Source organism: Jaculus jaculus, chromosome 5, assembly GCF_020740685.1.
Source record: "Jaculus jaculus isolate mJacJac1 chromosome 5, mJacJac1.mat.Y.cur, whole genome shotgun sequence".
NCBI lineage: Eukaryota > Metazoa > Chordata > Mammalia > Rodentia > Dipodidae > Jaculus > Jaculus jaculus.
Window position 1 is genome coordinate 152,447,851 of NC_059106.1, and position 72,089 is coordinate 152,519,939.

Genomic DNA, 72,089 nt, shown 5'->3' on the forward strand with positions numbered 1-72,089 from the left:
AGCAAATCTCACTTTTTGATACCACTTTACTGTTGCAGTCAGGTTTGTATTTCTGGTAGAAATCACCCAACCAAGAGCAGCTTGTGGGAAAAATATTTGTTTTGGCTTATAGGCTTGAGGAAGCTCCACAATGGCAGGGGAAAATGATGGCATGAGCAGAGGGTGGACATCACCTCCTGACCCATATGAGGAGGGCAAAAGAATACCTGAATTGTATGGGGGATACCTGAATCAAACTAAAACACATGGGAAAATGTTAAACGGAATATAAGGAAGTCAATAAAATTTATATTATAAGTAAAAGAATGTGTGTGTGTGTGTGTGTGTGTGTGTGTGTATACACATATATGTATATACAAGTATAAACATACAAAAGAAGGCGCTAGAAGGGCATCAGGATCAAAATACATTTATATGGATATATAAGCATGTCCAATAAATAAAAATACAAGTGCAAAATGACAGTGGATTTTGTGTTGTAGAATTAAAGTTCTTGTATATGTGTGTTTTATGTTTGTGTGTGTGCAACTTATGATGTATTGAAAATATCCTATCCTGAGATTTATTAATTTTGTCATCAGAAATAAACTATTTTCTTGTAGGAGAAGTCTGATCTACGCTTTCCAGCATTTCCTCAGCCTAAATGAAAAATGTTCAGTATGCTTGCATTGGCTAATTGTCATCTGAATTGTACTTACAAAGGTAGGAAAAGGTGGAAATAATGTTGGTACAAATGCCTTTGTGGGAAAGTGATACCTTGTGGCATGAGATAATTGAGTAATTATTAGCCTCAAAAAGCAAAAGGTCAAAATTGCAAAGTTTGAGAGATAAAGCTTAAAAGAATTATTAAAAGGAAATGAGCACAGGAAGTTCCAGAGTTAAACCATGGGTCCTTCGTTCTTTTCACCAGAAAGGTCATTTTCTGGTCATGTTAAATCATGTTTATTCAAAATGGTAAGGATAAAGAGTCTTACTATCTCCAATAGATAGCTAACAAAGGTTTTGTAAAGGCATTTACAACTAACTAATATCCCTGTTTCCTTTAAAGAAAGATTAGTTTTCAAAATAAATTCATAAGTGGAATACATAGGAATCTGAAACTGATTAGAAAATGATAGTGTTGTCAAAGCCAAACTAAGACATTTTGTTGGTAAGGTATGGTAGAGCAAATAAGAAAAATTAATGATAATATTTTTAAAATGAGATAAAGAATGAGCTAGGGGCCATTTCAAGTAAACAATATATTTGGTTGGATTTATAATGAATAAGAATATCTTTAGGGCTGGAAAGATGGATTAGCAGTTAAGATCCATGCCTGTGAAGCCTAAGGACCCAGGTTCAGTTCTCCAGATCCCACATAATCCAGATGTACATGGTAGTTCATGCATCTGGAGTTCGTATGCAGTGGCAAGAGGCCCTGGTGTGCCCATTCTCACTCTCTCTTTCTCTCTCTCTCCCTCTGTTTGTCTCTTATAAATAAATAAATAATTTTTAAAAAAAAGAGAGTGTCTCTAGGCAAGAGAGAAAGAGGGAGAGAGAGAGAGAGAGTGAGAGAGAGAGAGAAAATGGGTGCACCAGGGCTTCGAGCCACCGCAAATGAACTCCAGATGCATGCACCACCTTGTGCATCTGGCTTAAGTGAGTCCTAGGGAATTGAACCAAAGTCTTTTGGCTTTTCAGACAAGCACCTTAACTGCCAAGCTATCTCTCCAGCCCAAATAGGATTTTTTTTTAATTTTTTTTTTCGTTTATTTTATTTTGAGAGCAACAGAGAGAGAAAGAGGCAGATAGAGAGAGAGAGAGAATGGGTGCGCCAGGGCCTCCAGCCACTGCAAACGAACTCCAGACGCGTGCGCCCCCTTGTGCATCTGGCTAACGTGGGACCTGGAGAATCGAGCCTTGAACCGGGGTCCTTAGGCTTCATAGGCAAGTGCTTAACCACCAAGCCATCTCTCCAGCCCCCAAATAGGATTTTTAAAGAATGGTCATTTAGCACTACTTTGTGGGAGTGAAGAGAATGACTTTATATTATCTCAAAGTGCATACAAGCAGCCCTTCTTCATACCAGTGGACTCTACATGTGTGGATTCCACCAAATGTGGACCCAAAAATATTAAAATGTATACCTGAACCATGATGTATATGCTTTTTCTTGTCTTTGGTCCCTGAAAGATATAGCACATCTATAGTACAACACAGTATAGCTATAGTATAACAGTTATTTGCCATTTACATTGTGAAAGCATTAAAAGTGATTGTGTGAGGGTTAAAGTATGTGGGAGGGTTACAGAGGTCATATGTAAATTCCATGCTGTTTTCTGAAAGGAATTCTGCATACTCAGATTTGGTCTTATGGAGGTTCTGGACCAATCTTCTGTGGATACTGAGGAGTGGTGGTGCCTCTTCATTTATGTAGCAAGTAAAGTATTTTTTTTAAAGATTTATTTATTTATTTATTTGAGAGTGACAGAGAGAGAAAGAGGCAGATAGAGAGAGAGAGAGAATGGGCGCGCCAGGGCTTCCAGCCACTGCAAACGAACTCCAGATGCGTGCACCCCCTTGTGCATCTGGCTAATGTGGGACCTGGGGAACCGAGCCTCAAACCGGGGTTCTTAGACTTCACAGGCAAGCGCCTAACCACTAAGCCATCTCTCCAGCCTAAATAAAGTATTTTTAAAAAGTAAAAAAAAAAAAGTGTCTCTAGAGAAATAAGAAGCTGGAAACATAGATGAGCAATAGAGTACTTGTCAGGAATGCAAGAGGCTCTGGGTGTTAAAAGTCATCCACACTAAACTGATTACTGGAGGAATTTGAGTTGACAGGAAAGTATAGAAAACAAAAGAAGAACAGATTGACCTGTACTTCTGCAAACTCTTACATCAAAGACTAGAAAAATAACATCAGAATTTGTAAAACTTGTTGAGATACAAGTAAGGAGAAAGACCTTTAGGGAATAATGAAAACTGGAAGAAAAAGCCACAAAGGAACAAAAGTCTGCATAAAATAATAAAAAATATATATATAATTTGGAAAAGCAAAGAGGACCCTTTTATGAAAGATAGCTAACTTTGTAGAAGATCCAATCAAGACAGTTTTATGATATTCCCTGGAAAACATCTGAAACCCACAAAAAAAAAAGGAAAAAGGAATTTTTTTTTTTTTTTAAGTTGGGGCATTTTGAAGATTGAATGAGGATCAGTAAAATATCAAAGAGGTTGCTTGATGATCTAAAATGTCTGAATTTGGAGGGCAAATGTAGCTGTGTTTAACCTGGATGACCTTCAGTTACTTACTCACTGAGCTTCATAGTTTCCCTATGGGCAGTTAACCTAACTCTAAACAACTCACTCATTTATTTTGAAATGTTACTTAACATAAGTGTAAAAATGGAATACATTTTCTATAACATGTAGAACATCATGCAGAACATGCAACTTCCTTTCAAGGACATGGGTCATGTACTAATAACACATTATAGGAAAGGAAGTTCCTTTGTATGTGTTTGCACATATGTGTGTATATTTGCCTGTGTTTGGATGCAAGCATGCCACAACACACAAATGGGGATCAGAACAGTACCCCTGAGGTGTCTGTGCTCTTCTTCCACATTCTTTGACACAGGATCTCTTACAGCATCTAGCATGTGAGTATAGGATGTTTTCCTGTCTCCACACCCCATTGTTGCAGGGGCTCTGGGATCACAGAAGCATGTGCCATCCTATTTCTCCAATCACAAGACAGGAAGTGTTTAATAGACAATGCTTTATTGTGCATCCAACCAACAGGTAATTTACTTAAAATCTACTGTGTGGCCAGGTATGATCTGTTAGCAACGTGGGTGGTCCTCTATAGACCTCTGACCTGAAAAGAGATTAGTTAAAAAAAATAAGATTGGAGCTGGAACCATGGCTTAAGGGTTAAGGTGTTTGCCTGCAAAACCAAAGGATTGCCATTCAATTTTTCAGGACCCATGAAAGCCAGATGCTCAAAGGGCACACCTGTTTGGAGTTCATTTGCAGTGGCTAGAGGCCCTGGCACACCCAATCTCTCCCTCTATCTCTCTACCTCTTTCTCTCTATCAAATAAATGAATAAAATAAAATAAAAAGTATAAAAAGGAAGACCATACACCATATAGAGGAGACAAATGTAAATGAGGTGTAAAAAAAAATTCAGATGTTTATATAAGAGGTGTCTAAATTCAGATTTTCAGGAAGCTTGTCTCCAAAGAGAGAGGTAGAAGGAATTAGTGATTGGTGTGAAGATCAAGAAGAAATTTAATTCTGGAAAGACCATCAATGAGATTAAGAATACTAGAATTGCTATGTGTCAGGCATATTCAATGGGACCAGGGACATTCAGTCCAGTTAAGCATTATGAGTGGATGAGAGCATGAAGGTGTACAAAGCCTGATTACAGAGCTTGGTAAGCCTGGCAAGACTTTAGGTAGCATGAATGGGTCAGCATTAGAGTGCTTTAAGCAAGCCAGTGGAATCATTTGATTTACCGGTTTTAAAGACAACTTTTGGTCACTGGGTGATATTTGACTTTTAGGAAGTAAAAGCAAAAGCAGGAGGAAAATTAGCAAGTAATCATAGCCATGTCTAGAAGAGAAACAAGAATTACTTGAACAAAAGATGTCAGAAGTGAGGATGTGGACAAGATGGACATACATATATTGGGGTTGTATTTCACAAAATCTGCTACTAAGTTAGGGGTCAATAGAAATATCAAGCATAAAACTTGTATTATGCCTGGTAACCAAGTATGTAGATGTCAATTAACAGCAAGAGAAAGTTGAGAGTTGAGGAGTGGAAAGGAGAAGATGGACTGGTGGAGAGAAGATGTTAAATGTATAATTGGATGAATGTGCTCTGCAAAATTGGGAGATTCGGAAATAGTAATTTGGATGGAATTTCAAGCCATAGGATGGGACAAAATCATCAAGAAAGTATATAAAGAAAATAGAGAAGTTATTCCAGTGTTCCCGCAAGACTTGTTAACTTCTTGAGATCATATCCTCCATCCCCACAGACATAGGAGCAATCAGTAAAGAGAAGATAAAAAGACTAGGGAATTGTAATGACATTCAAGAATATATAGATCCAGGCAAAGTCAATGGAAGAATATGTTTCAAGAAAGAGAAATGGTCACCTTTCTTAAGTAATTTAATTGTGAGCCCATTGAATTTAAAAGCATAAAACTTTAAGCGACTTTCAAAAGAGTAGCCACTGTAAAGAGATGTGAACTTCAGGCCAAACAAGATGGTGTCTCCTGTTTACACTTTAACAAAGTTTGTGTTCTCCATGGCATTACATGCCACCAAGAGGACCACTTAACTACTATGCTTATTTTCCTTACACAATTATATAAACATTGAGGCTTTGTGGCTAAAGGCTTACAAAACCTGCCAGTGCAGGTTCAATGTGCCAGGCACCCACATAAAACAAAAACTAGATAGGCATGCAGCTGGAGCAACAAGAGAGCCTGTCATGCACACATGCACACACACACACACACACACACACACACACATGCACACTCAATAAATAAAATTAAGCAAAAATTTTGAAATTGCCAAAACGCACATAAACTTCCTTAAAATGTGATTATGTCCATGTTTCATTTTATATATTTCTTTCTTTTCTTTTTTTTTCTTACCTGTTATGCACTGCCAGATTTTCTGTCAAAAGGAATCCAAATTGCAACCTAGCAATCTCGTTCAATATCTTTTTTTGTGTCTACAAAAAGGTGATTTGTGCACATAGGTACATACATTTAAACAAAAATATAATGTGTTTATATTTTACCTTTGTACTATTATGCTACCTAGATGGAATCTTATCAAAAATATTTTCTGAATCTTGATTTCTATCCACATAAACCTAACAAAAAGCAAAAGTGAATGCTGCACTTCAAAGCCATTCTTTTCAAATGGTTGCATAATACCCTAACTGTGAGAGATGATAGTCACTTTATCCATTCTCCTAATGTCAGCATTCACTTTACTTCTGAATTCACTGCTGATTAATATTAAGCCATACCTAGTAGTTATCATTCTTTTGTGCTAATTGCTTAAGTATTTCCCTTTTTCATTTTTGAAAAACTAATCTTAAAATTATTTACATGTAAATCTTTATTTTACTTGTCTACAATTTTTTTCACAGGATGAGTTCTTAGATATACACTTACACCTAATCTTTAAAAACAAAAATCTTGGGCTGGAGAGATTGCTTAGTGGTTAAGGCACTTAGCAGCAAAGCCAAAGGACCCAGATTTGATTCCCCAGTACCCACATAAAGCCAGATGCACAGGGTGGCACAGGCATCTGGAGTTCATTTGCAGTGGTAGAGGCCCAAGTATGCCTATTCTCTCTCTTTCCCTCTCTCTCAAATAAAGAAATAAAATATTTTTAAAACTTATTTAAAAACTTTTATGATGTCTTTATAAATATTATGAAAAATTATTTCTAACAAAAGATAAATCTGTGTTCCTGAAAAGAAGATAAGACTGCCAAGGTCACTACCCCATGACATTAGAACTCATAAGATACTGCCTGGAGTAGTTATGTAGCCACGTAGGGAATGGGCTTTGTACCCTTACACTAAGACCCTTATTATCTTCATTTACAATCACACACATGATTCACGATAGTGAAATACCACTGTGATTATAACTCCCTCTGTTTAAATGTTTACATCTTTAGCGATGTCTAGCTCTGATTTGAAAAAAAGAAAAGCAAAAAAAAAAAAAAGAAAAGAAAAGAGAAAACTGATTGGGATAATACCAACTAGCTGGAACAAACTAACTAGAATTCTTAGGACTTCTTTTTGTAGCTGTTGTCATGGTTACCTTTAATCAATAAAGGCTCAGAAAAGTAAACAAGGAGCTTGTGTCATCCAGTCCATTGGACATCAACAAATCCTTATGGAATAAAGTAGCCTTCCAATGCAAAATCTTTTCCATGTTACAACATCGTTCACATCCATAGGAGGCATTTCATTCCATTACACAGATAGAGTAAAATATTGTATGTAAACTTGGGTAAGTATTGAAAATGGCCAGATGTCATTTAAAAATCTCTGGCATCCAGGAGAAAAACAACTATGGTTTCTACTGATCATTATCCCAGGGCTTGCTTAAACAGCATCTGTTTTATTTCCCAGCCTGTACTTGTATCCAGACTAAAATACAACTTTCAACATTCTATGAAGTCTATGATGGAAGCACAGTGCATGCCTTCCCGGATCTGGGGCATCAGAAGTGAATGTTCAGTTGTTAAATTTCCTTTGGGACAGCCCGCTCAATGAACTCTGCAGGAGAGTTTATGTTTCAAAGTGTTTTGAGTGGAGTTAACTGGCAGTCATTCAGAACACAAGATAAACTCTGTTAAGCAAGGCACTTTTGCTTTTCTGATCATTTTTCAGTCTGTTCTTTCAAAATGAGGGGATCTGGAAGCTCCTTTCCTGAGGCAAATATCATCATACCTAAGGAAACAGAGAACACATTTGCATATGTAACCTAATTCCTCAGTTAAATCAGTTATTTAATCATCACAATCTGGTTCTAGAAGTTTTCTGTACTTTAGAAAATGCAATTTAATGTTCATTAGACCAATTCTCTCAAGGATAAGCCTTAGCATATCACATTTGGCTGGACTGGTTATAAAATCATTAAGGAATAGGCATGGTCCAAACAAGTCCACTATTCAAACATGAGATTATATTTAGGTCTATAGATGACATAATGATAGGCCTCATTGAAAAAGAGTAATGACTTAGTGAAAACCACGTGGATGCCTGCTCTGTTATTTGCATTGTACTAATTTAATCTCAGCCATTAATTGATGGTGCTGACATTTTAGCCAGTCTGAACACAAGAAGCAAGTGATGCATGCATGACCTAAATGTACCACATTGTGATCATGACTTGGGTATATTCAGAAAGGCTGAAATAATTTAATATCATTCATTGCATCTGAGTCATAGGAAAACAGATCATATAGTAGATACCTGAAATACATTTTGCATAAGTAAGAAAAATATTAATTCTTTACAGTATATACAATCACGTCCATTTCCCTTTTTGAGCATTTATTTTTGCCATACCAGTCATTTGTTTTTAAGTTGCCAAGATACAGTACTTCTCATCTAGAAGCCAGCTTAATTCTAAGTCTTGTGGTTCAAGAATATTGAACATTATCAGATTCTTTTCATAAGGACCTAAGAGAAATTTGACCAAAAAAATTTCCAAGTCTCAGAAAACTAAGGGAAAGGATATCTTAGGATCAATATCTAGACATTCAAACTAAATCCAACATGTCTTGTATTGTGTTTTGTTTTTTAAGTCTCCCGAATTACTATCTCTTTTCATAAGGCTAAGTCTACCTGATTTAACCACAACCTTTCTAATCCACTTCCTCAAGCCATCTTCCTTTACACAGTGATATGTCCATACATCCACTCTCGTGTGTGTGTGTGTGCGCACGTGCACACACACATTGAGTATAGATATAAGGCTATGGTTCTTAACCTAATGCCTTAGAATGCTCAGCCATCTTACTACCTTACTCAAACCTATGAATGAAATTTCACATGAAAGTAATTCAATTGTTTCATGAATAAAAAATTCTTCTGGCACTTATTTGATATATTTGAAGACAAATAATCAGACTGACTATATATTCAGTACATGTTAAAGTTCTACAGACCAGCCATAGTGCATAAAAACAAGATTACATTTTTAAACAAAGGTAACTATATCCAAATCCTAGTTCCTTCAAAGAAGTTGCTACCAAAGACCATATTATGATTTTCTAATAATCATATCATGGTTCAAAGTATTGTCAATAAGTGCTTTATTTCCAAATTTCTTTATGTTATATTTACATATTAACATTCTTGATGTCTATAAAGTCATTATAAAATAATTATCATTTCATTCTCATTGTAAGTACTTTTTCTGGTTTTAAAAACTACAAAATTAAGTATTGGAGGATTGAAATTATCTGCCCAGGTTCAAAATATCATTAATAAAAAACCTAACTTTTCTTTAACTTTTTGTAAGTGTAATTTGGAGGCAAAATAGCAGATAAAACATTAAAAATAGGAAAGACAAGGTTGAATCGCACTTATCCCTACAAATAGCTACTTCTCTTTCAGCTTCATTTTAAGTATGTTAAATGGAAACAGTGAGAATCCCTCAGTTTGTTATGAGATATAGATGGCCTACCAAACAGAGGCTGATGTCTCAGAACTCAGTAAAGCATAGACCTCAGTCAGGTGTCTCATTAATCAAACAAGCCAACTGTCAGTCTCAATGCTTCATGGGAAACTACAGCTACACTCCTGTACTCTCCGATTCACCACTCAAGGGGAAAATGCCTTTTGGCTATTTGAGAAACTAAAACACACTGCCAAACTATAAAAAATACTCCTACTGATGATATTAGAAAAGACACTTAAAATTTTAAAAGCATTTGATGTGTTATTTACTTTGTGTTATACTAAGAACATATGATGGCTGATTTGGAAACCTAATACTGTGATGTTTCATTTTTCTTTTATATTCTCCATGATCTGAACCATGAGTTGCTTAATAACCATGAGGCAAACAAGATTATATCAAATGGTTAATTTTTAAGTCTATTGTAAACATGCCAGATAGCATATGAATATAGGATTCTTGTCATCCAATTAGCACATCATGAGGAGTGACTTTTACCATAAAATGCAAAATATTAATGCACATTTGAATCTTTGTAACTCAGAGTAGCATTCAAAATAGAGGAAGTTTGTCAGCATATCCAAAATACATATAAAATAGCTTTACACTGGCTGAGAAATTAGATCATTTGAGGAAAATATCACTGGTTTTTCAAATATACAGCCCAAGACAAACACAACATTAACAAAAGAAAATGAGATGTGAAGAAATAGACATTGATCCATAGCACATGTTAATAACCTAGGTCAGAGGTACAGGCAAGGCCTCCAAAGATCTTCTGATTATTTGAGACAGAATCTCCTATATCTACATATCCAACACCCTAATTTGGTAGATAAGACATAATATTTTAAAGACCCCTTTCATGGTCCTTATAAAGTATTTTTATATTTTACATATTTTTTTAATTTTTTTTTATTTTTTAATTTTTATTAACATTTTCCATGATTATAAAAAATATCCCATAGTAATTCCCTCCCTCCCCCCCACACCTTTCCCTTTGAAATTCCATTCTATTTTACATATTTTTAAATTCTATAAATTTCAGATGTTTTATTCTTTAGATGAAACTGAAGCACAGAGTAAATTATTTAGAATCACACAAAATCCACTCCGCATGATTCAAAACAAATTTTAAAATAAAGAATTAAACTCACATATATATCCCACACAAGCACCTATTTATTTCTTTTGACAGCATGAGTTTTGTGTTTTATTTCTCTTGAATTGAGAAGCCTGCTTTATGGCTTTTTTCATAGTATAACTCTGAAAGAAAGTTTGACTCATATCACTTGTCTGATTAATAATTGTTGAACACTCATGGTCATATATGATGTCTGGAATTCCTTCTGAACCAAACTCTCTTCTTAACTGTTTGTGTCCCATCTTATTCACACATTTGAAGCTGCCCCTTCTAGATCCTATGCCTTAAATATATGCTAAATAAGACTGTACATACCTTTAAAAGCACAATATCAAAGTCCATGTCTACAAAGTTAGAAACAGGATGTTTTCTTCATTTATCTATTGTACCAACTATCTGATTTAATCATCTCTTGAACTGCAGTTAATATATGCTTTTTCATGTTCTTTGAATTTCTGGTAGCAAGTGGGTGGTAAGATAGATAAAGACCTTACTTCTACTAGAACTTAAGGAAATAAATTGAATATTGGAAAGGTGGTTAAAAAAATGTTACCTACTTCACACAAGATTTTGCACAGCTGCATATATACAATTAGGGAAATACATATTTTCTACCAACTGAAAACAAAATTAAAAAAAAAATACTGTTTCCCAAGCTTTGTTGTTTGGAAGTAAGCAATTAAGTAAAAGTAAAACAGATAGTATTTATTAGGTATCCTTTATTACAATCTCTTTAAACCAGGCTCAAAGAGAGGTCTACAAAGACAAAACCAATCGTCGAAAGTAAGTAGTTATAATCAAAATGGAAACTAAAAGCCTCACAAATTAGTTTTGCAGAAATGTTCAAGTTTTCCTGTTTCCTTGGCAACCACGGAAGGTTATGATGTGAAGTGCTTAAAAATCTGCATTCTTATAACAATCTCCTGTAGAAACTTGGATAAACTCTGAAGTACTACAATGGGTCAGAATACAGTCTTCCTCAACAAATTCAAGTGAACATAATGGAGTAAAGTTTTAGATATCTGATGCTAGTGTTTAATATGTGATCTTAGTTCTAATGCACCACAGAGATTATTTTTGTTTTCCTTTTTATTCTTTACATAAAAATGGAAGTCCATGTTAAAGGCAAGAATTTCCTGAGGTTGCTACGTTGTGGGTGCTTTTGGCACCCAAGCTAACCATTATAAGCTATTCCTATGCTACTGTAAGATCTTTACTGCTATTACTTGTAAGTTGAACTTGGCACTTAATTAAGAGCACATTTTACTCATAGCCTTGAGGACATTGGCGTGAATACAAAAAAAGGAGCCAAAGGCAATCCAAAGTTTAAATGACCAAATGCTATTATTTCCCACACTAGAATTATTTTAAACTGTCAAAGGTCAGAAGTCTACTTTGTGAAGTCAAAATTAAAAATCTCTGTGTTGTGATATAACTTCTGGGTACCCCAATCCCTTTTTTTCTCTGATTCTTCAGAGACTTCATAGTCATAGTATTCAGTAATCAATCTTGGCCATATACACCATCTGGACATAAAAGTTTAGGATTGTTTTTCTAAAAATATTAAGCTTTACTATAATATGGTCAGAATTATCATACATTGATAAGCATACAAAGACAGAAAGCCACACCAAGAATTTTCAGCTGGGGGTGGTGCCTGTTGTCTCAGCAAATCATAGGCAAAGACCATAGGATCATAAATCCAAGGTTATCCTAGATTACTACAGAGGTTTGAATGTATAATGTTGCTCCATGGGCTCACGTGTTTGAGCACTTAACCCCAGCTCGTGGTGCTCTTCAGGAAGGTTGTGTAACTTTTAAGAGATGGAGCCTAACTGAAGAAATGTGTCACTGGGGGCAAACCCTGTGGGGTTGTAGAGTCTGTGTCTACTTTCTATTGATTTGTCTCTCTGTGTCTCTCCTCTCTCCTCCTCCTCCTCCTCCTTTTTCTTCCTCTCTCTCTCTCTCTCTCTCTCTCTCTCTCTCTCTCTCTCTCTCTCTCTCTCTTTCCTTTCTGACTCTGGTAAGATGTACCACCATAATGAATCTTTCCTTAAAACTGTTAACTGAATTAACCCCTTTCCTTCCACAAATTGCTTCTTGTTGGGAATTTTGTCCCAGTCATAAGAAAGTAACACATGCAGTTAAATAGCAATTATTTTCTTCAAAGTCAAATACAGCAAATGAACAAACTGCCAAGGGAGAACTGATCAGGGCATGCTTGATTCTTAGCACATGGAGGAAGTACAAAGCATGAGCAAGACATGAAAACTAAGATGTAGCACTGCTTAGGGAGAATGTGTAGCTAGGTACAGGGCAGAATACTATACAGAAAGCTAAGAAATATAATTCTCTTTCTACTGTGTATCATATGTATGTGTGTGGTGTATGCACATGTAGAAGTGTGATAACCAGAGGAGAATGTTGGGTGTCCTTCCTCTTTCATTCATCTGTGCATTTTCTTAAGACAGAGTTTCTAACTGAATGAGAAACTGCCTTTTATACAACCTCCAGTGATTCCCTGGTCTCTGTTCCCCACAGGTTTGTGGTTACAGGCATGAATATCCATGCTCAGCTTTTTCCATGGGTCCTAGAGAATTGAATTTGAGGGTCTCGGACCTTCGTGCTTGCAGCAAACATTCTTACCTGCTGAGCCATCTTTCCAGTCCAAAATCCCCCTTCTTATTAGTTATGTGCATAGTACATATACAGTCATGTTGGTACCATCATTAGCCTCCACCCTGTCTGGCCCACTCTAGAGAGACCCTCCCCATTGGGGAATATTGGTTGTGCATTGTGGGGTTAGCCATCAGTTATGGGAAAGAGGCAATGTTTTGGTGCATAATGACCCAACTTGCGGAACTAACAATCTTTCCACATCTTCTGAAAATTTCCCTGAGCCATGTTGGGTTTGTTTTAGGTCTACTTCAGTGATGAGGTCTTGAGAGCCTCTGTGTCTCTTGATATCGGGTTTGGTAGGAATTGAGTGTTCTCTGTGTCTGTCTCCTTCACCCTTGTGCTGGTACCAGGATTGCAAGAAAGCAGCACTCTTGCTCATCTCCCCAATTACTCTTGATTTCAGTTGGGGCCCTGGTGAAGTGAGATGGGCTGATTCTCTACTCAGGATATGCATCCATCTGAAAAAAAGAAGCAAATTCTCCAATGGAGAGTAAAGTCATCACCAGATAAATGGGATAAACATTGTTATTTTAGAGATAATTTAATAGGTGTATGCCCTCTTGTAGTCCAGAATTGGTGGCAGCTTGATAATGTAGAGCAGCCTCATTTTTTGGACATGGTTCTGACTTGTTTCCCAGTTCCAGCTATGTGGTCCATTACACTGAGCAGATCTAACATCCACAATGGGCTGTTAACCACAGAGACCTACAAGATCTCCCGAAAGAAGACAGATTTCTGTCAGAGTACTTGATGACTCACCAAAGGTTATTGGTAAGACCCTGCTGTGGAAGACACCATATGCCGTTGTTATGGAACATGACCTGGCTGGAATGTGTCAGGTCCCAGACAGTTAGCTCATCTAGTGCCAGAAGGCGCAACATAAGTGACTGGGGGGAAATGACCAAAATTTGTCCAAGCAACTCATGGTCTAAGCTATTCAGCAGCCAACAACCTGACATGATGCTCATACAAGTGCAGTAGTGGCACATAGCCATGGTGGGTAACCAACTGCTCTTGATTTGGCTAAACAGCAAATTTGAGGCTAGGCTGGGCTATATGAAACCTAGTTTCAAATTCTTCTGCCAAAAAAAAGAACCACCAATTATTCAATGAATTTCATTTTTATTAAGTATATGACATATAAAAAGAGCATATCTGAAAACTCAGAAGGGATGGGGATTAACAGAAACACTTTTCTTTGAGGCTATAAGACTACTGCATTACTTTTCCTGGAGAAATGGGGCAAAAATATCTGTTCACCACAGATAAAGCACAATGACAGAACAAAGGCTTATTTCATCCAAATCAAGCTTGAAACCAGTGATATTTTTTTTAGGCTTACTAACAAAAGCACGATGGATAAAGGGTTACTTACAGAAGTGTGAGTGACTTAAACATAACAGCATCACTAAGAGTGACGACTTCACAAAATAGCATCATGGAGTCAGCCTTCAGTTAACCTTTTACCTCCTGTATCCTCCAACACATCCCAAAATCATATTCATCTTGAGGGCAAGGCAGTCATAGGTGGAACCCCATGTGTGGGCCCCTTGGACCCTCCCCCATCTATTTGCTTTAGGGACTGTTAATAGCTCCATTACCATGAACATTACCATGGCTGCAAACATAGGAATCACTGTACTCCGCTTATTGGGTGTATATGACTATGTGGTTAAGTATTTTGTAAACCACCCCAACAGCCTCTGCTCCTCGATGGCCAGTGGCCATGGCATGCCATTGTCTGGGAGATTTTTCAATTTTCTGGGACAATTCTCTACTAGCAACTACAAGCCAATGCAACTGAAGTCTAAAATAAATAGTATTCTGTTGGAATAGAATATGTTTGGGGAACAATTGACATGAACCAAACAATAGCAGTAGCCCTCTCCCTAAGGCCTATGACTTCTCCAAGTACAGTTTTCTCCCTTGGCTTACAGTACCAGACATGAATTCCCCTTCTCTGCAATCCAGTTAGAAAATAATTGGTTGCTCTTAAACAGCTGCAGCACTATTGCACCGGTAGGCATATCATACCTGGCATTCTGATGGCATATCAAGACATAGGATATACCACTGAGCAAAGCTATTGGCATTAATTTTTATTCAACAAACTGCAAGCATCTCTGTAAGCCAACAAGAAGGTAGAAAAATTCCACCTCAGTTCCAGCTTTACTTTCCCACATCTTGTGGTCAGAACATGCAATGACTTCAGCAACAAGGTCTTACCATCAAATTATGTCATGCAATGAACAGCAGTGGCAATAGAGTGGATGATTTTTAGGGCTTCAGGGGTCTCCTTGGGCAAGAATTTGAGAAAATAATCCACCCCTGGTGATAGAATTTTATTCAGTAACCTTATGGGCTCTGAGTATTTCTTTTACAATCCATACAGAATAACTTCTCTATCTCTTCAACTGATTAAAAAAACAAACAAACCTGTTTTAGCTTTCTCCAAATAGTATGTAACTGGGGACAAAATGAAATAATGGATGGAAGTGCAAGTAGGTAGGATCCTAGCCAGTCTCTTTCTAGTATGGGGTGATAAAGCTCCTTGACCATTATCAAAGATTTTTTTTATCATGGTATAGTTATACGTTTACCATTGCCAAAATATTGGATCAAGCACTCTAAAGGCGACCGTAGCAACCTCTGCTCCATGACGACCATAGGTCGTGTAATGCCTATGCTCATAGGAAGTCACTTTTCCACAACAAATGCTGTAGGTGTCTTTCAAATATTCTTAGTTCCCTGTCCTCCCTCATTTCTCTTTCTTCTCCCAAAAGTTGCCTCTGGAGGTTCTAAAGACTCACTGTTGTGTCTTTGAGGTTCCTTTTGCCCACTTTCCTCATTGCCTTCTCCATGAATTGCTCTTCTTTCCACTCATGCTACCTCCAGTGCATCGGTCTACTCCTCCATGAGTCTCTCATGCAAACACATTTCATTACATTGAGGGCAGACTCAGTAGTCCAAAATGTTTTTCTCATCCTCAGTTAAGACCTTTAAATTAATTACATCTTCGAAATTCCCTGTTTCAAATAATGCAAGGTCCAGGAGTTAAAACACTGACTACATATATATATATATCATCATACCAGACCACTACAGAGTTAATATCTCTAAACTATTTCTTACTAAAATGCAAGTTGGTGGATCTAAATAAATGACCCTGGACTCGATTGTCCTATCATCAAAATAGAGAAGAAGACTCGGACACGGTTAGGATTCATTAAGAGGACACACTGGAGCAATAGCAGGACACTGCTGGATGTATTCTTTTACCCCAAAGTAGTGTCATTGAAACAAACAAAAAAAATTTTCCTTGAAAGAATTCATAAGAAAGAATTCATGAATTACACAATGATATTTTATTTCAAAGGCACATACATTTTTTTCAAGAATCCAATTGTAAGATGCAGTCATATATGTTCACTTCATGGATAGATAGGAAACAAATAACCCTTAATAAAGTTTATAAGAGGATTTTGTTAAATTCAGCTTTTAAGCATAATTATTATCTTATTGACATGTAGCATGACTAGCTTGAGATTAAAATTTCCGTTATTGATTTTGTGTAATTTATCTGATCATTCTAATTTCATAAAAATTACTCACAATATTTCTCTATCATTTTTGAAGCTATTTATTTTAATAAGAATAAGTTTAATAAGGATAAGTTATTTCTTGGGGGCTAGAGAGAGGGCTTAGCAGTTAAGGTATTTGCCTGCAAAGACAAAGGACCTTGCTTCGACACTCCAGGACACACATAATCCAGATGCATAAGGTGGAGCATGTGTCTGGAGTTTGTTTGCAGTGGCTGGAGGTCCTTGTGTACCCATTCTCTCTCTCTCTTTCTGTCTGCCTCTTTCCCGCTCTCAAATAAATAAATATTTTTTTTAAAAAAGAATAAGTTATTTGTTATAGTAAAAATATTATATGTAACCATGGAAATTAAAACAAAAGGGTTAATCTTTTTGAAACTAAATTTTCTTGTTTGGAGATCTATTTCTTACTCAAAGAAAGATACTACAAGGCTGAAGTGATATCTGAGAGGTTAAGGTGCTTACCTGCTAAGCCTATGAACTCCTGTTCAAATCTTCAGGTCCCACATAGCCAGATGCACAGTGGCACAAGCACACAATGTCACAAAAGTGTGACAAAGGGGCCTCACATGTTTGGAATTTGTTTGCAGTAGGCTGAAGTGCCTGACACACTCATCCTCTCTCCCTCCCTCTCTCTCTTCTGTTTCTCCAAAAATAAAAAAAGATACTATAAATATTATAAAATCAAGGATTTTTAAATGTTTCCCTGCCTTCTTGGATTGAGACCATTCACCTGACACATATATGTTCTAGAGAAAACATTCAATCATCCCAACTGCTATAATGTTATGTTATCTGACCTACTTGTTATGTTTTAAACTTTGCCTAAGACCTGATAGATGATAGATATCTGTATATAAATAGATGATAGATAGACGTGTAGCTAGTAGATAGACATACAGATATAACTGAGAAGATGGCTCCATGTATTAAGCACTTGGCATGAAAACAGGTACCTGAATTTAGAAGCCCATAACCTACATAAAGCCATACCCTATAGCACAAGCACTTCTAATCCCAGTGCACATATGGGAAGAAGGGAGCTAGAGACAGATCTGCCACAAACTCATGGATCAGCTAGACTGGTAAAAGCAGAGGTGAACAATGGGAATCCCAGCCCCCAAAACAAGGTGGAAAGCTAAAGACCCATATCCCAGGTTGTCCCCTGACCTCCAAACACACATGATAAGTGTACACCCATGCCTGCTCCGTCTTTCTCTCTATATCCAAAAAAGAATGTGTACGTGATGGCCTATAAAATGTCATTTGTACAGTGGTTCATTTCTTTCTTAATTTTCTGCAAAAGTTTAAGCACTTGAACATTAAAATACTAAAGCATAGCTATCAAATAAAATAATTTCAGACAATTCAGATTTCTGTGGGGTCCTCCACAAGGCCAAAAAACTTTCAGCAATTCAGTGGTCCAAGCAGAGACATTTTGCACTTAATATTTTTGCAGTGGTCTGAGTAGAGACATTTTGCACTTAATATTTTTGCAGTTAATACTACTCTAATACAATTCTCCAAAATCATTTTTCCAGAATTAAGTAATCAAACTAAAACCAGTAAAAAGCTGGATTGTAAGTGACCATTACATCATTCATTTCTCCACTGTTGGATGAATATTTCTGAATTTCATTTGTTTTATAGACTTTACTAATGATATTTTGAAAGACGTAGATTGTATTTATTTGATATATTAATATCTGTATTATGAACTCTACTTAAAATGAGAGAAGACTGGAAGTTTTCCTAAATTCAGGGGAAGAAATAAAAGAAGCTAATATTAACAGTAAAATACCTGAATCATTACAATGCATTAAAATTACATCATAATTGGCATATTTCATATTTCAATTTGCCTATGTCTTGAAAAATGAGAAACAGTGACTTTGAACTTTTCATATCAAGAAACTAACATATGGAATTTCCTACAGAGTGATCTACATTTCTAAATATCTTTTTCTGTATGTATTCTTTTTTTAATTAATTAGTTTTGTACTTAGTAAATACAGTCAAGTTGGCACCATTGTTAGCCTCTCCCCTGTCCTCCCAACTCCCCCTGGCCCCTCCTTGTTGAGGTATATGGGTCATGCACTGTGGAGTTAGCCCTCAGTTATGGGTAGGAGAAGTGTCTCTGTGCATCATGACCCAATTTGTGGCTCTGACATTCTTTCCACCCCCTCTTCCCTCTTCCACAAATTTCCCTAAGCCATGTTGGGTTCATTTTAGGTCTGCCTCCGTGATGAGGTCTTGGGAACCTCTGTGCCTCTGGATATCTGATCTGGTAGAAGTTTATTGTTCTCTGTGTCCATCTCCTTCACACTTGTGCTGGTACCAGGTTCCCCAAGAAAATAGCACCCTTGCTTGTTTTGCCAATAATTCTTAGTTTCAAATGGGACTCTTGAGGTATAATGGGGTGGTCCTGTCCTTAGGATCTGCATCAATCTGGAAAAGAGAAGCAGATTCTCCAATGGGGAATAAAGTTAGCACCAGATAAATTGAATAACCCTTATTTTTTATAGAGAATGTAATAAGTGTAGGCCCTCTTGTAGCCCACAATTTGTGGTAGATTGATAACGGAGAGCGGGTTCAGTTTTGGATATAATTCTGACTTGTTTCCCAGATCCAGCTATGGGTTCCATTCCACTGGGCAGACTAGTTAGCCAAATAAAGAACAGTTGGTTTCCAACTTTGGCTGTGTGCCACTATTGCACTTGTGTGAGCATCACAACAGGTTATATGCTGCTAAGTAGGTTAGACAGATATTGGTCATTTTCACCCATGTAGCACCTTCTGGCACTAGACACACTGTCTGTGGACTGACTCTCTTCCAGCTTCCAGCCATGTCATTCCATGTTACGTGTCAACCACATATGGTTTCTTCAGCAATAAGGTCTTACCACTAACCTTTGGTGGGTCATCAAGTACTCTGACAGAAATCTGTCTTTCTTTTAGGAAACTTTGTAGATCTCTGATCGAAAGCTCATGGTGGATGATAGCCACCTGCTGGTACTGGGAGTTAAAGGTCAGTGCCCACTAAGAAAAGGAAGAAAAAGATAACTGATATACAAGAGTTAGAGAGAAAGAGAGAGAGAGGCTGTAGAAGATTAAAGTCATTCTTCATCATAGCCTCTCCACTGTCTCATGGCTCAGGTGTTCCCTCAAGGGCCTGGTGAAGGTTCAACCATTTGGTCTGCCTTTTAGGATGTAGAATGTTATGGTACCAATGCTGTTTGGGTCTAGATTTTAGTCTCCCACCCTCTCCCTTACCCTCCTCTCCTTCCCCACCCACCCTATTGTCTAGACTTCACGATGCTTGCTGGGTATGTCAGCATCTTGGGTAGAGTCAGGTTAGGTGCTGTAGATGAGTGAGACTATGCAGCGTTTATCTTTCTGTGATTGGGAAAGTTCACTGAGAATCATCTGTTCCAGGTCCAACCATTTTTCCTCAAATTTCATTGTGTCATTTTTTTTTTTTTACTGCTGTATATAATTACATTGTGTAGATATAACACATCTTAGTTATCCATTCTTCTAGTGATGGACATCTGGCTCTTAGCTATTATGAATTGAGCCACTATAAACATGGTTGAGCAAAGGTTTTAGGGTACATGTCCAGTAAGGGAATAACTGGGTCTGTTGGTAACTCTTTAGTCAGCATTTTCAGGAGTCTCCATATTGCTTTCCAAGGTAGTTGTACCATCTACATTCCCACCAACAGTAGATGAGGGTTCCTAATTCTCCACATTCTCACCAGCATTTATTGTCATTTAATTTTTTTATTTCATTTTTAGTTCATTTGATTTTTTTTGCTATCCTTACTGGGGTAAAGTGGAATCTCATAACTGTTTTAATTTGCATTTCCCTGATGATTAGGGATGATGAATATTTTGTTAAGTGTGTGTTTGCCATTTGTATTTCTTCCTTTGTGAACTGCCTGTCCAGGTCTTTGCCCCATTTTGTGAGTGGGTTGTTTGACTTTTTATTGTTTAAGTTTTTGAGTTCTTTGTAAATTCTAGGGATTAGGCCTCTGTCAGTTGGATATTCAGCAAATATTTTCCCTCATTCTGTGAGTAATCCATTGACTTTGATTATTGCATGTTTCTGTGTGAAGAAACTCTTCAGCTTCATGTGATCCCATTGGTTAAGTTTAAGATCCTGTGCTTATGGGGTTTTGTTCAGGAAGTATTTTCCATTCCTATATCATGGAAAGTTCATCCTATTTTATCTTCCAGTAGTAGCAAGCTTCTGGTCTTTTTTTTGTTTGTTTGTTTTGTTTTTTTTGGTTTTTTTTTTTTTTTTTTTTGGTTTTTCAAGGTACGGTCTCACTCTGGTCCAGGCTGACTTGGAATTAACTCTGTCATCTCAGGGTGACCTTGAACTCATGGCAATCCTCCTACCTCTGCCTCCCGAGTGCTGGGATTAAAGGTGTGCGCCACCACGCCCAGCTCAAGCTTCTGGTCTTATATTGAGGTCTTTGATCCATTTGAACTTGAGTTTTGTACATGGTGAAATGTGTGGTTCAACTTTTAATTTCCCACATATGGTTATCCAGTTTGTCTAGTACCATTTGTTGAAGATGCTGTTTTTTTTCCAGCCTATATTGTTAGAGCTTTTGTCAAATATCAAGTAGATTTAGTTGCTTGACCCAAAGTTTGGGTACTCAATTCTATTCCTTTGGTCTATACCCCTGTGTTTATGCAAGTACAAATGCTGTTTTTATTACTATGGCTTTGTAATATAGCTTTAGATCAGGTATGGTGATACCTCAAGATGCATTTCTTTGCTGAGGAAATGCTTGAAGATCCAAGGCCTTCTGCTTTTTCATATGAATTATAAGATTATTTTTTCTATCTCTGTGAAGAACAATGTGAGGATTTTAGTTGGAATTGCATTAAATTTGTATATTGCCTTTGGTAAGATTGCCATTTTCACAATGTTATTTCTGCCTATCCAAGAGTATAAGAAGTCTTTCCATTTTCTCAAGTCCTCCTCAATTTCTGTTTTTGAGTGTTTTTATGTCTTTTATTGTATAGATCTTTCATTTCCTTGGTTAACATTATTCCAAGATATTTTATTTTTATGATTGCTATTGAAAATGGGGCAATGTCCCTTATTTCTCTGTATTCTTATCATTTGCATATAGAAAGGCTATTGATTTTTGTGCATTAACTTTGTGTCCTGCTACTTTCCTAAAGGAGTTAATCAGCTTCAAGAATTTGGGGATGGATCCTCTTGTGTCTCTTATGTATAGAATCATGTCATCTGTGAATAGAGCAAACTTAACTTCTTCCTTTCCAATTTGTATCCCTTTTATTTCTTCCTCCTGCCTTATTGCCTGAACGAGGACTTCCAGTACTATATTGAAGAGCAGAGGTAAGAGTGGACACACTGTCTTGTTCCTGATATCAATGAGAATTCCTCTAGTCTCTCTCCATTAAATATTATTTGGGTTTTAGAAGATTTATATATAGCCTTTATTATGTTACGATATGAACTGACCATGCCGATTCTCTCCAATGTTTTGATCATGAAATGATGTTGTATTTTGTCAAAGGCCCTTTCTGCATCTATTGAAATGATTATGTGGTTTTGGGTTTAACCTTATTTGTATGGTGTATTACATTGACAGATTTCCATATGTTGAACCACCCCTGCATTCCTGGGATGAATACCACTTGATAAAGATGGATAATACTTTTTATGTGTTGTTGGATTCAGTTTGCAAGGATTTTGTTCAGGATCTTTGCATCTAAGTTCATCAGGGAAATAGGCTGGTAGCTTTCTTGTGGCATCTCTGCCTGGTTTTAGAATTAGGGTGATACTAGCTTCATAGAAGGACTTGGGGAGTTTCATTGTTCTCCAATTGTGTGTCACAGTCTGAAAAAGATTAGTTTGAGTTCTTCCATTAAGCTTTGATAGAATTCAGCTGAGAAGCCATGTGATCCTGGACTCCTCTATTGGGGGAGGGGTTTTTTTTTTCTTAATTACCTTTTCAATCTCGATAAGTGTGACAGGTATGTTTAGGAAATTAAGCTGCTCTGAGTCTAGCTTTGATAGATTGTATGTGTCCAGGAATTTATCCATTTCCTCCATATTATCCAGTTTTGTGGAGTAGAAGTTTTTGACATAAATCCTGATGATTCTCCCAATTTCACGTATGTCTCTTGTGATCTCTTCTTTTTCATTTTGAATTTTGTTCATTTGAAGCGTCTCTTCTTTTTTGCTTGATCAAATTAGCCAGGGGTTTGTCAATCTTGTTTATTTTTTCACTGCACCAACTCTGTTTCATCAATTTTCTTAATTGTTTTCTTAGTTTCCAATTCATTAATTTCTGCTTTGATCTTAATTATTTCTTTCCATCTGGAGATTTTTTGAGTCTAATTCTTCTTGCTTCTCCAGTGCCTTTAGGTGGATAGTTAGGTTATTGATTTGGGATCTCTCTGTCTTTGTTATGAAGGCATTGAGTGCTATGAATTTTCCCCTGAAGGACCACCTCAATTGTGTCTCATAGTTTTGGTTCGGTGTGTTTTCATGGTCATTCATTTCTAGAAATTTCACAGTTTCATTTTTAATTTTGTCCACTACCCATTTATTGTTTAAAAGTGTGCTGTTCACTTTCCAGGAGCCAATGGGATTCTTGGTGGGTCTTTTGTTGTTAATTTCTAGCAATATAGCATTGTGATCTGATATCATGCAGAGAATTATGTCAATCTTCCTAAATATATGGAGGCAGACTTTGTGACCCAGTATATGATCTATTTTTAAAAATGCTCCATGGGCTGCTTTGAAGAATATATAGTCTGTGGATTTGGGATGGAATGTTCTGTACATGTCCATTAGGTCTAAGTGATCTATGGTTTTGTTGAGTTCTCTTACTTCCTTGTTAAGTTTCTGTTTGGATGATCTATCTATTACTAATAATGGTGTATTGACATCCCCAACTATGATGGTGTTAGTGGTTATTTCTGTTTTATTGTCAAGTAGGTTTTGTAATATGAACTTTGGTGCCCCTGTGTTTGGTGCATAAAGATTTATGATTGTGATATTCTCTTGATGGATCGTTCCCTTGATAAGTAGGAAGTGGCCTTCTTTATCTTTTTTGATTATTTTTGGTTTGAAGTCTATTTTATCTGATATTAGTATAGCTACACCTGCTTTTTTTTTTATTCCCATTTGCTTGGAATATTGTTTTCCACCCTTTCACCCTGAGGAGGTATCTGTCTTTAGTGGTGAGGTGGGATTCTTGAAGGCAACACATTGAGGGATCTAATTTTCTGATCCATCCTGTTAGTTTGTGTCTCTTGACGGGTGAATTAAGGCTATTAATATTTAGGGTAATGACTGTGAGGTTTGATTTGATCCCTGCCTTAATAGGTCTTGTTTATGTCACCAAGATATAACTAATTCCAATGACATAATTACATATCTGGCTGTATGGATTCTGGATTATGGCTATAAGTAGAAGATTAGATATATAGATGATAAAAATATAATAGATACACAGGTACATAGGTAGGGTCATAGTAAAGTAAAACTTGATAAATGCCACATATATACCTTTCAAATGAAAAAGAAATAGACGTTATTTGAACCTCTGTGGTAATATTTTTGAAGATTCTCCACTTAATGTCTCAAGCTCAATATTTCTTGTCTTCTTTTTTTCTAACAAACTGAACATGAGTTAATTTCTATTGTTTAATCAAGAATAATGATTCCATGACCTTTTGCATTTATTTTGCTGTGTTTGTGTGTGATGGGTATAGCATGCATGGTACGGTGTGTGTGTTGTGTAGGTATGTATAGTTTATACACCTGTGTGTACAAATGGGCATGCCCCATGTGGAGACCAGAGAAGAACACCCATATCCTTTTCCTCTATTGTTCTTCTACATTGTTCCTCTGGGGCAGAATCTGTCACTGAAGTTGAAGCTGCCTTTTTTTCATCAGTCTGGCTGATCAACAAGCCTTTGTAATTCCATCTCCACAACCTACACAACTGTATTTACAGGTGTTCACGCAGGTGCTTGTGATGGCCTCACAGGCACAGATAGTGAGTGGTCTTTCCCTCTGAGTCATATTCCTAGGCTCTAATTGTAAGACCATTAAGGTAATCCCTTTCAGACTCACATCACACCTGTAACACATGAAGTGTTCATGATTAAAGAAAATAACTAAAGACCCCTTTCTTCTTGTTTCCTAGAGTAGAGGGCCAAAGAGATACCTACTCACTCCACCATGGAGTCTTTGCTTTCCCATTTCCACAGGCAGAAGAGTCATCACTTAAACTAAAAGGGCCATAGCATTTACCGATAAAATTTTCCTGGGAGAGGAGAGGTGCTGAGGGAAATGTACCATAAATAAAGGATCTCTTCCTGACCCAACCTTGCCTGTTGATGAAACTAATAGGCATGCCATCATCAGGGCCAGCTAAAATGCCTGAACTTTAAAAAAAAAAAAATCAGCCTTGTACAGTTTATAAGAAGCATACGTCAGACATAATGATGCAGAGATCCCATTATTTAAATAAATGAATTGAATATACTAAGAAAAGTATATACTTAATTAAACATATAACAACACTACCATCAACTTTTAAGAAATCAAAAACAAAATATGTTACATAGTGATAAAAAGGTAAAATGAATAATTCACATTGAAAAATAATCACTTGGACTACTGGATATGGTGTCTCATGGAGGATAAGGTAGGAGGATCAGGATTAGTTTGATGCTATCCTAGTCTATAAAGTGAGTTCCAGGTCAGCCTGGGCTAGTGTGAGATCCTGACACAAACAAAACAAAAATAACAATAAAAGTCTTTTGGAATCTCCTCTCCAACAAAGAAGGAGTTCTTTGGGTATATGCCCAGGATATGTATAGTTGCGTCATATAGTAGTTCAGTTTGAGTTTTTCCACATTGTAGTTTTGTCACACTGATTTCCATAATGGCTACACAAGTTCACACCCCTACCACACAGAATAGTCAAGTTTATAAAGCAAACAAGATGTTCATACTGCCTTCCAAAAGATCCAAAATTTGCCCCACAGAAGTCTAAAAGGGGCTGTGAAGGTGGCTCAGTTGGTCCAGTGCTTATCCACAAGCATAAGGGCCTGAGTTCAGATCCTGGTCTCTCACATAAATTCTGGAAGGTTATGAGTGACCACATGTAATCCCAGAAATTGAAAGGCAGAGATAGGTTCCTCAGGATGAACTGCCTAGCTACACTAGCTTAATCAGAGCTCTGGGTTCTACTGAGAGATGTTGACTCAGTAAATAAGGTGGAGAGCAATTGAGAAAGACACTCTGACCTCTTCATGCACCAACACACATGTGAATATATATGTACAAACCATATGCATATATATGCAAAATCAAAAAAAATCTGGCTGTGCTGATATTCTTAGATGATTTTTGAAATTAATTTATGAAATAACTGCTCATTAAAATGATTTAAAAAACTCTTTTATTTGAGGCAAGCCCAAAAGCTTTGCCTACTTTTATGGGAGAGAGAAATGAATGAATTGTTGTGCTAGGGCCTCCCTCCACTGCAATCAAACTCCAGATGTTTGCACCCTTTTGTGCACATGTGTGACTGCAAGCTTGCATCACTGTGTTTCTGGCTTATGTGGGGCCTGGAGAGTCAAGCATGAGTCCTTAGGCTTTATATGCAAGTGTCTTAAGTGCTAAGCCATCTCTCCAGCCCAAGAATTCTTATTTTACATAGCCCATAATCTTAGAATGTTTCTAAGTATATGATATGTATATAATACAGTATTTGATATACTATAATATATGATTTATATGGGACATAGCCTATTATGAGGCATTCCATTTTTATGAAGACAAATTTAATTTGGCAATTTCTTGGCAAGCCAGAACTATCTCTGAAAAACATTATAAAATCATGTTAATAAGCTAGCTGCAGAAAGCAATGTACATATTCATTAATATGAAGAATACTTAAAAGGAGAATTCATTATGATAGCAGGTAAAATAGTAGTTGCCGGAATATAAGAGTGAGGATTTAGGAAAATACAGGTCAAGGGGCACAAAATTTCAATCAAATGAAATAAATAAGTTTAAGAGGTCTATTGTATGGTATTGTGATGATGGTTATGAAGAGCAGAGAATACACTAAAAGATTGTTGAGAGCAGATTCTGTGTTCTACCACCCACTAATAAACCTGCCTACATGAGATAATATATATCAGGAGACAAAGAAGGTTCTGCTTATGCCATTTTTCTCTCAAAATGCATTTCTTTCATTCGATAATAACTTTGGTATGAGAGTCCTCTTAAACAAATTAAAATAAATTTAAATTAATTTTTTTCAAATACATAATAATAGAGGGGGCAAGTATATCATTTCTTGGACTGAATCCTGGTTCATTTTAGGTTGTTATTTTTCCAGGAAAAATAAGATATTCTATTTGGAAAATACTGATAAGAAAATGAAATCAATAAATCAAAAATGCCATCAAGATCCCATTGTTGATTGCCCTCTATATGGGAGTAATGCATTGGAGAGATAGAATTATGGAAATTTTTAAAGCAACTACACCCAAGTAACTCTTATTGTTGAATTCAGAAAAAGAAGACATACACAAAAGAAAAGTAACACATAGTTCACCTAAAGGAAATAAATTATCCCTAGAATGCGGCCAAAGATGGCTTTGGCTTTTAAACTTTTTCAACATGGGAAAATTTATTCTCAGAGTGTCCTATTTAGACAGCTGTTAGTTTCCTTCTGCTGTTCTTAGAACTTATCACAAACTTAGCGGCTTAAAACAACACAGATTTCTTTTCTCATAGTTCTAGAGTTCAGAGGTCCAAAATGAGTTTTGCTATACTAAAGTCAAAGTGTTGGCAGGGTCACTTATTTTTTTTTTTCAGGGTCACTTCTTTTGGGAAGCTATAAGGAAGAATTGAGTCCCTTCACACAGTGTCCACAAGTTACCTAAAATCCTTACACCATGTTCCTCTCCTCCACACTCAGTCAGAAACATAACGTAACACCAGACAGTCTATCTCTCATTCTCTTGCCTCCTCATGAGAACCTATGTTTGCATTGACTGCATCTTTCTCTGCTCAACTCAAAATGTTCACCTTAATCACATTATTAATACAATTTTTGCCATGTAAGGTAACATTTTCATAGGTGTTGGGGATGGGAAGCTGAACATCTTTGAGGGGGAGGAAGGAGCATCATTCTCCTATCAGAGCTGTGTGCTGGCATTGTACTTAGATTAAAGAAAGAATCTTCCTGTCTGGAAGATATTGACCACTAAATTGCATATCCTAGCCTCTCTGCAGGATGACTTTTGCTGCATGGGAAGAGCTCATAAAAATAATATATTTTATACAAGAAATTTTGGTGCAATCTGAATAAAATTCACTTGAAAGCAGTTTCTTTCTGTTAGGTGGCTGAGAAGTGACCAGGTGAGTGAGATAATGGTGCATCTGCCCCCCCCCAAAAAAAATTAGCCACAGCAACCCCACCTGGCATGGATATAAACTGTCCATGCACAAATTGAGTATAGAATTAAAACCATAAAGTACTCCTTCATGTGGCTACTTGACCTATAAGGTGAAATAGGGGAATTAGTACATATTGTGCAAGGCATTAAAAATGGATGCAAGGGCTGGAGAGATGGCTTAGCAGTTAAGCACTTGCCTGTGAATCCTAAGAATCCTGGTTCAAGGCTCCATTCATGAGGATCCACATTAGTTAGATGCACAAGGGAGCACATGCATCTGGAGTTCGTTTGCAGTGGCTGGTAGCCCTGGCATGCCCATTCTCTCTCTCTCTTCTCTGCCTCTTTCTCTCTGTTTGTCGCTCTCAAATAAATAAATATAAATAAACAAAAGAAGAAAAAAAGAAAATATAAATAAACAAAAGAATTAAATGGATTCAATCAAACATTACATGTTTTCAGGAAGTAATAATTTCAGATGGGTGAGTAGAATCATAAAGTGTTCTCTGTCCTTCAAGCCTAGGAATTTTGAATTTTATATGAAGATGGATACCCAGGGCACATTTCCAAATGAATGGAAATTCTCCAGAAGAAATAAAACTAAAAATAGTTTTCACTTTTATTTCTAAGAGTTAAAGAACCTCTGCCCTAATCAAAAAAAAAAAAAAAAAAAAAAAAAGTCTGATAATCTTCAAGGCTCTTTAGCCATGATAATGTCCCCTAGAGGCCATGTATCAGTATGAGATGAGTGTTCAAGGATAGATATATTTCACTCTGCACTTTAATAAACTATATAGATACTCATAGGTCTACTGCCATAGTTATGCATAGATACATACAAATTACTCCAACAGAGTGGCTTAAGACAGCAAATAGGGGCTGTAAAGATGGCTCAGCAGTTAAAGGCAATTGCTCTCAAAGTCTGATCACCTGGGTTTGATTCCTCAGTACCCACATGAAGCCAGATGCACAAAATTGCTTATGCATCTGCAGTTCACTTGTAGTTGTGGGAAGTGTGCTCTCTCTCTTTACATTATTTCCTTCATTTCTCCCTCCTTCTCTCTATCATCCTTCTAAATAAATGCATAAAATATTTTGAAAGAACTGGTAACATTTCTTAATCTCATAGTCTGTGAATCAATATCATAGAAGTAGCTTAGCACTGTACTCTGAATCCACAACCAGGTGTCAATCATTGCTTTGAGATGCCTCAGTTAACTCAAAGCTCAATCCTATGGTTGATGGTAAAGTGGAGATGACATAGAGGCTGACTCCCTACAGTACAAGCTGTCTGTGAGAGTTAATGCACAGCCAAAATGCAAGCCATAGGTTTTGTACAAACTTACCTCAGAAGTGACATCTCCTAACTTCTATAATGTTCTGTGATAGTGAGGCAATATACTTGGGCCTGTGTTCAATAGGTATGATTAAATAAAGGTACAACACTATGAGGTGGGAATACCAAGGACTATCTTAGAGGATGCTTATGGTAATAATGTGGATAAACCCTTATCTCAAATCTGCTTTGCTGAGAAGGTGATCAAATGTTGATCATTTCAAAACTATGTTTTGGAATGGGAAGATACCTCTGCAATTAAAGGCACTAGCTACCAAAACCTGCTGCCCAGGGGTTGATTCCCTAGTGTCCGCATAATGCCAGGTGCACAAAGTGGCACATGCATCTGGAGTTCATTTGCAGTGGCAATGGGCCCTGACATACCCATGCTTTCCTTCTCTCTCTCTCTCTCTCTCTCTCTCTCTCTCTGCTTGCAAATAAAATAAATCAAAAAATTATGTATACAAGATCAGACACTAAGGTGATCAAAATAAATTTATATTTTAAGATTTTAATCAGCAGCATGTCGTTGCTATTGAGAAGAGGGCCCAGTGTGAATTGAATTCAACTTCATTTAATGCAGAGGGTCTTGTTATGGGAAACTGAGTCACACAGAGATGGCACCTGAAATATAGTGAAGAATCAGAAAATTTATTCATGTTGACATGGACTCAGGGCAACAACTTCCAAAGCCTGAGTAGTGAGCTCTGATAGCTCAGAAGCTTAATCAACAAATATGTCAAGAAATCTGATAACACCTTGAATTCTTCACAGTATTGGCAGGTTACAATTTTCTAAGGTTACGTGATTTGGGGGGCACCAACATCAAATTCCTTAGCAATCGGTCAATTAGAAGAAAGTACAAATGTAGAACAGAAAGTTGTTTGTTCAGAGCCTTTGTGTCTATGGCTGCACTAACCATATATAACCAGGGTGCAGCTGCAAAGATAGGGAGGAAACTCAGGGGTCATGACGTCTCCTGGTAAAAGCTGTGCAATAGAAACTTGTATTTCAGATTATCATCTGGGCCTGGTTTCTTTCTGCAGTTTCTTCTACAACTGCCTGACTTTGCATTAAAAGAAAAAAAAAAAAAAAAACTAAACTAAACTAAAAAGGCGGGTACAGAAGGAGCTCTGTATGGTCACAGGTGAAAAACTCCGAAGGGTTGGCCAGCTTACTAACTCAGCTATGCCCATTAGCTGCCGGCCTTGATTTAGGGTTCTCTCCCTACAAAGACTAGGAGTCAGGGCCCCTCTTCTTCCCTGGGGTTACATTTTAAAGAAATGACTCCAGTCCTTGAACCATTCACTCCTAATTTGTGGGAGACCCATACACATTTTGAGGAAATGGATAAAGGATTCTCAGATCTTACGTCCTTTCAGTAACCTCTCTGAGATAGGGTTGTCAAGAGCGCATCACCAGGTATTGGTTGGAACACACAGTGAATGCCTTGGGTGTCCTTGATCTTTCTCAGGCAGCCACTTTGGAGGTGGGTCATCTCCAACCAATTTAAGCTATTAGAAACTGTTAGTGCAGAAGCGCTGCCACATGGGGAGGGCAGTGAATGAAATCAGGCGTTCAGACATTTTAGCTTTCATGGGCCAAGGATGGATCCTGGTCTAAAGGCAGGGTCAGAGGGGCCTGGCTGGAGTTTGGCCAGAGGAAGAATATGGGCCACTACCATCTCATCAGTTTCTAAACCCACTCATGCTCTAGAGTCCCATTCGCCAACCTTATTAGCGTACAAGTCCAAGGGCACCTGAGTCAGTGCTGGGGAAGACAGGCATCCTTTCAGGCTACTCACATCTCTATTGGTGACTAGAACCCTTGTGCTAGTTTATTTACTTCTTCCCTCACTCCTGGATTGGCTGGTCCTGACACTTGGTCTCCCTAAGAGGTAGAATCATTTCATTGGCCAAATTGACTGGATGAAGGAGCCAGCTGGCTCTGTGGTCTCTTCTGGGGACCAGGGAAAGCCCAGAGCACAGTCCCTCCAGAGCCAGCCAGGAAAGCCCAAAAAAAGCAGCCAGAAATTTGTATTTCCAGCGCTGCAGCTGGAGACCCCCGAGCCTTGTTCCAAACCCATGAGGCCAGCTCCTACCCTCCTCTGTTGCTTCCATTTTCCACTTTCCACTCGCTGTGGATACTATTTCATGTCTCTGGCTGGCTGAGTGTAAGAGAAAGTAATAGAGTTGGTTCAGCCTCTTCTCACACACATAGTTCAGCACATTTTCAGTCCAGGGGATCCTTATTAACAACACTTCAGCAAGGCTCTGGATTTTCCAGGACTCAGTTCCACACGACTGAATGAGAACATGTGGGAAAACATCAATTGAGGATGAAATGTAGTGACGTCATCTTTAGTATCTCCATTGATTTTGATGCTATGCTGATATATCTACTTTTGTGACATATTGTCTCACAAAGATCATAAATGAACGCTTTTTTTCTTTGTCAGTTTTCCAAGTGCTTACAATAAAGTAGTCTTTTTTCAAAAACTATATTTTTGTGGCTCTTTTTATAAACTTTGGGATAACAATGGGCTTGTTATATAACAATGATAAAAGCTGTGGTACATTTATCTTTTAAAAATATTTAAGGGAGCCGGGCGTGGTGGAACACATCTTTAATCCCAGCACTTGGGAAGCAGAGGTAGGAGGATCGCCATGAGTTCGAGGCCACCCTGAGACTACATAGTGAATTCCAGGTCAGCCTGAGTTAAGAGTGAGACCCTGCCATGAAAAAACTATACATATATATATATATATACACACATACATACATGCACACACACACACACATACATACATATATATATGTATGTATATGTATATATATATATATATATACACATATATATGTATGTATATATATGTGTGTTTGTGTATGTATATGTGTGTGTGTGTGTGTGTATATATACATATATATATATATATATATATACATATATATATATATATATATATATGAGGAGCTGGAGAGATGGCTTAGTAGTTACAGCAATTTCCTGCAAAGCCAGAGGACCTCTGTTCAATTCCCCAGGACCCATGTCAGCCAGATGCACAGGATAGCACATGCATCTGAAGTTCATTTTCAGTGGCTGGAGACTCTGGTATGCCCATTCTCCCTGTCTCTCTCTCTCTGTCTCTCTCTCCACTTCAGTCTTTCTCTCAAATAAGTAAATAAAATATATATTTAAAAAATATTTAAGGGATGTTATGATGGCTCAGTGGAGTAAAGTGCTTGCCATATGAACTCAAGGAACTGAATCTGGATCCCCAGCGCCCATGTAAATGCTAGGCGTGTTGGTGCACACCTGTAATACCAGCACTGGGCGACAAAGACAGGTAATCTCTGGGGCTCACTGGTTACCCAGTCTAGCTGAATCTGTGAGCTCTAGGCTCAGGGAGGTATACTGTGCCATGGAATAAGATGGATGTGATAAAGGAAGACACCCAATGTTGACATCTGGCCTCCACATGCATGCACACAAATATGCATGTGTACCTACAAATAGATGTGCTCATATACATAAAAACACACATACACATGCTAGATTAATTAATCAGGATAGATATAATTTAGGTTGGCCAATAACAATTGTATATACTGAGTCTGGACAATGTGATGATTCAATATACATTATATGATTCACATTGTTAAAAAAAATTAACACATTGATCACTACCTCTCAGTCTCAGTGTGTGTTGTGAGGATACTGACAGTCTGGTCAAATAACAAATTAAGGTAATAAGACAGCATTGTTAATTATAGGCACCTTGCTATATATTAGATCCTACAACTTATTCATCATAAGACCAAAGCTTGTTTGGTTGGTTGGTTTTTTATCTTTCATCAGCATCTCATCATATCTTCACATCCCATTTTCTGGAAATCACTGTCCTAGTCCCTTAAATCCACATTCCAAACCACAGGCCCAACTCCTTAAGCAATGTGTCTCAAAGAAACTTAAGGCAATACACTGAGAAGCAATGTACTCATCTTTGAATGCAAGTCAACATCTTGCCTCTCTTGAGGTTGATGTGAGAAGGAAATGAAATAATCCACAGGAAAGCTCCTATTACAGTGTCTGCTACAGGATACTGTAGAACATGTACAAAATTAAACTTTATTTCTCTTGTGGAAAAGGTCCTAAGTCTTTTAGTTCTAGGAGTTTGCTTAGAAACAAGAAAAATATTGAAGTCATTGTATATCTTAATCTTCAAACTATTACCTCAAAATAACTTTGTAGCTCAGAAATGGAGTGCAGTCCCTCTGTGTGATGAGGACAAGAAGTGTTTTCTCTTTGATCCCTTGTTCACTGGATAACTGGACCTAACATACTAGTTTTTACTTAAGAATCCAACTGGGAACAATAGTCAATTAGAAGGCACTGGGAAGGGAAAAATCCTCTGACACTTTCAATCTGATGAGATTTGATGTCACCTCTTCTTTCCAAGAATATCTATTCTTTCCAAGATTTTGGGTATCATTAATCCTTTTCATTCTCTTTTCTCTTCAAACTGATTATATTTTGTAGCATCTCCAAACACAGAGACTAGGAACAAAATTTTTGCATCAATTAAGCACGTTCAGCACTATATGCAACATGGTTTCAATGTGAGTGATGCACTTTGGATAAAAGGAGAAGGGTGCAAACAAATAGTTCAGGGAGTGGAGTAGAAGGGTGAATGAGTAAATGCCAAATGCACATCCAAGGAGAAAGATTCATCAGTTTGAGCTGAAACATGTGGCTTGTGTAGCAGAGTAAATGACAGCAAGCCTCCTTACTTAGCAATCAAGTCTTTTCTCCCTTGGCCATTCACTGTCAGGTGAACACTATGCCAAAGTTATCAAATGAATTTTTGATGCCCATTACGTCTACTTCCTCATTCACCCCTGCACTTTGCTTGTTATCTTAAACAATATGCCAAGTGTCTGCTTACAAAGATAAATGACAACTTAATTATTTCCATGCCAGGTGTACATCTTTTCTATTTTTAGAACATCAGAGCACTGACACTTCTTTACTCTGGCTCTCAAATGGCACGGTGTTTGCCTTTTCCCTTGGCTTCCATTTCCTTGCCATTCCTACTCACTCTTCCCACTCTGTCCCCTCGAGGACTGAATGTCAAAATCTGTCTGTCAGATCTTTTCTACACAAACTTTGTGCCTCAGGGTGCAGTGATTCCCCAAACCTAACTGAACCTCACCCAACAAGGCTTCTAAGTGGCTAGCTTCTGCAGTGCTTTTCTCACTGTGTCCCTGAGCAGTGCACCAGATTCTCATTAGCTGGCCTCCTACTTTTGCCACACTGGCCTCTTCCATACTCTAACCTGACAGACAGCCTTCTCACGCTCACTTGCTGCCCTCAACCATATGGCGTAAGAGGAATTCATGGAATAAATAGGCCTGAACTGGATGATGCGCAATTTCTTACTTTGCACCTATGATTTTTTAATATATTTTTTTAAAATTTATTTATTAGAGAGAAGGGAAAAAGAAAGGGAGGGAGAGAGAATGAGTACACCAGGGCTTCTAGCCAATACAAATGAATTCTAGATACATGTGTCACCATGTGCATCTGGCTTATATGGCTTCTGGGGAATCAAACCTGGGTCCACAGGTTTGGCAGGCATTAACTGCTAAGCCACCTCTCCAGCCTTGCACCTACAGTTTTGCAGGTGCCTCCCTCCACCTGTAATGATCTTCTGCATCTTGAGATTCTGTAACAGCAGCTATCTATCCCTTCAATATTCAGTTCAAATTTCTTAATACATATCTCCTACCTCTCTGCTTTATGGAAAATAATTTTCTTTCCTCTGCTTAGAGATGATTTTGGAGGTTTTGCTTCCCTTTTCACATGTTAGATAGTTTAGAAGGACGGCCCTTGTTTGTTTCTTTCCTCTTTCAAATGTCCAGCTTAATTGCTGACCCATAGTATGTGGGGGGACACATGCACAGCAAAGTAGCAACAGAGAAGCCAAACTACTGACAGTGGGTCCCACAAACTAATCCCTTTTGCTCAGAGAAGATGATAATATCTGAGATATCCTCAGTGTTTCAGCATGCACTTCAAAATGGCCAGATGAAAAGATGGACTCTGACAAGCAGCCCCAAATCCAGCTACATGTCTAAAGTGCTGGACAAACATCCAGATTCAAAGCCACGGGATAACTTACCCTCACACTTCCTATGAGCACACATCTGCTTAACAACAATGCAACAGACAGTAACAGCATCGACCACAAGGAGGGAAGGGAGTAAGAAACAGAGAGAGGGAGATAGAGAGGAGAGGAGAGGAGAAAGGGAGAGAGCATTGGTTCATCCATTTTAAAGGTTCGTGATAATGAACAGACTAAACAAATCACCAGAACTATGCCCCTATCTTCAATCTGGATTTTAAAGTACTTATGAGTAACAGGAACTGAGCTTCAATTTAATCAGCACCAAGATAACTATTACCAAATGATTGTGCTATGACTTCTCTTTGACAAGAGTTTTGGATTTGTTTTTTAGAAAACAGATTTGAGTCCTTCAAAACCATCCTTTAATTATTTAAAGAGGCAAATGGAATAAAGTTCTCAAAATATGCTCCCTCCACATATGTGGACACATTTCAGGGAATCGAAATGGTAAGTTAAATACAAATGCTTTCAAGAACCTTCTCATTTGAGAAGGGAAAATATATTTAATAGCCAATAAAAATATAAATGGAAAGAAAGAAAATTACCAATTTAATATCCAATATAATGAAGTAAGGAAGAAAAATATGTAGGAAGGAAGGAAGGAAATTGGCCTATTTAAAACTGGGAAGTAAATTTCTAACAAAAACTTGCAATAAAATCTGTTTGTATCCTCAACTCCTGTAAAACATGATGGAACGATGGAGGAAGGATACCTGAGATTCCAAATTTCTCAGACTAGCTAGTAGCAGCTAACGGTTACTATGAGGGAAGAGTCAGGTTCATTACTGGTGCAGCCACTGGCAAGTTGCCCATTCCACATTAAATAACGTTCCATCTCTGATCATGCAAACAACCCTACTTTGACTCAATAAGTAGAAATAAAAGGCATGAAAGTATAAAAGGAGTTAATGAGGAAGAAGAAGGATGTTAATGGTAGGGGAAGGGTTTAAGAGAGGGCACCTTAGAAGGAATACAATCAATATATACATGTATGAAAATATCAAAAATGGAAAAAATAAATAGAAACTTTTTTTAAATTTAATTTATTAATTTTCTTTTCAGCAAATACAGGCAGTTTGGTACCATTGTTTAGGCTCATCCATGATCTACCCCCTCCCATTGGACCCTCCTTGTTGATGTAAATGTGTCATGCATTGTTTCAGGGATCATTTCTATAATTCTTTAAATAGAAACTTTTAAAAATAAATGATGTGATATAAGAAAAAATAAATGCTTCAAAAATTGAGTTACATTTTTAATTATCAAAAAAACATGAAAAACTGTGTTTTCATAAAGAACATTCTACTCTGAGACTTTTGTTTCTGCCCTTTACATAACCTGTACAGAGTGGTTTTCCTAATGTCATTTTTCCTGGCTGAAAAATGCGTTAACAAGAATAGAGTTTTAAAAAAAAGTGTAGGTGGAGAGAACAAGGATGTTATGTCACAAGTGACTTCAAATGGAAGAAAAATATTGATTCCACATTGTATCCTGCAGAGAGAATGGAAATTTAAAGATCAAGTTAGGTAACCTTCCCTTCATGCCAACAGTCAGCCAAGGGTTTTGGTACTGGATTAGCGAACATTCATCCAACTAAGAAATTTCACCTTCATAGACAATAATGACTGTTCCAGCACACTGTGAAACAGTGTGAAGTATTTATTTTGCCATGCTGGATCTTATGCCTCAGTGCTATTGAATCTTTCCCCTAAGGAGAAGTGGGGACACTTGAATTAAATAATTGCATTAGTTACTTTTCTCATTACTGTGACCTAACAACTTAAGGAAGGAAGAACTTATTTTACTTCACAGTTTGAGAAAAACAGTCCTTCATGGTGGAAAAGACATGGAGGAGACAAGATGGGTCCTTGGTGGTAGAAGCAATGGGGTGGATAGTTCATATTCCCTGTACTAGACAGAGAGGGGTGGGAGAGAGGGAGAGAGAGAGAGAGGTAGAGAGAGAGACAGAAAGACAGAGAGAGAGGGAGAGGGGGGAGAGAGAGACAGAGAGAGAGGAAGAGACAGGGAGAGAGAGAGAGACAGAGAGAGAGAAGGAGAGAGAGAGAGAGGGAGGAGAGAGAGACAGAGAGGGAGGGAGGGGGGGAGAGAGAGACAGGGAGGAGAGACAGACAGACAAAGAGAGAGAGGGAAAGAGAGAGAGGGAAAGAGAGGGAGAGACTGGGACCAGTCATAGCCCCTCCCCCCAGAGACACAATGTCCCCAGAGAAGTCCCACTGAAGGTTCTACAACCTCCCCAAACAGTAGTCATCAAGATCTTCCAAATGTTTACATAAGCCTGGGCAGTGTAGGCATTTTATATCCAAGCCATGTCAGTAGCTCTTTCTCATGCTTACCAATATAGACCCACCCCTCACACTTTCAATGAATGCATTTATTTACTTGATTACATCTCCCATATAATAAGACAAACATGTAGACTTCTAACATCTGATTTAAAAAGTAGTTATGGGGTTGGAGAGATTGCTTAGTGGTTAAGGCACTTGCCTGCAAAGCCAAAGGACCAATATTTGATACCCCAAGACCCACATAAACCAGATGCACAAAGTGGTGCATACATATGGAGTTTGTTAGCAGTGGCCTTATGAACCTGCATGCTCATTTTCTTTCTTCTTCACTGCCTTTTTTTCTCTGTCTATTTCTCTGTGTAAAATAAATAAATAAGCTAAATAAAATAAAAAGTAGTTATGCTTGTTTTGAATATTTTAATTTTTACTTTGATTATTTTTAGTTAAAATAACTTCATTAAGAGCTATCCTGGAGCTGTAGAAATGCCTTCAGGGTTAAGGCACTTGCCTATGAAGCCTAAGGCCCCAGATTAGATTCCCAGTACCTACATAAGTCATATGTACAAGGTAAGGTAGCACATGTGTCTGGAGTGTGTTTGCAGTGACTGGAGACCCTGGTATTCCCTTTCTCTCTCTCCAATAAATAAAGAAATAAAATTCTTGCACTGAAGAGATAGCTTAGTGGGTAAGACACTTGTCTACAAAGCCAAAGGACCTAGGTTTGATTTCCCAGTACCCCGGTAAAGCCAGATGCACAAGGTGATGTATGCATGTGGAACTTGTTTGTAGTTGATACAGGCCCAGACATGTCCATTCTCTATTCGACTCTCTTTCTCTCTCTCAAATGAATTACTTAAATAAGTAAAATAAATAAGAGCTATATTCTGAGAGATTTCAGTTTTAGAGCCACTATCCAAAGCCAGCAGATGTTGTTGATATATATGGGACACACTGCACTCTTTGCAGTTATTGAGTATCAGCCATACTATGCAAGAATTAAATTTGTGGATAATTTTAGATGTAGTATTGAAGAGGAAAGTGACTGGACAAGAAATAAAATCAAATATATATTTGATAAAAAAAGTTATAAAACGTATTGCCAGATAACAGCTATTCATCACATGTGAGTAAAATTTCTTCTTGTACCTCCTTTAAACATCTATGACTTTGATGTATCTACATCTTGTATCTAACTTATCTGTCCTTGTCAAAAAACTTCAGAGTTAATAACATCAGGTCCACAGTAACACAAGTCATTTATCTTCTGGTTGTGCTTTCTTTGGGGGAGAGGGAGGAGACATTTTATTTCTTGTTTATCTCTTTTTAACATCGCCCTTTACAATTTCTGGAAAGAAAATGCCAGCAGGAAACTGACAAGTAAGCAACGTGCTAGTGCTTAGTGCACTACGGCTAATACTCCTATAGAAAAACGTGTGCTTTCTCAAGGGCACATCGATACTCCTGAGGGATGAGTATGACTCCTTTCTCCTCTCATGGAGCTATTCTCAGCCATAAATCCCTGCTCCAGCTCTTTGATGTGTTTTCCACGGGGAAGACACAGAATGTGGAAATTGTGTTGGCAATTGGAGTAAGATATTCAACCGGTCCCATGCCGATCCTAAAACTGATGGACGCCTTCCTTCAAAGAAAGTCAGTGATAAGGTCTCTAACCTGCACCCCGGTGTCTACCGTGCACCGTACCTACTTCCTGCCCTGGCCTCACTCCAGCGTCATTCTCACCTGCACCTACAACTTTTCTTAACTGCTGTCTACGTTGATTCGCTGCTCCATCACTGGGACAAGAAGAAAAACTTACAGGAACAATGATTGTATGCAGATGATGATTTCAGGCCACTTTCTTCTGGCTCCACAGCATGTAAACTTATGCTGGGGTAACATATCCAGATAGAAGGGGTGGGGTGGGGCACAGCTTCTCATCCCATGTAGCCATGACAGAAGGAGGGGAAGCCAAGGTATATCTACAGTTCTTCCCCCCACAACTAGCCCCCCCAATAAAGCCATCATAGTCAAATTGCTTAAAGGATTAATTCATTCTGATCCAAAGGATAATACTGACCATCAAATATTTTACAGTGTGCACAGCCAATTAGCATATTTTCAGTGTTACAACCCATAATAATGTATGAAAATCATTGGTTTATTTTGTGTAGGGGATACTTTTGAGACAGTCTTGCTAAGGAGTGCAGGCAGGCTGGCTTTGAACTTGCTATGTAGCCAAAATTGACCTTGACCACTTGACCCTTATGTCTTAAGTTTCCATGTTCTGGGATTACAGGCATGCACCACCATGCTCAGTAGTATATGAAATTCTTGGATGAGCTAGGAGAGGCACTTTATCCAAAACGTCTCCAGCTTCTGGAGACATCGTGTATGTCTCTTGCTGAAAGTGTCACCCTTGTTTTCAGCTCTTTGTCATTGTCTGTAATCATATTTATTCTGCTGGTATTTATTCCCTTAGCTAATGTTACTGTGACACCCAGGAGAGTAGATACACTATAAATGATCCAAAAAATAGTTTCTCCTCTAAACCACTACTTGTAACTCCAGGAAACATTGGCTATGGAATAAACTCCTCCAAGCCATAGATTCAGGACTGAAAAAAATTCAGGGTTGGCCCGATGGAAATCACACCCTGAACCTAGGAGAAATCTAATATACTCACCCGCTGTAGTTTCCTTTGCTTTGGTTTACATGGGAACCTGTGTTTGTAATGGAGCTTTGGGTGAGCTAGCTATGGATAGAGTCCACATCGCCTGTTCCTTCCCACAGCCACAGAACTCCTTTGCCTAGCATTCTCCAAGTCATGCTGTGTGCTTTGATATGATTTTAATTAATTTCAGGCTTTTGATATTAAATGTCAAGTACCAAGACAAGAGCAGCAGTTATGGGTTTATTATCTGGTTGGTTATGGTTCACTTATTGGTTTTATTTACTTTGTATGTCCAGTATAGCACATAGTTCCCTAGAATGGGATAATATCTTTTTAAACATTAGTTAATTCACCAACTTTAATTATGATGTTCTTCAGTGTTGCTGAAATCAGACAACATCTTTCTTTCTCTGAACCTTGTGTCCTACAGGAAAAAAAAAATGAGATTGGGTTTTTAACATATTTCTACAAAGTGGATCTATCTTTACATCCTCACCCTCGGTACCATCTTCAACACAAGAACCACCACAGACACCCCTGGCATTTTTTTATACAGAAACCTTATTCCTTTCACATTTTCCATTACCACTGGTATAAATTCCTCATCAAGTTTATGCCGTGGAAGAAACCATATAAAAGGAATTACTCATTGAGCCTATGAATATGAAAAGCCATAGGGTCATCTATTCCCAAATAGTGAAAGTTTATGTCATCTTTACAATATTGGCATGACTCTTCCAGTCTTCCTCTTAATTGTCTGTATTTCCGACCAAAGCTGATGAAACAGAGGAGAAATGTCATGGTTGCTTTCTCAAGTGCCTTACAGTTCACAGGCAAATGGAAAGCACAATGGGATGAGAAGAACCGTAAATACAGAGCTCAGAACCTGCGTAGTTAACACTATCACTCCTACCAGAGCCACCAAGAGATATCAGGAAAAGTGATTAGAATACAAGAAAATCCTTTAAAAATGTAAATTTTAGTCATAAGTATGCATTAATTAGGCAGAAGGGAAAAGATATGCTATGTAGAAAAAAAAAAAGTCAGTAATCCAGGTGTGGTAGGGCATACCTGTAATTTCCGCTATGCAGGTAGCTGAGACAGACAGGTAGTCAGTGGATTGAGGATAACTTGGTAAAAATTAGCAAGACTTGGCCTCAAAACAAACTTTGTATAAAAGACCTGGAATGTATCTCAGTGCTACGAGTGTTTAACTACCAGCAGCAGTGAGGTCCCAGGTTCAGTTCCAAGTAGCAGAAAAGAAGGAAGGCAGGGAAAGACTGGGGAAGGGGAAGAGGGAAGAAGGAAAATAGAAAAGACAAAGAAATAAAAAGGAAGGGGAAGGAAATGGAAATGGAAAAGGAAAGGGAAGAGCTGGTCAGCACTAGAAGGTACAGTATACTCAGCTAATCAGAGTAACGTGTACATGTGTGTTTGTGTACATGTGTGAAAGTGTGCAGTTGTTTGTGAGGGAGTTTACTGAGGTTGATGGTGATTAAATTTTAAAATCTAAGTAGAGAAAGTATTAGTTAATGTAATGGATAATCTTCACTATCAATGAAGAATCACCTAGAAACCACACATTTGTGCTTGTCTGGGAGAATGTCTCCAGAGTTTAATTGAAAAAGGAAGACCTAACCCTGAATGTGGGCAGCACCTTTCCATCTACTTGACTCTCAGTTAAACGAAAAGAGAAAGTGAAAGAAGCCAGATGAGCACAAGCATCTGTCTCTTCACCCTTCCTGGCTGTGGACACAATGTGACCAGATGCCTCATGTCCCTGTAGCCGCTTTCATAGACACAAACTCCCCTCCATGGTGGGCAGCTCTCTCAGACTGTGGGCTGAAATAAACCCCTGCTTTATCTGCATTTTGTCAGGGCTTTCTTGACCTCAACAAGAAAAGTAACTGATATCATCAGCTTTCCCTAGCTATAACAAAGTCCCAGAGATAATCAACATTTCTAGATTAAAGGCTAATTCTGGCTCTCAGATTCAGAGCTTACGGTTCACAGATGTTTGGCCTCATTTTGCTTCTGGATCTATGGAAGGAACGCATATCATGTTTGGTGGGTGAGGCAGAGACACATTCAGAACATTCACCTTGTGTTGCCACGAATAAAAAGAACTTTCATGTCGCAATCCCCTCAAGGGTCTACCTAAACCCTCCAACAAACCCTCATTTCTTAAAGGTTTCTCTTCTTTCCCATAGTGTCAAACTGAACACCAACCCTTTAAAATATGAACATCAATAGGGTGTTCCAAATCCAGACTATAGCAAAACAGATGGGCAGAGTTCAGCAAAGTAATTTTATTCTGTCTGTAGGTGATTATAAATCATGTAATATTTTCTGCTGGATTTTTTTTTTTTCATGTGCAGAGGAATTTGGATGGTATGATTCAATAGCTGAAGAAAACATGAGATGAGCATGCTGAAGAGTGGACTCTACCACAGAGTTGGTGTGGAGGAAAAACAGAGGGCACCATTAACAGTCCTTGATGATGGAGTGAACAGATGCTGGGTAGCAGGCGGACGACCAAAATGGCAGTACTGATTAGGACCACAGAGAGGTGATAGGGTGAGTTTACTAACGGCCTAACAGGAAGATCTGCAGGATATTTGTAGTTTATTCAAAGAATATGGTATGTGGGGGGAGTAATTTGAGGATTATAACCAACTGAGTACATGTATAAAAGTCAATTTAACTTTGCAGATGACAGAAAAAGACTAATAGACTAATAAAAAGACTAAACGTGACATACTGGTGATCAAACTCCTGTGAGCTAATATTTAATGTTCAAACAGAAAAACGCAGTAGATGGGGGAAAGGTCTTAGTGGATGATTGCTTGCTGCGTAGGAATGAGAACCTGAGTTGGATGCCAAGCACACACGTAAAAAGCTGGGCATGGCCATGCATGCTTGTAACCAAAGCCCTATAAAGGGTAAAGACAGAAAGATGGCTGGGGCTCTTGGGTTAGCCAAAAAAGGAAGCGTCTAGGTTCATAGAGAGGCAGAAGGGAGATAGAAGAGGACATCCAACACCTTCCTCTGACCTCCACATGCATCTACACAGGACACATGCATTTATGAACTAAACAGATACCACACACAAACAAAAAAAAATTAAAAAAAAAAAAAAACATAGTGTAGCATGTGAGTCCAAAGTGCAATGTTTTGTAATGTAATAGAAGAGACTGAATAGAACCATGTCAAGGGCATCTAGGCAAAAAAGAAGCACAGTGGGGGGATTTTATTCTCAAACATGTCTAAAGAAAACTTTAACAAGGCTAAATATAGCATTAGTTATGTGCAAGTAGGAAATACAAAAAAAAGGGGGGGGGATGGTTTTTGTTTTTTTTTTTTTTTTTTTTTTTGGACCATTTTGCCGAAGGAGGCGAGAAGCAGCTTACACAGAACAGAGGAGTGTTACATTAACTTAGACCATGATGTACACATCCTCGCTAAGATTTAGCCAGGGGCAAAGGCACATGAGTATAGAGAAGAGGAACCATGACATTAAACACATTCACTTCCAGTCATCCTCATTTTGTGGTCAAAGCAAACACAAAGACAGCAGAGGAGATGGAGTGAGGGACGATTGGAATTACTCTTTAGGGGCCCTGGGAAGAGAGATGTTTTAAGCCCATATCTTGTGACCACAGATGACCCTGAAGCAGTGTGATGTGTCTGTTCTCAGAAGATATAAACTGCAGGCTGGGTTATGAGCCAGAGGAGGACAAGAACTAGTTCTGTCTAGTGAAGGAGTTGCGGGCGGAATGATCTCCCTAATGTGCACATGAGCAGCTGACGTGTGGGAGGGGTCACGTGCCAAAGATCTCGCTTTGTTCCTGAGATTTCCACATTCCGAGTATCTTTACTTCTGTGGCATTAACAGGATGCTCCTTATCAAGGACCAGCCTTCTTCAGTGACGCCACACTGAATAGTGATCCGGGTAATTCTTGCTTCCAGGAAATAGTTCTTCTGGGAAAGCATGCGCGGAATGAGGCCGTGTGCTCTCAGCTGCCCTAGCCTGGCCACATCGTTGACCCTCTGTCCAAAATCCAGAGGCTTCCCAGATGTTTCTCTAAGGCAGAAAGATATATACTGTGTGTATCCAATAGATGAGTCATTTAACAAAACAATCACACATAGTTCTCTCACTGTGGGCTGCAACTTTGCTAAGCATTCTGACTGAAACTACCACTTGATTTCACCCTTAGAACAACTGCCTGAGAGCATTGCCATTGTCCTGAATCTGTGTATGGCAAGATGTCCATCAGCCTAGGGGTGATAATATTCAAACAAGGAGGAGCTTGAACTTGCACAATTCAACTCTAGAATCTGGATTGTTACCCATTAAGTCAAACTAGATTTTATTGAGGTCAAAGGAACTCATAAAAATTCTACAGAGGAAACTTCTAGATCACCAAGTTTCTTCCTATCACCTCACCAAAGCTTTATGGCTGAAAACTTAATAGCTTTAATGTTTTCTTCCCTTAAGACTACGTACAAGGGAGCTGATAGCATAGACATGGTCACTGTTTTTAATGTCAAAGAATGTTTTCCTTCATTCGACAATCCCCACGTCTTCATTTCAATGAGTCATGAGTCACTGATAGGTTCTCTGGATGTCAGCCATTCCAGCACCTTTCATTCCAGATCAGGTGTCTATGAAGCTGGTCGTGATTACCTCTGTCTATTTTGAATAAAATAACATGTTTTGAACAGAAGATGATGTACTATAGGCCAGCATTCCATTTAGCAGTGTCACATGTATGTAACGGCGCCTCGGATATCCATTTAGTTACTTGTTACTATGACTAAATACTGGGCAAGAAGCAATATAGGAATCATAGTTTCACTTCAGTTTATAGTTTCAAGGCCCTCGTGGTTGGGAAGGCACAGTGGCAGGAACAGGAAAACCAGCTGCCCAATTGCATCCACAGTCAGTAGAGAGAAGTACAATAGTGTCAAGCTATAAAACCTCAAGGTGGGCTGGAGAGATGGCTTAGCGGTTGAGCGCTTGCCTGTGAAGCCTAAGAACCCCGGATCGAGGCTCGGTTCCCCAGGTCCCACGTTAGCCAGATGCACAAGGGGGCGCATGCGTCTGGAGTTCGTTTGCAGAGGCTGGAAGCCCTGGCGCGCCCATTCTCTCTCTCTCCTTCTATCTGTCTTTCTCTCTGTGTCTGTCACTCTCAATAAATAAATAAATAAATAAATAAATAAATAAATAAATAAATAAATAAAACCTCAAGGCCCACTCACAATGACTCCCTTACTGCAGAAAGCCTCCACTTCCCACAGTTTCCACAGCCTTCCCAAACAGCACCATCAACTGAGGACCAAGTGTTGAAAGAGATGAGTCTGCAAGGGACATTTTATGTTCAAACCACAACATATTTAAATCTTTGTGTAGCACATTTGATTTTCCTTTCTCTTAGTCAACTACTCAATTAATTATGGTAGATCTGATTTTCCTCTTATCCCATATATGTGAATTTGTCCCTAAAAATGATTTCCCTGTGTATTAATCAAAAGACCTTGTTTCTTTAGCTAATAGTTTACTCTGTCTTCACAAAAATGTTTGTGTTTTAGAAAAAAAAAACTGTTCGGGGATTTGAAACATCTCATATTTAAACTACTGAGCCAAGTTCCAGCCACAATTTCTCAAATACAAACTCTGTTAATCAAAAGATAAAACATTACGTTTTCTGTAGCCTTTGGATTTTAAGTCTAAAGAGAAGGATGTGTGGAGGACCTGATTATTGCACATTTCTGATTTAGCCATCTTTTTACCGTTAGCTGTGCAAAGGCACTCAGCCCACAAAATGTTGTCTCCTAGTAACCAATGAGTCAGAAATGAGGAGTTTATAATACAAATTAAATTTTAGAATGGTGTCAAAGAATTAGAATAAGAGTTCAATAATGGAGAAATTAAAGATTAATTTCAAAGAAAACATTCTGACTTGGCACATAGTTGACATATCATCTTTGATATTGGGGAAAAAAACAAATAATCAAACATTTTGGCTAACTCTTGATAGCAAAAAGTAAAATTTAAAGTACAAATTGTACTAGTTTTCTTCTTGCAGGTAAGAGACCAGGATATTGAAACATATCCTAAAACACAGTTCTAGAGAGTTCTGTGTCCTAATGTTCATGCTAGCCATGTTACTTATCCTTTATTATCCCTGTTTAAAAGTATCTACAGCTCCAGAATATTCATAAGAACTATTAGTAATGATTAATAGTTTAAGGGTGTTAATTTAGTTTCAATACAGTCATGCATTTATTCAATTAAAATTGTTCATTGTTCATCTATTATATGCCTTTCATTGACTTAGGCAATAGAAAAATCTGTTCTGTATCTCTGCTGAACTTCCACTTTTAGAAGTGGGTAAAGCACTTGGAACATAGGCATGAGGATCTGAGTTCAGGTCCCTAGTGCCCATGGAAATGAGAGCCCACTTGTAATCCCAGCATTTAGGAGGCAGAGATGGCATTTCTGAAGCAAGGTGAATAGCTGGATTAGCTAAATTGACAAGCTCTGGGTTCAAGTGACAGATCTAGTCTCAACAAATAAGGGAGAGATTAACACACTGATGTCCATGAACACATGTATACACATAGGCATGCATCAGAACACACATGTGCATCCCACACACATGTGAATATGCATATTCACAAACATGCATAACACACACACACACACACACACACACACACACACACAAATTAAAATTCCATTCAACCAAAGAAAAAAATTTACATCCAATTTCAGGTAAGATTATTCATGCTATGAAAACCAACGTACTAGTTGCTATGGAAACAACTATGAAGTACCAATTAGACTGGACACATAGACCATATACTCACAAGAGATGGTGTAAGAAAAATATATGTTAGTATGCTAACAAGCTCTAATGTTCACCATGAGTTTTAGGATTCCTCACATTCTATCTGTGTGCATTTAAATTTCACTAAACACAGATCTTAACTCTGATTCCATATCAATGCTCTAAGGAATGTCTGTGCTACACAACTCTCCCTAGAGATTCTGCCATGTACAAGCACCACCACTCCAAGTCAGGAGCTGATAAAAAGCATGTATACTGGCCTCAAAGTTTATATTGAGTGTTTATGTAGCATAGTACACTTTAAAGATTCAGTGCACAGTGATGATTCTTCAGTTGGACTGAGTCAATTTTAAAACAGTTTATTGTATTTATTTATTTGAGAGCTACAGATAGAGAAGGAAAGAGAGAGAATGGAGCACCAGGGCCTCCAGCCACTGCAAACGAACTCCAGACACGTGCACCCCCTTGTGCATCTGGCTAACGTGGGCCCTGAGGAACTGAGCCTCGAACCAGGGCCCTTAGGCTTCACAGGCAAGTGCTTAGCCTCTAAGCCATCTCACCAGCCCCTGAATCAATTTTAAATGCCTGAGAAGTACACAGAAATATTTTTTTTAAAAAAGAAAACTTGTGGTGGGAGAGATGGCTTAGTAGTTGAGGCACTTGCCTGCAAAGTTTGGGGACCCAGGTTTGATTCCACAGTACCCTTGTAACCCAGATGCACAAGGTGACTCATGCATCTAGTGTTTGTTTGCAGTGGCTAGAGGCCCTGGCACACGTATTCTTTCTCTGTACCTGCCTCTTTCTCCCTCCCTCCCCCCCCCCCCCCCTCTCTCTCTCTCTCTCTCTCTCTCTCTCATAAATAAATAAATAAATAGTGTTTTTTAAAAGAAAGAAAACTCCATTGTAAATTTTTGCTTCACTTTCACCTTAGGTTCATAAACATGATAAACATGCACCTGCCAAATTGTCATTCTGCTTTCTGGGGTGGCAACTGGGGAATAGATAAGAAAGATCAAAAAGTTATTGAATAATCACAAGAGAATCTGATTAAGAAATATTCTAGGGCTGGAGAGATAGCTTAGTGGTTAAGTGCTTGCCTGTGAAGCCTAAGGACCCCAGTTCAAGGTTCAATTCCCCAGGACCCACGTTAGACAGATGAACAAGGGGGTGCATGCATCTGGAGTTCATTTGTGTGCCCATTCTCTCTCTCTCTCTCTCTCTCTCTCTCTCTCTCTCTCTCTCTCTCTCTCTCTCTATCTGCCTCTTCCTCTCTCTGTGTTGCTCTCAAATAAATAAAAGTGAACAATTTTAAAAAAAATAAATATTCTAAAAGCTGAAGAGATTGCTCAGTGGTTAAGGCACTTGCCTGCAACACCTAACAACCTGAGTTTGATTCCCCAGTACCCACATAAATCTAGTGCACAAAGTGGTACAGGTGTATGGAGTTTGTTTGCTGTGGCTAGAGGCCCTGCCATGCCTATACTTCTCTGTTTCTCTCTATACATCTTTATCTCTATCTCTCTTAGCCTCTTTCTGCTTGCAAATAAATAAATTAATTAAACTATTTTTTAAGAAAAAGAAATATTCTAATTCACTGAAAGCCTATCATGTTCACCCAGTTCTCATTGTTCATGCCAACTGTTACTAAAACTATCTTTCTCCATCCAGACATAGATGTTGTCATCAGTCATCCTCACAGACAAATAATAGCTGGCCTTGAGAAAAATACTCTGCACTGGTGGCTTTTCACCTGGCCAATCCTCTTATCACTAAATACCAGTCATAAGACAACAGGCTCAGTTAGCTGAACTCTGGATGGTTGGCTGAACCAAAGGAACAGCCTCAATATTGTGGCCAGGAAGATACAATCACAGGCTTCCCCATAAACACAAATTCCCATGGAAACCAAACCAGGACATGGAGAATATTCGCTTTATTTTAAGACCAGTAATCCTCATGAGGTCTTCCCTAAGTCAGTCTGACTTCTGCTGGCAAGGGCTGTGCTTCAGAGCTGCCAGTAGTTTGAACCATCCCTTCAACCAAGTTCAGACAGCACTTGCTTTGAATTGGCTCCAAGGGGTTTTCCATGGAGAACTTAATGTCTATTGAACTGTCTGCTTACTCAGACTTTATAAACCCTTTGTCTGTCCAGACAGAAAAAAATAACAATGTTATTACTAAGATTCACTGAGCCTTATTCTATTTTAATAGCTCTACATTCTTCCCTCACCACAGTATCTCTGGAACTTGAATTCTCATATCTACTTTAAAAAGACTATTTCAAGGATACCAATGAATTATATCCTAGTCAAATATAAAGTGACCTTTACTTTTCTTTAGTACTCAAAGTATTACAGGATAACTAAACACATTTTATTGTAAGAAATCGTGATCGGAGTTGTGCTGTGGGAGTTAGGCACATTAGCTCTTTCAACACATAATGGAGATGGAAGTACAGGGATAGATTCAAATTGACAATATCAGTCACTAATAAAAATGGAAGAGAAGTTTATGACCCAAAGATCCATATCTCTGTTTTCCTAACATCTTTGGAAGAATTTGAACCTGTATAGGACACATAAATCACATTAAGTGTCCCAAGAAGTGGTATATTTGATGTAGGGAATTTGTTTCTTATAAAATAATTGGAAAGTCTTGAGGAAGAGATTGCAGGCTGAACTCTCGGAATGACTTCAAGCACAGTCAAAGCTGACCCTCTGAGTCTACGACTGGCACTCTGCTGGAAGAAGATGCCCTCCCCCCAAGAATATGGCTTCTGCGTCCTCTCACCATCCAAGAACTTGGGACCTAGGAACTATGGTTGTGAAACTGGAACATGAAGTTCAAAGCCATGACCTCTACCCCTACCTCCTGGTATCCTGTGGGGTAGTGGAATTCTCAGTTAAGAAGAATTTCTATTGCCATAACCACGCTGGCCAGAAGCAACAGCTAGTAGCTGCAGAAGGGTAAGTTACCCCTCAAAGGCACCTTCCAAATCTCATGGGATTTTGCCTAATGAATGCATGGATTATAATTTCTACTAAATCCCAGCGTCAAGGAGATATGGAAAGTGGAATTAATAGTTTCATTAACATACTCCACAGGCATTAGAAAAGATTCAGAGCTTTCATGGCATCTCTATAAATAATATGGAAAAGCCAGAAAGATGGCTGGAGAGATGGCTGAGCATTAAGAGTGCTTCCTGAACAAGCATGAGGGTCTGGGTCATGCAGCTGGAAGAACTGCCTGTCACCAGCAGGGGATTGGGTCCCTGCTATCCTCATGTGAATACCAAAGTCTGCAATTGCTCGGGTTCTTGATATAAAATGTGCTACTTGAAGATAACTTGTACATACCCTCTCATAGACTTCCAATCATGCCTAGATCATTCACAATGTCTAATACAATGTAAATATAAGTAGTGATTGACAGAATATTAACTAAGAAATAAGCCTTTACATATTTTGAATAGACATAGGTAGTTTTCAAGTATTTTATAACTACACGCAATCAGTCATATTCATGGATACAGAAACTGTAGAACAGAGGAGCAACTACATTTTTTCTCACATTCATATGTATGTGCAAACAGATACAACCGTACACAAACATACACATCTCCTAAACTACTTCAATCCTATCTACCATGAATTCAACTTCAGATTCAAATATTACCCAAAGTCTTAACTCGTGTCATCAGGAAACTACCCAGTGATGTCCAGGTGAATGCTCCCATGTCTGTAATTATTTTACTTTCTCATGATACAGCCTCACTTATATGTGTAGGCATTGCCTTGCAGCTGTATAAATGTGCTCTCTAAAAGTTCATTGTTCTGTAGAAAAATCAGAATTCACACTCAATTAAGAATCATGAGATGAGCTTCCTTTAACATGCCCTTTCTTCTGAATGTATATCATTCACAGTTAATAATAACCCGTTGTTCTGAATGCATATCATTCGTAGTAATAGTAACTGATGGCTTGAAGCAAACAAAGTATTTTATAATGTGGCTTAGTCATTTTATTGATGCCACTTCAGGAAGTCAAAGACCACAACACAAGTCCAAGGATGAACTCACTTCTGCTACTGATTAAAAACATGTATTGCTTAGAGCTACAGCAAGCTAAAGAGAAGGAGCGGGGGGTGGGGGGTAGAGTTTCCTGCTCATTCAGTACGTGACATTTTTTCTGGTGCCTTTAAATAATGAAAGCTCTAAGAATAGTGACAAAGGATGAAAGAAATGAAATGTAAGTATTTTATCTTGAAATTAGTCTAAAATATTCTATTTATACTCTTCTGCTTTGTTTGTTTTTTAATTCTGAGCAGCCCCAAAAAATGAAATACCTCTTAAAGGTCAACTCTTAAAAAGTTTATTATACAAGTAACTAAATCATTTTCAAGATTAAATATTGACCCCAGAATTGCTTATTTGATAAAATCCCATACATCATGTTTAATTAACAAAGTTATTAGTGTTTTATCTTTAAAATAATTTTTAAACTAATAAGAGACCATGTCACAAGTTGCAAGTTGATTAAATCATGAGTATCTGTTATATATAAACCTCTTAATTAAAACAAAATAATATATAGAAAGTTCTTTAGGTATGACTCATGTAGTGCAATTCCTCCTATACTTAATAAAAATGTTGAGTGTCTTTTAGGTAACACTACTCGGTTTATTCAATTCTCACATAATACACATCAAATGTCAGTAAGGGTTAAGATATCAGTTGTCAAAACAATTATTCTATTGGCACATGTGCTATAAATAATAAACTTTTCATGAAATACACAGACAAAATCAGTAAAATATTGCAAATATTTGATATTCAGTTTCTAAACTATCAAATATCCAGATATATAAATATATCTTTGTAATTGCATTTGATTTTAAATATCACCCAAAGGTCCATTTTTGTTGTTTGTTTGTTTTCTGAGGTAGGGTTTCACTTTAGTCCAAGCTGACCTCAAATTCACAATGAAGTCTCAGGGTGGCCTCAAACTCATGGTGATCCTCCTACCTCTGCCTCCTGAGTGCTAGGATTAAAGGCATGCGCCACCACATCCATCTTGAATGTAACCCAAAGGTCCATATTTTGATGACTTGGTCCTAAGTTTTGGTTCTGTTAAAAAGTGGTGGAACCTTTTTGAGGTAAAGATTAGAAGAAACAAGTTAGGTTATTGGAGGTGTGCCCTTGGAGGGGCGATTAAGATGTCAGCCTATATTTCTTTACTTCTTTCAGGACCATCGTGAAGTAAATGTCTCACTTCTACCATGCATTTCTACCATGATGCACTGAGCCATAATATGCCCAAAGCAAAAAGCTTAGAGATCTAGATCCCAAACCTCTAAAACCAGAAGCCAAATTAAACCTAACTTTGATATAAGTTAATTATTTCAGGTATTTATCCAGGTTGGTAAAAAACTAACACACACAGTTTTTATCTATATGCTTTCTGTAAAGACACAAGATGGTTCTTTAAATGTGTGTCTATGGTTAAAGCTAACAATTTTTATGAACATATCCCCTTCAAAAATAGTGCTTACTGCAGAAACTCTGGAAAAATGTATTTAATTTATTACAGTTGACTATACTGCAAAAGAAATTTAGAAGGTATTTCAGAATTAAACAAGCTTTAATTTCTATCAGAGCACAGATAAATTATACTTAGCCCCAAAACTTTTCATAAGAAATATAATATTAAAACCATCTTATTTTATATATCACTACATGGTAATAAATAAGTTGAAATGAACATTAAAAAGTTGAAAGCTGCTCCACTCCTCCTGCTGGCAAGGCTCACATCAGATAGGTATATCTGTTGCTTCCCCAGTCATTCCTTGAGGAATACCAAGACATGACTGTGGTACTTCAGAAGCTAAGCTCGCATTTTCCAGCTTTTTCTGAATTTTTTTAACCAAGAAATATTGAGATCCATAAGAAGAACAAAATCTCATATACATGATTTTGCTCTTTGCTTTAAAAGATCTTGTCTATAATTAGGGAGGCTGGGGTCTTCTAAGACTAGTGAGACTGGCAATTACACTCTCTAAAAACATATTTAAGAGATTAAGTGCAGCAGTTTGGTTAATATCTTTTCAATTTTTATTTTATTTTAGAGACAGCAAAAGAGAAAGAGAAAGGGAGAAAGAAAATTGGCATGCCAGGACCTCAGCCACTAAAACTGAACTCCAGTTGCTTCTGCCACTTAGTGGGCATATGCGACCATGTGCTTGCCTCACCTTTGTGTGTCCGGCTTATGTGAGATCTGGAGAGGTAAACATGAATCTTTTGGCTTGGCAGGAAAATGCCTTAACCGCTAAATCATTTCTCCAGCTTATCAATTTTTTTTAACTTATTTCATTCAACATTTAGTTTGAAAGGCTCTTATTTACTGTCTTATCAAACCCAAAAATAATATTGAATGTTAAATTGCCTAAAGAATATGAGACTCCTAAGAAACTTCAAGATTGACAAATATATGAATTTCCAAATCTCTATTGTTCTTAGTCAGGTTCCCATTACTAAAGCAACATATCTTAGTCAACTAACTTTTGGAGAAATAAGAAAGATTAATATAGCTTAAGTTCTGGAGATTCCAGCTCAAAATTGAGGACATTTCTTTAGACTGCCAGTGAACATGTCAGATGGCAATGGTAAGGAGTACATGTCAAAGCAAACCATTCATGTTGTGAGCCGGGTAGTAGAGAGAGGATGAGGTAGGTCCCAACTTCCCTTTAAGGACAGTCTCCCAAGGACCTAAGGACCTCCCACGAGATTCCCACCTCCTAAATAACCACAGTACCTTCTGACATACATCTTGAGGACCAAGCCTTTGGCACATTAATCTTAGGACCATACTATCCCTATTTAGACCTACATTGCCAAAAAAGCCATCACTTACAGAAAGAAGTTCTGTAATTTGTTCATGCATAGTCTATTTTCTCCTTTTAATTTAGGAATAGAGGCAGTAAATTTAACTAGTCAATACTGTTTATGGATCTGGTTCATCATGTAAATCATTCGAAACTCTTATTATCAAGATTTAAACACACAGGTAATACATTTAATATAAATATGTGAGGCTGTCTCCTGAAAATGGGACAAGAGGTTGATTTATAATACTTACCAATTTCAGCCTATTAATTTTGGCTGCTTTGCCTAAAATTTATTAATGTGATGAAAGAATATTTTGCTAATTGTTTAAAATAACTTTGCTTTCTATTGCAATTTTAAAACAGAAGTTTAGAAATTTTCCAGGTCATTGATCACTTTAGACTGCCCAACTTGTCCATTCAGACAAAGAAATATGTGCTACTTGTCTCAATTAATCAAATGAGTAGTCAATAAGTTCCTACTGCATTTTGTACAATGGAGACAAAGTCTGGAAATTTATATTAACTTCTCTACTACCCCTTGTCCATGAAATATATAGGGAAAATTGCTTAAGTGGCTCTAAGACCAAACCCAAAAGCTGCTTAAATTGGTAACAGATGCTTTATACCCCCAGGTTCACATACTGTGAGTGCAGGACCATCAAGCCAAGCTTCACAACACATTAGCCACTGCTCATGTGTTACGCACCTGTGGAACTGGGGATGATCTGTATGCTTGCTATTCCAGCATCTTCTTCCAAGCCAAAAAGTCTCTCTGTGTACATATCTTGAAACCTCTGCAAAAACAAATAATAATCCTTAATATTAATGAAAAATAATATATGGCTAGGTAAATAAAAATTTGAAGCATTCACTACCTATAAGTGCCTTTGAAAATGCCGTTGTGTTTCATTAGATTTTATATGAATATCAAGACTGTCTGATCATATTTACCTGAATAATGTTTTCAAGTGGAGTTTTCATAACACCTTTGTGGTGGTACAAATCATGTATCTCCCATTAACTTACGTGTTATGAAAGACTGGTCCCCAAATGGAGGCAATTTGGGAGGTGGGGCCTTGCTGGAAGAAGTGTGTTGCTGGGGATGGACTTAGGGGTATAATATCTAGTTCCTTGATGCCAGAGCTGAGCTTACAATATTGCTTCTGTTTTCCAGTCTTGTGTGGTGCAGGTGATGTCCAGCCTCTGCTCATGTGATGTTTTCTCCTGCCATCGTGGAGTTTCCCCTGAAGACTACAAGCCAAAACAAAAATGTTCCCTTCCATCAGCTGCTTTTGGTAGGGTGCTTTTTCCCAACAACAAGAAGGTAAATACCACAACCTTGCACTCACTGAAGAACCATGTACATGCACATGCTCTCGTATGTACACATGTGTGAACACAGATACCACATACACATGCAAGACCCCTGATTTGAACAACGTCAGTGTATTTTTTTAATAGTCATCCAGTATGTGTGACCACTTAGACACAGAATCTAACATGACTTAAGAAAACATAATGAACTTCACAAAAACAGAGAAACAATAAACTACTCTGAGGAGATTAAGTAGTTTTCATACACGAAAGCTAAATCCTTGAGCTGCAGAAGAAACATTGCACAAAGATAGCCTGTCTGAAACTTACACAAAACAAAATGGGAAATACATGAAAATAAGGGAAGAAAACTTGTGAGAACTTGAGTGTAGCATTCAAAGAGCAAGTATTCTATTACCAAAGATCAAGAGGGAATGGGGGGTGGTAAAAGGATCAAAGACTTACTCAAATTGGTATTTTAAAAATACTATTAGAGAAAGATACAAATATCCAGATATAAGGATGCCAGAGGTTACCAGTTAGAATCAACTAACAAAGTTACATCAGACATATAAACAATCTCTCAGACAGAGGGAGAAAAATCTCAAAGCATCAAAAGAAAAAAGAAAATAACATACAAAGGTGTACCCATTAAGGACTATGAAAATAGTTCAGTTGGTACAGAGCTTGGCTTTCAAGCATAAGGACCTGAGTTTGAACTCATAAAAAATGTCAGGCATGGTGACACATGCTTGTATTACCAGCACTGGAGAGGTAGAGACAGGAGGATTCTTAGGGTGAGAAAATAGCATTGTTGACTACACAGAAAAAGGCAAAATAATATTTTCTTTCTTATCTATCTATCCAGTGTTATTTAGGATCAATTGCTGTTCCCATTATCAAAGTGTTTACCACTTCCTGAATTCACAGTTTACCAAAAGCTGTGCCCCAGTCTCCAATTTTTATTACAATGTTCCAGCCAACAGTTCTTGCTTAAGCTATGAATTTTTCCTATACTATCTGGATATTTATAGGGCTAACCATGCACACTAAAATCCATGATGCTTATAAAAATAAGACCGTGATTAATGCAGGAAACACTAAAAATATAACAAATAAAAAGACTGTTACCTCCAGAAATGACTACCAAGAATTTAACCCTAGAGTGCTATTTTCTTTCATTTATTTTTTGTAAAGCAGAGAATATTCATCTAAAACCTCCTTGCTCTTTTCATACCCCCACAACTAAGCATATACAGAGTCCTACAGATTTTCCCACTTGTTTAATACTTTCAGAATAAAAGCATAAATTCTACATAATAATTAGCACATACATCATGAATATTACCTTTTCCTGGTCTTTGCATTGCACCATGGAAATATCTAATATAATAAAAGAAATCAGGGCTGGAGAGATTGCTTAGCAGTTAAGTGCTTGCCTGTGAAGCCTAAGGACCCTGGTTTGAGGATCAATTCCCCTGAACCCACATTAGCCAGATACACATGTGGGAGCAAGCGTCTGGAGTTCGTTTGCAGTGGCTGGAGGCCCTGGCACACACTCACTCTCTCTCTCTCTCTCTCTCCCTCTTTCTCTCTCTGTCACTCTCAAATAAATAAATAAAAATAAACAAAAAAAAATTTATGAAAAAAGAAATCAAAATTGTGAAAGTAACAAAAGAAAGACTGACTAAAAGCAAGAGCTACTGCGGTAGAGAAAAACACTGGGATGGATTTTTTTTTTTTTTTTGAGAGAAAATGTTTATTCCAAGAGGGGTAGGACGCCAGGACAGAGCTTGATAACATCATCAAAGGCAGAGAGGGGCTTCAGCTTCCCAAGGACAAAAGGAGATCATTGCTTTTTTTTTTTAATTTAATTTATTAGTTTTCTTTTCAGTAAATACAGGCAGTTTGGTACCATTATTTAGGCTCATCTGTGATCTACCCCCTCCCATTAGACCCTCCTTGTTAATGAAAATGGGTCGTGCATTGTGGAGTTAGCCCCCAGTTATTGGTATGATAAATGTCTCTGCAAATCATGACCCAACATGTAACTGTGACATTCTTTCTGCCCCCTCTTCCGCAAGATTTCCCTGAGCCATGTTGGGTTCCTTTTTGGTCTGCTTCAGTGCTGAAGTGTTGGGGGCCTCTGAGGCTTTGGCTCTCTGATTTGGTAGGAGTTGATTTTTCTCTGCGTTGATCTCCTTCCCCTTTGTGCTGGTATCCGGTTCACAGGAAAACATCACCCTTGCTTATTTCGCCAGTTGTCCTTAGTTTCAGTTGGGCCCCTTTTGAGGTATGTTGGGGCAGCTCTCAGGATCTGCATCTATCTGGAAAAGAGAAGCAGATTCTCCAACGGAGAGTAAGTTAGCACCCGGAAAATTGAGATAACACTTACTTTTTTGAGAGACAGTTTGATAGGTTTAGGCCCTCTTATACCCCATGATTGATGGTAGCTTGATATTGTAGAGTGGGCTTGTGTTTGGATATGGTTGCTTTTTAACTCTTCAAGGGAGAGGGGAACGTTTTACTCAATGTCACTTGGTCTCTGGGAGGAAGACGTAAGCTGTGGGGAAACATAGGTGGTGACATGGCCTGCTCTCAGAGTAAAAGACATCAGCAAGTAAGGACAGGAATAGCTAGACCATGCATTAGCAGAGTGTCAGTGGAAAGGGATGTTTCTTAAGAGACTTAAATTTAAAAACAAGATGGCAACGTGAGACAAATGAGAAAAGAGCTCAGAGCTCAGGTATCTAAGCAGGGCTCAAAGACACTGAGCATATCCTCAAGCTTCACTCGTCAAGGCTGCATACTACTACCTTTATTCTCTGAGAAAATCCCCTGATAAAAATTTGTTATGGTAGAAAAGTAACTTAATGGGGAAGAATAGCAATAAAAGTGAGGAGAATCCTTATCTTTATTTGTTAATGGCAAGTTGTGTCCATCTTTGGTGACAACCTTATATGTGACACTTTTTTTTTTTTTTAAAGACACCATTTCTACCGAATGAATCCCATTAGTCTGAGTTGTGGCAATGAAAAATGCAATGGCATCTTAGCAATGAAGTGGGTACAGCATATATAAAATGTCAATGTGAGGTCAAGGGAGAATTCCATCAGTAAAGTACTTGCCTCACATGCCTAAGGACCTGTGATTGATGCCTAGTACTCCTGGAAGAATGACAGATGTGCAAAACATGACTGTAAACCCTGTGCTGCAGAGGCAAATGGGATGACCCATAGGGCTTGCTAGCTAGCCAGTCTATCTTGCTTGGTGAACTCTAGACCCATGAGAGGCCCTGTCTCAAAAAAGATGGATGGCTGGGCTGGAGAGATAGCTGAATGGTTAAAGGCATTCACTTGGAGAGCCTGATGGCCTAATTTCAATTCCCCATTGCCCACATAAAGCCAGATGCATAGAGTGGGACATTCATCTGAAGTCCATTTACAGTGTGGCAAGAGGCCCTAGGTTGCCCATATTCTCTTTCTCTGTGAAAAAAAACAAATAAATATTTTAGAAAAGTGGATGGTTTTTCCTGAGTTTATTCTCTGGCCTCCACACCTATGTGTACACTTGTACACACATGTAAATGCACACACACACACACACACACACACACACACACACACACACACATATATATATAAAAGGGAAATTTGGTAAGTAAAAAGTATATTTAGCAACAATATCCCAGAGGAAAAAATACCAGATTTTAATGATGTAAAGAAAATAGAGAGTAATTTTTGAGTACAGAATATGGGGAAAGCAACCATATTTGGGGGTTGAGTATTTTCCTATTGCCAGTAAAAAGACCTAGTTGTGGGAAATCAGTACAGTAAACAGAGAAATGGGCCAAAAAAGAGTCTCTTTTTCCCTCAGAACCTGTCCCTTGACGTCAGTTGAGCCTCATTCACCCTCTCCACGCATCACAGCAGGATAAAGCTATATCATAATTCTCAATGTCAGGAAATGTGGGACATACTGTGAGCAATCTATTCTTTTCAAACAGCTGCTACTTTTTGAGTATGTAACTTCCTGGAAAGAATCACATATACAAGTCTACAACTTCTAAACTCCAATGTTTAGCCTTTTAAAAGAATGTTTAAATAAATGTTACAATAGTTTTATTTACAATATGCCAAACTCAATTCTTCAACCCTGCAGTGCTTATGGGTTCTTCTGGATGAAGGAACCTCAAAACTCAGACATTAAAATCACTTCATACTGCATTGGTAATTATTTCAGTAGTGATACCATGGTTCAGTACGCCAGATGGTGTCATGTCAACCCGATCCTTTCTTACAGCACACAGATTAGTTTATATTCTCAACCATACCACCTGTCCCTTTTCCAGGGTGAGTGAAATCCAGAAACTGTCAACTTCAACTTGCCTATGATCTCATGAAGAGATAATGATAATTGCTAATAAAGGAAAATGTTTATTTAGAAAATCAGAGTAAAATGTCTCATGTAGAGGCAAAAGTTGGTGCCCTGAAGCAAAACAGACTTTCATACTTGTTTCCAGTCTTTCTGCTTAGGAATATAGGGAAGGCAAGAATTTTCTCCAGGGCTGGAGAGAAGACTCAGCAGTTAAAGGTGCTTGCTTGCAAAGCTTAATGACCTGAGTTCAATTTTCAAGTACCCACATAGTGGTGCATAAGTCTAGAGTTTGTTTCCAGTGGCAAGAATCCCTGGTACACCCATACTTATTATGTCTCTCTCTTCTCTCTCTGTAATAAATAAAAAAAATAAATAAAGGAATTCACTCCACATATAGTATTAACAAGGCAACCAGTATCCTTCTAGGGACACAAAACTCAGATAAATAGATAGATAGATAGATAGATAGATAGATAGATAGATAGATAGATAGATAGATAGATAGATAGATGGAGATAAAGAGAGAAAGAGAGAGATCAAGGGACAAAACAATTTATTTAATGTTTTGAAGGATTCAAAATCTACTGATAATTATTGAAATATATCACTATCCAAGTCAATAATTAAAAAAGTATCTTGGAGAAATACATCATTCTATTAAATGGTACTTAAAGGTAAAAGCATCTATTATGCATGAATTAAAAAGAGAGGCAGACTAAGATCAACGAATGTTCTTTTGACATCCTTGTTGCATTCCCTATTGGGCACCCAGATAATAAATCATCATAACTAACACTTCCCAACATTGCTCACTTTCACGAACATAATCAATCAGTAAGCAACCACTTAATGAACACTATTATAAATACATACTTATTCCTGTATGTTCAAAACCATCAGGAGAAATCTTGAATGAGACATGATTCATAACTATTTCAAGTTGGGGTGCATGAGCTACACAATCTTCCATTTCTCAGATTCTATTTTTGCTGGGCTCTCACCAAAAAGAAATAAATGTCATGAACCTGAAGAGCAAGAAGGCTTGAAAACGGAGAGCACTGTTGCATGGGAAACACCAGGATTCTATCAAGTAAGATGGAGAATGTGGATACCATGTGCATATCATGTGCAGTGAACATCTCTGAGGTAATTTTGTAGTTTATACGTGTGTGTGTGTGTGTGTGTGTGTGTGTGTGTGTGTGTAGATTCTATTAGCTCTAAGTGTACCATGTCTATGTTATGTTATGTGATAATTATTAAGTAGTTGTAATCTGAGTGAAGTAAAACTGTTTGAGTGCTGAAGAGATGGCTTAGCAGTCAAGACACTTGCCTACAAAGCCAAAGAACCCAGGTTTCATTTCCCAGGACCCACGTACACCAGATGCACAAGGTGGCACTTGAATCTTGGAGTTTGTTTGCAATGGCTGAGGGCCCTGGTACACCCACTCTGTCTCTCTGTCTGCCTCTTTATTTCTCTCTTTCTACCAAACAAATAAAATTAAATTTTAAAAGATTAAAAGAATATGTCTGAATATTAAAGTAAATTTGTCAAATTTACAAGTGCTAGGAAGGGTCAAAATTATGAAATAAAAATTAAGATTTTTGAAGATTGTTTCAAGAAATTCTTCTAAAAGCAAGAACTTAGAGCTCAAAGACAGGAAGGCAAAAACCATTAGCACTAAGGAAAGTAACCTAAAAAGTAGCCACATTCCCAGCACCATATGTTTGAAGCTTCAGAAAAAGATGGTGGTGACCAAGGTAGAAAGAATAATTGATGATAAGATAATTTAGAATTCCACTGAAGTGAAGAATACATGTTGCAAACCTGTTAATGAAATTAGTAACAGAACTGTGCTGTGAACTATTAGATGGTTCTCCTATGTAGCTGGAAGAAAACAGATGGGGGAAGTAACTGTATTTCTCTTATTCAGCTATCCAACTTCCAAAGATAATGGAGCAAATTTTCTACAGGCTGAAGGGGAAAAGTTCAAGATCTAATATTTCTATGTGTTACTATAGTAGTTTTTAGCTACAAGGTAGATGAATAGTATTCAAATGTTCATTAAGTGTAATAGCCATCATGTGCCAAATATGAAAAAAATTGCCTATCCAAAAAGTTTCTGCTGGGCATAGTAAGAGGATAGTTGTGAGTTCAAGACCACCCTGAGACTACATAATGAATTCTAGGCCAGCCTGGACTAGAGTGAGACCCTACCTCAGGGAAAAAAAAAAAAAATAAGTATTCCATCAGCTGGGGAACTGAGCAAAAATAAGAAGCCCATGGTGGGCTAATGCAAGTAAATGGAAAAAGTAAGCACAAAATGTTATATGAAATGTTTGTTTAAAAAAAAACCTACATGGGCTTCAGGGATTGCGTAGTGGTTAGGGTGTTTGCCTGTGAAGCTTAATTCATGTTCAAATTTTCAGGTCCCACATAAGCCAGATGCACAGTGATGCAGGCTTACAATGTCACACATGCACACAAGGGGGCTCATACATCTGGAATTTGTTTGCAGTGGCTGAAGGCCCTGGAGCACCCTTTCTTATAATCTCTCTCTTTCTCTCTCTCTCTCTGTCCCTCCTTCTTTCTCTTTATCAAATAAATAAAAACAAAACCCTATATATCTTCATAGAACAACCTAGAAAGTTGTAAATAAAAAGTGTTGTTATTTGGGGTCTGGAGAGATGGCTTAGCAGTTAAGGGGCTTGCCTGTGAAGCCTAAGGACCTAGATTTGATTACCCAGTACCCATGTAAGCCAGATGCACAAGGGGACACATGCATCTGGAGATCGTTTACAGTAGCTAGAGGCCCTGGGTGCCCATTCTCACTCTCTCTAATAAATAAATAAAATATTTAAAAATAAAAAGTGTTGTTATTTTCAGTCATGAGAAGATGACTTTTAATATGCATAATCTGTACCTGAGGCTGTCCATCTGGTAGACTCCAGCACAAAGAGCTAGTAAACTTAAAATTTGCTGTTCCTGAAGACTGAAAAGATGGCTCAGTAGTTAAAGGTGCTTGCTTTCTTGCAAAGCCTAATGACTCAGGTTTGATTCTCTAATACCCATGTACAGCCAAATGCACAAAGTGGTGCATGTATCTCGAGTTTGTTTGCAGTGGCAGAAGGCCCTGGCATATCCATTCATTCTTATTCTCTGCCCCCCACCCTCTCTCTCTCACCCTCTCCCTCTCTCCTCTCATTTCTCATCTTTCCTGGCAGCTTATGAGGTGAACATTTCCTGGATTCCCCCCTTCCTCCATGTTTAAATCTTACAAAGCCCAAAGGAGCCAGCTAACTGGGAATTAAAACCTCTGAAACTGGGTTGGAGAGATGGCTTAGCGGTTAAGTGCTTGCCTGTGAAGCCTAATGACCCCGGTTCGAGGCTCAGTTCCCCAGGTCCCACGTTAGCCAGATGCACAAGGGGGCGCATGCGTCTGGAGTTCGTTTGCAGAGGCTGGAAGCCCTGGCGCGCCCATTCTCTCTCTCTCCCTCTATCTGTCTTTCTCTCTGTGTCTGTCGCTCTCAAATAAATAAATAAATAAATAAATAAATAAATAAATAAATAAATAAAAACCTCTGAAACTGTGAGCCAAAATAAATCTTTCTCCCTTAAAGTTGTTAGTCTCAGTTTTTTTTTTTTTTTTTGTTTTTTTTTGTTTTTTTTTTTTTTTTTTTTTTTAACAGCCAATACAGGGACTAACACACAAGGGAATGGGCATCTCATGTTTCTTTCATCCTAAAACTTTGACTAGAATTTACTTTTCTGCATGGAAGGAGAAGTTTTAAAGAAAGAGAGTAAAGTGGGTTAATGATAGAAATTAGACATAATATATTTTCTCTTCCCCACTTACTTTGCTAATTTCTTTCCATCCGTGGATCTATCTCTACTCTGTATGTTGGAAAAATAGATGTTTGTGACTTGCTTGTGCAGTTTTCAGCGTGAACTAAATCTTTAATAAATGCTAGGTCTGACCTTCCCCTTGCCAGCATAAGCAGTACATGAAGCAAGCTGGCAGTTTCCCTGGAAATATCAGCAGTCCACTTTTACTTTCTGTCTCATCTATGCATCCTTACCCTATCTTTGGTCATTCAAATTGTATATTGCAAGGCAAAGGAAAGAATGAGGGAACACGGGAACTTGACTGTTCTCATTTGTTTACCTTTCTGAGTGTCTTGTCCTCCTCCTTCCCTTATTACACCTTGGCCTAACCAGCCATTTTTTTTTCTTTGTTTAATTGGTAACATCCATACAAACAACCATTTCTTAATATCAGCATTTCTTGCTCCCTGGTGATAAATATTGTCATCTTATTTTCTGGCTTCTTTTAATTTTCCCCATTAGAACGAGGTACCCTGAAAGCAGACACATTGGGAATAACATCTGGCATAATTATAATCAAGGATATGCGAGAGTAGCACAGTATCCACTTCCAGGAACAGGATTCATTCAGATCTGATGTGAGAACTATTTCAGGAAAATTTATAATCTTTGGAAACCTTCAGTTTTCAACACTATAAAAGTTTGTCTATAGAAAGCACAATTTTGTAAATGGCAATCAAAAAAGCATTGTGTATCCCTTACTTTCTCACTGTAGTAACAGCTCATGGAAGGGAAGGGGCTTAATTTAGCTTATAATTATAAGGAAACGTTTCCTCAGGCAGGGAGGCATAGCAATGCTATAATATCTCAAGGTCCACCCCCAGTAATACTCCTCCTCCAGGGAGACTTCACCAGGCTCCACCTCCTTAAGGGTTCCACAACCTTCCCAAACAGCACCACCAGCTGGGAATCAAGCATTTAAATCCAGAAGCAGAATGGGTGTAGGGGCATTTTACATTCAGATCACCATATTAGGCATGTGGTGAACTCAATGTGGGCTGAGGCTGCATAATCAGAGATTTAAAGGGAATGGCCACCCTCCCTTGATCAGCAATTTCCAGTCACATTCATGGCCAAGGGCACAAGACAAAACACTGAAACCTAAGAGCCGGAAGCAAGAAACAGGAAAATGGAAAAAGTCTTTATTACAGCTTAACCTGAGCCAAGGATGAAACCAGGAACACAGGTCATGACTAAGAGAAGTGAAGCTAAAGATGGGGAAAGGGTGGAAGACCTGAGTCATAGGCAAAGGGAAAAAAGCCAGGGACAAAGTGTGGGGCATGAGTCAGGCATCTTTGGGAAAATGAGCAAAGGCTATCTTTCCATGAAAGAGCTGTGCTGTAGGAGAGCACAATGCCTTCAAGTTCTCAGTCAGCACTGACTTTGGGCAGGGTGGAGCCCATTTCCCGATGCTTGAAAGTCCACTGGGCACAAAACTCCCAATGGAAGTTGCTCTAAAATAATTCAGTTCCCAAGGTTGCAGGGTTAGCTCAGTCAAAAGTGTTCCTCTTGCAAGCATGGGGATGTGAGTGTGATCTCCACAATTCTTAGTGGTGTGCACCTGCATTCCCAGTGCTGGGAAGGCTGAAAGTGGTAGATTTCTGGGGCTGCCTGGCCAGCCAGTCGAGCTTACTTAGTGAGTTCCAGATCAATGAGAGCCATCTCCTCAGCACGCAGAAAGAAATGATTTTCTGTTGTACTGAAAACCTCTGGTTTATTTGTATTTTAAATGTCTGATGTATTTGTTGTATAGTGGGAAAACATGTGTTGGGATAAAAGTGTATGCTACATGTGAAGGTCAAGAACATTGGTGTCCTCAGGTACTCTCTATTTTACCTTATTTTTTTGAGTGAAGATCTGTCACTGAACCTAGAGCTCACTGATTAGAATAGATTAGCTATCCACTGAGCCCTAGGAATTCCTCTTTTCTTACTCCACAACACTGTGGTTACAGGTATGTACCACCATGCTGGGCTTTTTCCTTATTTCTTATTTATTTTATACAAAGAATGAGAGAGAGAGAGAGAGAGAGAGAGAGAGAGAGAGAGAGAGTGTTAATTGGTGTGGCAGGTCCTCCAGCCACTTAAATCAAACTCCAGACACATCCCATCTTGTGTGCATGTGTGACCTTGTGTGCTTGCATCAGCTTGTGCATATGGCTTATGTGAGATCTGAAGAGTTGAACCTGGATCCTTAGACTTTGAAGGCAAGTGCCTTAACCACTAAGACATCTCTCCAGCCTGCTGGGCTTTTTATATGTGTTCTGGGGAACTAGCTCAAGTCCTCATGTTTGCATAGCAAGCACGTTACCCATTACCAATATTCACAGTCCCATCAGTTTGTTTGACTTCAGACCTTATGTCATTTTAATTTCCACAAGTGGGATGATCGAGTCACATTCTTCTCCCAAAGTGCTTAGTCTTTTACAACTTGTTCCTGACATCCTTCCGGAGCTAGCACTCATGGGCTTATCACTTGGAAGATTTTGTTTTTATTTATTGAATTATTCCTAAGGCATTAAGCAAACTGTCCACCAAATGGGATGATTTGGAATTAAGTATTTGGGACAGAATCTAACATCTCCCACATTGCCAAATTCTTGGTATTGTTCCTAAAACAACGTTTCATGCATAATGCACTAAATGTCTTCTGGAGAGAGCAATATGCTGTGTTCAGGATTCCAAAGTCACCTCAGGGTCTTTCATTCTTGTAATAATTACTTCCAAATTCCATTGTGTTGGTAAGACACAAAAATCCAGGTTTTAAAAACTTATTCTTCTCCCTGTCTCTCTCTCTCTCTAAAACAATAATAAACTCAAGATGTAAGTGCATAGCTGAAGCTAATATGGATTTTGCAATGACTAGATCTTCCTACACTAAATACACATGTGTATGTATGTAGTTTTAAAGTAAGCCTTGGCTTTCTTTTTAAATTATTATTATTTTAGAAAAAGACAAAGAGAGAGAATTGGCACACCAAGGTATTTGAACACCAGATGCTTTCACCACCTGGTGGCCATGTGTGACCTTGCACTTGCCTCACTTTTGTGTGCCTGGCTTAGGTGGGATTCAGGGAGAGATCGAATATGAGTCCTTAGGCTTCGCAGGCAGTCGCCATAACTGCTAAGCTATCTCTCTAGCCCTTGGTTTTCTTTTAATGTTAGTCATGAAATTAAGATGTATTGAGCCTCAAAGTTCTACCAAGTTACACTGATCATCTGCATTCTACCACTGTGATACATCAAATACATGAGAGTATTTTGTAAACTTTAGTTCTAAGCAGATATAAACAGCATTAGTATATTTGGGTATAAACAATGTATTTATCAGTATCTTTGATTAAATGAGCATTATAATTACTCAAACAGCCTATCCAGCTGCAACACCTATTCTTTTGATGCGTATTACTATTAAAATGCAGGTCAATAAATAAAAGAGTTATAAGTCAAAATTTGCATAGGCTATCCCTAAACTTGAACTCATTGTGTAGATCTGCTTAAGTATTAAATTGGTGCAACTAGTCCAACCACCTCTAATTCCTGAAAATATGTAGAGATTTTGACTGATGGTTGTGTTTTTCACTGTGTCTCATAAATGTTTTATGTAACTGATTCATTCCTGCTGTTAGCTCTAGTTTCTCATCTACCACATCCCTCTATAAAACTATGGCTGGGAAATGAAGAAAAAGGACTGCGTACCACGTCAGAGACACAAATACAGGGTCATCATTGACCTAAACAGAGGCCGAGTTTATTTCATGTTACTTTGAGAACTAGAAGCATGCTGTTGATTCACATAGTCAGTGAATCAAATACATGAACTATTGAGGTTTATACTCACTTTACAAGAAATTCTCATGTTCTGAATTTACCTCATGAAGCCATGAAATCTAAATCTAGCTTAATCACTGAACTGTGATTGCAGAAAACATCACAACTAATGGCAAATCCACCTGGCAAAAGATGCCAATACTTTTTCTGGCCTCTAAGAAAGTGACTGATAGGTTAGGGTCATTTTGATTCTGACTTGGTATTTTATCTATCCATATGGATCTTTGAAGAGAAAAACTATCAGTATTTATAGCAAGAACTTAAAGGTAACAATACATGAAAATGGGATTTGAATTTACTGACTTGAAAGCAACCAGTTTCCAAAAATGAAACAGTAATAACTAGAATACATGGTTTAATCAGAATGTGATCTAAATGGCTTCGAAAGTTAAAGAGTTGGGACCAAAACCAAAATACCTATATATTCTGCAAACACAACCTAGACTTCATGTGATGCAAGCCCCTGATTTATGGTTCATTATACGCAACTGAGCAAAGCATGGGGCTGCTGGAGCTTCTTCAAAAGAATGATGTAAACAGCAGGAAGAAAACTAATAAGCAATGTAGGGAGCCAATGCAGACGCCATTCCCGCCAGTCTTGAGGTAAATACTTCCTCATTTAGGCAGCAACCTCCCTTGAGGTTGTGCATGCGCTTGATGCACCTTGTCCTGAGCCTATCCCGTGGCTCCTGTGGGTGGGTGAGCCTATGGCAGCCAATCAGCAGGCGTCCCATAGTATTCTGCCCTATAAAAGCAGCTACACTCCTGCGCCCCTCGCCCCTCGCCATCAACTTTTCTGTTAACCAAGAGGCTCTCCAATAAAGTGTGATCGAGAAGGATCCTTGTTTGCTGGTCGTGCTTTTCCTGTGGGACAGGGGGCTCGCCGCAAAGTGGTGCTGAAACCCGGGAACGCCGGGTGTTTTGTGGTCACCGGGCGAGGGGCCGAAGAGGATCCAGAACTTGACACACGGAGAGGAAGACGTCGGAGAGGAAGACGTCGGTAAGTCATCCCCAGTCATAATGTTTTTTTACTTAGATCCCTACCTGGTCCTTCTTATTTTCATTCCTGTGTGGTTTGTTGTCCTTGCCGTTTGCTGTGAGCGCAACATGGGCAACTCAGAGGACAGAATAGGTAAGGGTACACTGCCGTTTTGGCGGCTGATTCACTCTTGCTTAAGTAAAGAAAACCACAAGGAACTTATTAGAAGGGGACGGGAAGTTCTCACAAGGCATCAGGATAGCCTTTCTGAGTCAGATTCAAATGGGGAGTCAAAAACTAGGCCTAGAAAAAGAAAAAAAATAAAAAAGAAGGGATTAAACAAAGAAAAAAGTTTACAAGATGAGCTCAGAGAAACAGGTAAAATCTATAATTGGCCCCCCCCTGAGGGGGAAAAAGGAGCCTTTAACAGGCTCTATCCTCCCATTGAGGAGCTTACACATGCAAATGTACTTGACACAGATAAGGAGGCTAGCTCCGATTCTGCAGAGGAGGAAGAAGAAGAATTATTTAAAGGGGAAGAGGAAAGACTAAAGGAGGCCACCACCTGTTATAAAAGAGAACAGACAAAGGGGCCTAAAGGCCAAGGGTGTAGTCCTTTACAGTCCCTAGAGCCTTCCGCACCCCCACCCTATAACTCCCCTGGGGACACATGCCGCTTCTTTAAAACAAAAACCTGGTCACGGCTGGCCTCCGCTAGGAGGGGCTTCTATTATGGCTTCAAGAGAAAGAAAAAAAAAAAAGGAAAAAAACTCCTTGGGAGCCCGCACTCTCCAATATTTTCCGCAGCTGGTAGCCCGACAGGCTTGTTTGGGGCTTAAATATTGCTTAATACACTTTGCAAAGCTGCCTGACAAACTCATCATCCCCTATACTAAGAAACAGGTAGAAGTTTTGTCTGGCACTGTGGATGATTGGAGCATTCTCATGTGTGCTTTCCCAAATGTCATAGATAATCATTATCCAAAGAGCCCTATTTTGTCCTTTGTTGAAAATAATCTGGTTTACTTTCCTAAAATCACTGTTCAGGAGCCTATTACATCAGCCCCTGCCATCTTTACTGATGGTTCAAAGTCTGGTCGTGGGGCCTACCTGGTACAGGGCTCGGAGCCTATAGTAAGAATGTTCAGACCTGACTCTCCTCAGATTGTTGAATGCTTAATAGTCTTGGAGGTATTTCAGACATTTCCCACTTCCTTTAATTTGTTTACAGATTCCTTGTATGTGGCCAATGCAGTGGCTAATTTAGAGATCGCAGCTTCAGTTCGCTCCTCTAGTTCAGTGTCCAATATTCTATTACAACTTCAATCTTTAATTCAGCAGAGAACTTGCCCATTTTATGTTTCTCATATCCGAGCCCATTCATTGCTGCCTGGACCCCTGTCACAGGCTAATGACCTAATAGATCGGGCTACCAGGCTGGCCATGGTCTCCTTAGGAGATCCTAAGGCTTCAGCTATAGAATTTCATAGATTATATCATGTGCCTGCAAATACTTTAAAACTCAAATTTCTCATTTCCAGAAATGAAGCACGAGACATTGTAAAATCTTGTCAGTCTTGTGTCACCTTTTTACCCTCCCCACATGTGGGCGTTAACCCTCGAGGCCTACGTCCTGGAGACCTTTGGCAAATGGATGTGACACATCTTCCAGAGTTTGGAAGATTAAAATACCTACATGTCTCAGTGGACACGTGCTCAGGTATTATTTTTGCCTCACCATTGGCAGGTGAGAAGGTCTCTCATGTAAAAACTCACTGCCTAGAGGCCTGGGCTGCTTGGGGAAAGCCACACCGCCTAAAAACTGATAATGGCCCAGCGTACTCATCTGGTGGCTTTCGAGCCTTCTGTGCCCAAATACAGGTTGCACATACCACTGGCCTTCCTTACAACCCACAAGGTCAAGGTATAGTAGAAAGAGCCAATAAAAGTCTAAAAGCTCTTTTATTTAAACAAAAAGGGGGTATAGCGGAAAATGCAACTCCCAAGGAAAGAGTGTCTTTAGCCCTTTTTACCCTTAATTTTTTAATCTTGGATAATAATAATCAATGTGCAGCTGACAGGCACAGTCAACATGTGATTCAATCATCTAGTGAGATGGTGTTGTGGAAGGATGTCTTAGATAATAAATGGAAAGGACCGGATCTTGTTGTGATAAGATCCAGGGGAGCTGTTTGTGTTTTTCCACAGGAACAGGATTCCCCTCATTGGGTTCCAGCCTGGCTGGTGAGGACAGTCAAGCGATCTCCGGAGGAGGGTCCAGGAGACAGTAATGTTCATCAGGGCGGAGATGATAAAGGTCTTGTGGATAATCTTCCTCCTGTGCCTGAAATCCATGAATCAAGTGGAAGAGGAAGGGACACAAGATGAAGGGGCGTCTTGGAAGCGCCTCAATACATCTGGGGGTGTTAATGACATTGGACATGGCTGTGGGAGGAATACTTCCTTTGCCCCTGCGCTGGTGTGTGTTCATCCACCGTTTCTGTTCGTTCTTAGTAACTTCTCTTTTAGTAATTGCACCAATGCTTCCTGCTATCTGTCATTTTAAGGAAGGGGTAGGAGTGGGAATGTTCCTAGTGTGCTGCCTGGGAGGATGCGTACTTTGCCTCTGGTTGATTTGCCGCCTGCGAACCCAAACCAAGAGGGACAAGGTGGTCATTTCTCAAGCGCTTGCTGCCTTGGAAAGTGGTTCCTCCCCCCAAATTTGGCTGTCAGCTTTAAAAGGCATATAGCTCCCCTGGCCCTTGCACCCTCAGGGTCTCAGAGTACCCATTGCACGAGGATGGGCAGGGATCTGGTAGCTTTCGTTTGACCGCCGCCTTTGCACTCTCAGGGGATCTGTCCCATTGCACTGAGGAAGGGGAGGTTGAACTTCTTCCCTTGATCGGTCAACACATCATGAGGTGCGGACCTGATCGGGAAGGTGGCTATTTTTCTGAGCTATGCCATAAGTTAATAAAAAAGGGGGAACTGTAGGGAGCCAATGCAGACGCCATTCCCGCCAGTCTTGAGGTAAATACTTCCTCATTTAGGCAGCAACCTCCCTTGAGGTTGTGCATGCGCTTGATGCACCTTGTCCTGAGCCTATCCCGTGGCTCCTGTGGGTGGGTGAGCCTATGGCAGCCAATCAGCAGGCGTCCCATAGTATTCTGCCCTATAAAAGCAGCTACACTCCTGCGCCCCTCGCCCCTCGCCATCAACTTTTCTGTTAACCAAGAGGCTCTCCAATAAAGTGTGATCGAGAAGGATCCTTGTTTGCTGGTCGTGCTTTTCCTGTGGGACAGGGGGCTCGCCGCAAAGCAACAGATGCACACATGAGC